Genomic DNA, 72,089 nt, shown 5'->3' with positions numbered 1-72,089 from the left:
AGGGTGTGTAAGAGAAATGTAAGATATCCCCTCTCTGTTTCTTAGATATTGGGCTTAAGAGGTGGAACTGACACCAAATGATAAGATAATGGTACAGGCAAAATAAAATCAATGACCAAATTATGTGGTACAGAGGAAAAGCACTTTGCTTCTACAAATTGCTTTGAAAACATCATAAAGATAGGAGAGGGGAAAAGGAGGCAGGGATGAGGGTGGAGGCATGCAAGGAACTTTGCTTACATGCAGACATGCAGATTGCTTTCTATAAGGATCCATTAAGAACTATCATTTCCTTCACTCTAATACCTTTGTTTCCTTTGGGACAGAGAAGTTTTTGAGCATTTAAGGATAGAGAGGAGAAGAAATGCAGGACATTTAAAAAATGAGTTGAGTACGAATTTATTTTAAAGATGATCCTCAGGAAATTCCTGGCTTGTCCAGGTGCCTTGGGTTCTGTTCCAGAGCCACTTTTTGCTTTTCAAATGCTGTTTAGGAGCAAGTCCCCACATGCCACCAGGCACTCCTCCTGTTGACAATTTTGACCTTTATTAATTCAGGTCTGCTCAATCTCCACTGCTGATCTGTCAATGCTGACACCTTGTCACACTCTGATTTTGCAGAGAGAATGCTGAAAGAGTTCACAGGCCATCACACTGGTTGATTTGATACCAGAGAGAAAATAATAATAATAAAAAATCCAGGACAAACTTCATGCCCTTTCTATATTTAAACACAGACTAAATTGAAGTTGCACTGAGGATTACTCATGTGTCCCCAAGAGTTCTCAGGATGAATACCAGACTTACTATGGGAATAGTTATACTATTCATATGCTTATATAAATTGGTTTTCATGAGTAAATTTCCTGGTTTGCCCTTTTCGACTGAAATATGTCCCTTGTTGCGGGAAAATGCAATAAAGCAATGCAGTGTGTTTTTTAATCTTTGGAAAGTTGAAAAGGTTACATGCTGTGTGTGAGTTTTCTATTCTCAGAATATACATACACATTCCATGGAACAAAACAACAACAAAAAATCAGTATAATTTAACAGATCCCTGTGTCTTTTTTATCCCTACACTGTTGTTCTCTGGCAAAGAATGCGTAAAAGTAACTTTGCAGAGAAGCAGCAGTTTGTTTTCGTAAATTTCAATTGGCAATCATGACCCTAAGTCTTTTCTACGCAGAAAAACGAAAACTAAGAGGTGCGCACCTTTGAGATTAAGTTATTACATTACAGCATTTGGGCTCAGTGCTGTTTAACCAAAAAAGTAAACTGCAACTTGCTGACATTTACTAAAAACTTAGGTATTTTGCTTCACCATTTCTCTACCCCATTAGCCACAATAGGATTATTGTAAAATAAACATCTCTTACTAATTGTACTATCAGTAGATTAAGTAATCTTACTTATTTTTTAGTAATTTAATGTTTAATTTGAATCATCTACTGATTTTAGTCACTTTCCTTAAAACTAGCCAACATAGGGGAACAGGCCATAGAAGATATATATTTTCTCTGCATAGGGCAAACTGGTTCCAGAGGGGTTACATCATTAAATTTGAGGATTAGAAACAGCCTTGAAAAAATTCCCTCATTCAACAGATGTAAATATCAGAGACATTATCTAAGTCATGCAGGCTGCACAGCAGGCGAGAGGCAGGACAAATTTCAGAGGTCTGGAGACTTTGTCTTTACTTTCTAAGCAACTGCTTGGAATATTAATCCTGAATTAATTACAGATGCAAAAAAAAAAAAAAAAGAAAGAAAAGAAAAAAGAAACCAAAACCTCATGCACTTTGGGTTCACTAATAAAATGTTTAAAAATATTTCCAACAGTCATTGAATTAATTTTGCTTTACAATAAAATTTAGAAATAACTTATTTTTATCTTAAGGACTTATTTATAAACTTATTTGTTAGAAATAAGTTTAGTTGGCCAGGCGTGATGACTCACACCTGTAATCTCAGCACTTTGGGAGGCCAAGGCGGGCAGATCATGAGGTTAGGAGTTCAAGACCAGCCTGACCAACATGGTGAAACCCCGTCTCTACTAAAAATACAAAAATTAGCTGGGTGTGGTGGTGTGTGCCTGTAATCCCAGCTACTCAGGAGGCTGAGGCAGGAGAATCACTTAAACCCGGGAGGCAGAGGTTGCAGTGAGCCGTGATTGTGCCATTGCACTCCAGCCTAGGTGACAGAGAGAGACTCTGCCTCAAAAAAACAAAACCCAAACAAACAAAAAACAACAACAAAAAAGAAATGTTTCGTTTTCTGCAACTTATTTAAATTTGAAATAAGTTTACTTATTTAAAAAACTAAATTAAGGGGCCAGGTATGGTGGCTCACGCCTATAATCCCAACACTTTGGGAGGCTGAGGTGCAGAGGTGGGCAGAACAGATAAGCTCAGCAGTTCGAGACCAGCCTGGCCAACATGGTGGAAACCCATCTCTACTAAAACTACAAAAGAATTAGCCAGGTGTGGTGGCGCATGTCCATAATCCCAGCCACTCGTGTGGTTGAGGCAGAATCACTTGAATCCAGGAGGTATAGGTTGCAGTGAGCCAAGATTGAGCCATTGTGTTCCAGCCTGGGTGACAAGAGTGAATTCCATCTCCAAAAAAAAAAAAAAAAAAAAAAGAAGAAAAAGAAGAAGAAGAAAAAATACATATTTTTGAAATGAAAATAAAAGGCTTCACATTGTAAAGCTGAGGGATGGAGATAGGAAATGGTCACTACCACATTTTTAACAACTTTTTCCCCCTTCACCTCCACATACAGGAAAAAGAAAACTGGGCAAAAGCAAAGGTCAGTGGATGATCACAGACATATGCTGATGAAGGGTGTACATGTGCCAGGCCTACGCTAGGAAGAACTTTACATCTTACCTTTCAGTCATTCTTGGTTCCTTCACCCAGGCTGAAATTACGTACATAACATGTATGAGCAAAAGAGTTCTAATGTGTAAATTCTACTTCACAGACAAAAACATTTTTGTAAATGCATTCTGCCCTAAAAAAATAAATAATTGCATATGTATTAGGAGTGCCCTTAAAAAATAGGGATTCTAATTTTTTTTCCTTGTATTTCACACACAGGATTCTGAAAACAAAAGTACTGATGTGCGTTTTGGTGATAATTTATATGAGAAAATAGGTGATCTGGGAACGCACATGCTAGGTTGCATAAAAGCATATCGTGTATTTCCAAATGTCTTTGATGTAAATAAAAATTACATATGTGGCAAATGTATTCTTTCACTTGAAGAATTCCACAACCTTCCTATGGGATTCTTTCAGTGGAACACATTGCCCCAAATTTTTCACCATAAATATATATGTATATTTCAGGGGCAGGGTTATTACAAGAAAACAGGGAAAAATTGCCAAGAAAGGTGTCCATTTTCAACTATTCTCCACCTATTAGTGGTCCAATATTTACAAGCATATATTTGAGTTGTTATCTCAAATCATTATCATTTTTTCGCTAAAGCAATCTTCTAAATATGTAAGTTTGGCAGATGATTTCTTCTGTAAATATTAAAGACAATTAATTATTTTTTTGAGATTTATTTTAACCTAATTATTTACTCACGTCCTGACTGATATACTTTGGATATTTGTCCCCACCCAAATCTCATGTTGAACTGTAATTCCCAGTGTTGGAGGTGGGGCCTGATAGGAGGTGTGTGGATCATGAGGGTGAATCCCGAACAGCTTGGGCCATGCCCTTGGTGATAAGTGAGCTCCCACTCTAAGTTCACACAAGATCTGGCTGTTTAAAAGTGTTTGGCACCTCCCCTGACTCTTTCTTTCTTGCCCCTGCTTTGGTCATGTGATGTTCCTGTTCCCTCTTCACCTTCTGAGAGGATTGCCAGCTTCCTGAGGCCTCCCTAGAAGCCAAACAGATGCCAACACCATGCTTTCTGTACAGCCTGCAGAACCATGAGCCAATTAAACCTCTTTTGTTTATCAATTACACAGCCTTGGGTATTTCTTTATGCAATGCAAGAATGGCCTAATACAGAAAATTGGCACTAAGAAGTGGGGCATTGCTATAAAGGTATCTGAAAATGTGGAAGCAGCTTTGGAATTGGGTAACAGACAGAGGGTGAAAGAATGTAGAGGGCTTAGAAGACAGGAAGATGAGCAAAAGTTCAGAACTTCTTGGAGACTAGTTAAATAGTTGTGACCAAAATGCTTTTACGAACCATGAAGTCCAGGCTGATGAGGTCTCAGATGGAAATGAGGATCTTATTGGAAACTGGAGCTAAGGTCACATGGGTTGTGCCTTAGCAAAGAGTTTGGCTGCATTCTGTTCATACCCTAGGGATCTGTGGAGGCTTAAACTTCAGAGTGATGACTTAGGTTATCTAGAAGAAATTTATAAGCAGCAAAGGGTTCAAGAAGTGACCTGGCTGCTTCCAACAACCTACACTCATATATGGGAGCAAATAAATGACCTAAAATTGGAATACATATTTAAAAGGGAAGTAGAGCACAAAAGTTTGGGAAATTTGCAGCCTGGCCATGTGGCAGAGAAGTAAACTGAGATAATGAGAAAAAGACCTTGAAGGTATTTTGGAGAACTTCATGGCAGCTCCTCCCATCATAGACCTAGAAGTCTAGAGAAACACATGATTTCACAACCAGGACCAGGGCCCTGCTGAGCTGCGCAGCCTCAGGATACTGCTTCCCACATCCTAGCTGTTCAAGCTCCAGCTGGGGCTCAAAGGCGCCCAGGTACAGCTCAAGCTGCCACTTTAAAGTCAAGTCATAAGCCTTGGCAGCTTCCACATAGTGTTAAATCTGTGGGCACACAGAGTGTAAAAGTGGAGGCCTGCTGGCCTCTGCATAGATTTCAGAGGATGTATGAGAGAGCCTGGGTACTCAGGCGGAAGCATGATGTAGGGGCAGACTCCTCATAGCAAACTTCTACTAGGACATTGTCGGAGGGGAAACATGTGGTTGAAGCCCAACAGAGAGTCCCCACTGTGGCATTGCCTTTAGGAGCTATTGGAAGAGGGCCAGCATCCTCCAGACCCCAGAATGGCAGATCCACCAGCAGCTTGTACCCTCAGTATGAAAAAGTGGCAGACACTCAACGTCAACCCATGAGAGCAGCTGCTGAACCCTGTGAAGCCACAGAAGCAGAGCTGCCCAAGGATAGGGCGCCTACCCCTTGCAGCAGTGTGCCCTGAATGCAGGATATAGAGTCAAAGGATATATACATATACATATATATATATATATATATTTTTTTTTTAAAGACAGAGTCTTGCTCTGTCATCCATGCTGGAGTCCAATGGCACAATCTTGGCTCACTGAAACCTCCACCTCCCAATTTCAAGCAATTCTCCTGCCTCAGCCTCCCTAGTGGCTGGGATTACAGGCATGTCCTACCACATACTGCTAATTTTTGTATTTTCAGTAGAGACGGGGTTTCACCATGTTAGCCAGGCTGGTCTCAAACTCCTGACCTTGTGATCCACCTGTCTCAGCCTCCCAAAATGCTGGGATTACAGGTGTGAGCCACTGCACCCAGACCTCAAAGGAGTTTATTTTGTACCTTTAAGATATAATGACTTCCCTACTGGGTTTTGAACTTGTGTGTGGCCAGTAGCCCCCTTCTTTTGGCCAATTTCTCCCTTTTAGAATGACAGTGTTAACCAAATGCCTGTGCCCTCATTATAACATTGTATTTTGGAAGTATTTTGTTTTTAATTATACAGGCTCATAGGTGGAAGGGACATACCTTGTCTCAGATGAGACTTCGGACTTTGGACTTTTGAGTGAATGCTGAAACAAGTCAAGACTTTGAGGGACTGTTGGGAAGGCACGATTGTATTTTGCAATGTAAGAATGGCATGAGGTTTGGGAAGGGCCAGGACGGAGTAATATAATTTGGATATTTATCCCTGCCCAAAATTCATGTTGGATTTTAATTCCCAATGCTGAACGCGGGATCTGATGGGATGTGTTTGGGTCGTGGGGCCACATGCCTCACGGCTTAGTGCTGTGTTTGTGATAGTGAGTGAGTTCTTGTGAAATCTGATTGCTTGAAAGTGTCTGGGTTCAGGTACAGTGGCTAATGCCTGTAATCTCAGCACTTTGGGAGGCCAGGGTAGGTGGATCACTTGAGGTCAGAAGTTCGAGACCAGTCTGGCCAACACGGTGAAGCCCTGTCTCTAGTAAAAATACAAAAATAGCTGGGCATGGTGGTGGATGTCTGTAATCCCAGTTACTTGGGAGGCTGAGGCAGGAGAATCGCTTGAACCCGGGAGGTGGAGGTGCAGTGAGCCGAGATCGTGCCACTGAACTCCAGCCTGGGCAACAGAGTGAGACTTTGTCTCAAATAATTAAAAAAAGAAAAAAAGTGGGGGGGGGGGGGATCTGGCACCTCCCCCACCATCTATTGCTCCTACTTTTACCATTTGAAGTGGCTTCTTCCACTTTGCCTTCCACCATAAGTAAATACTCCTCAAGGCCTGCTCAGAAGCTGAGCTGATGCTGGTACCATGCTTGCACAGCCTGCAGAATCATGAGCCAACTAAACCGCTTTTCTTTATAAATTACCCAATCTCAGGCATTCCTTTATAGCAACACAGGAAAAGACTAATGCACAGATGAACCTACTTCCTGAATTTACTGGATTAGTCAAATCCAGTAAAATCCTTACGCACATGAGTTTGCAAAATAAGACGCAGTAAATTGTATTGACCAATCCCTTCTAGTACCTTAACCATCAGAAAGCTTAGATAAGTGTTGTATTTGAAGGGATGTTTGCTATTTCAAGTTCTATTAAAACTCTGTGTTGTATCTGTTGTTTTTCACCAAAGGTTTTATAGTTTTAGTTGATAATTAATGCAGTTATGATGTACAGTGACATGATACACTGGCATCATCACACCTGGGAACTTCATTTCAGTGCATCTATTCTCTGAAAAGTCTATTCAAGTTAAGGACTGTGGCATATGTCTGCTATATGAATCACTTAATGTAGGTCACCCAACATGTGTTCCAAAGTAGTCCCACTCAATGTTCCATGATAAAGAGCACAATATGATTTACCTAAATTTGTGAAATATTCCTGTGGGAGACTCATAATGCATAGTCACACATTTAAGACTCTTAGATGTTCTAGAATATGAAATGTTTACCTGTGTCTAAATACTGGAACTTAAACTCTTCTCCTTTTTCTTAAACTTAAACTTATTGGAACCTAAAATCTCCTTTTTCTAAGAACTAGAAGATTATGGAACATACTTTGGGAAACTCTACCTTGGCACAATATGGCATTAGCTAGATAATAAACCCTCATAGACTTTGTGACCAAACATCCGTGCCATTTGAGATTATCACACTTAAAAATATTTTCCCCCTCTGTATGCCGGTAAGGTGCTGAATTTTAGAATTAAGAAACACATCAAAAGCAAAAATTAAATAAGATTCCTAAAAAATTTAGTAAGGAGGTTTCCAAACAGGTATTAAGTACATTCATGACTCTTCACACTGTATGATTCTTAAACCTGTGCAGTACTTCAGAAACTGCTGACCACTGTTGACAAATAACAAAAAACAAGGAAGCAAGAAACAAACCCAATCCATATGCCTGTTATAGTTTCTCATGGTTATTTATTATCTTTTAATTATTGTGTGCAATAGGGTAAAAAGGGAGAATTTTCTTTAAGTAATTCATGAAACTGTCCATATATCATCAAAGCCATCATTCCTGCCCTCAGTTCCGCACTGTGCCCTTTAGCATGCAGCTGAACATGACATTAATAATAATGTCTAATTAACGGATACCTATCCATTTCACTAAAGAAAGGTGTGTGGCACATTTCCAGAATCACAGGAGTGCCCTTTTAGAACACTGGAAACTAATCTCAATTTTTCAATGCCAAAGTCAAAGATGTTTGCAGCAGTACCATGCTGTGCTCAGTTGAAATTTCACATGTGAAATTTCTCACCAAATCAGAAACAAGGAAGAATCATTTGGAGAATCTATGCAAACAAAGAAAACCCCCCAAATCTCTGAGTTCTTGAAAGTCATTAAAATTATCTTATTTTACGTTAAATAAATATTACTGTCAAAATTTCACCCAGTTTTCTTCACAGATCTTCAGGGTAGGATAATCAGGTATTAATATGATTCATTGGGGAAGATAAGAAAAATAATGAAGTCACATGAAGGCAACTGACATGGCTAAGGAGATGAAATTCACAAAATGAGGTGTGCAGCCATTTTGTCACAAAACTACGAGACAACCTATGCTTCAGATGAAAATAGAGGCTTTCTCTTCTTTTTCTTTAAAAGAACTAGTTCTGTTCCTCTTACAACAGCAATAAAAGAACAAAAAAAATTTATTTTCATTGATGCTAAATAACACTTGAATTTCAACTCTAAAAAAATTTAACATTCAATTTTCTCTTCTTTTTCTTTTTTTTTTTTTTTTGAGACAGAGTCTTTCTCTGTCACCCAGGCTGGAGTGCAGTGGCGCGATCTCAGCTCACTGAAACCTCTCCACCTCCCAGGTTCAAGTGATTCTCCTGCCTCAGCCTCCTGAGTAGCTGGGGTTACAGGCACACACCACCACACTTGGCTAATTTTTGTATTTTTAATAGAGATGGGGTTTCATCATATTGGCCAGCCTGGTCTTGAACTCCTGACCTCAGGTGATCTGCCCGCCTCGGCCTCCCAAAGTGATGGGATTACAAGTGTGAGCCACTGCCTCTGGCCTAATTGTGTATTTTAAAGTGCTGCTGTTTCATGCTTTAATGGTGATGCATTTTAAGGATAGTTTCTCATGACATAGACAGACTCTGTTTTGTTTCAATAGTTAGGAATAGCAAGAATATTCCCATAGAATATCTAAAAAACATGGTACAATCCCTTTATTTTAATAGTTGGCAAAAGTAGGTCCAGAGATGTAATGTGACTGACACAAACTGATGTAACTTTAAAAAAAATGCAGTATTGAGACAAATAACTTGCTTTGAACTGAAAAAGCGTGGACATGTATTTTTGAGATACCATACATATATAAATGTCATAGATTTTTTCATAGACAAAGCATTAGTAATCATCATTACTTAAATTGCATTTAAGTAACCTGGGTCCCAGTGAAATTTTTGACAGGCTCCAAGTCACCCAGCTAGTTAATTCCAGAGATTAACATGGACCACCAAGTTTTCTAACTTCCCATCTATAATTGTTCTATTATATGTAAATTTTTATTGGTTTTTTATTGATTCTGGACAACAGCCACTATGTAAACTATGAATTATAACTTTTTTTGAAACTTACATTATACATTATACTTCTTATAAGTAAAGAAGAAAGCATAGTGTAATGTAGATAACAGATTTCACAGGGAGAATTAGCAGAGGTGGTAGCAGTAGTAGTAGCAGTAGTAGTAGTAGCAGCAGCAGCTATGTATTGAGCCTCAGTTTGCTCTTCTATGAATTAGGATGATAAAGAACACTGCAGCAGAGAGGTCCCTAAGGATTTAATAAGAAAACAGACATAATATATTTTTGGTACAGTCTAAATACAAAGGCTATAGGGAGGCCAGTCATCTCTATTTGACTATTCAGTGGGAATTGTAAGGCGATATAGTATTTGAGTCAACAATGTTCAGATCCAAGGATGTTTACTAAACACCTTACAAAGCATACTATTCTGCTCTTTTTTAAACAAATAAACCTCTGACGCTGCTCCTTTTTGTCAGTTTCCTATTTGTACAATTTTCAAATATGGAGAAAAAAAGCTCCCAATTAATCTTGAGTTTTGTGATTTACTAGACTTTATGCAACCAAGAGTGAGAAACTACTAAGCTGGTATGACCAGTGCTTCAAGTGCCCTGGTAGCTACTGTTCCTAGGTTTTTTGAAAATGTTTATGGATATAAACTGGAATGGGAATGGCCATGGGGATGGGTGGGGGTTGGGGGCAGGGAGAGGGAAAGTGACAGTTCAAAGCAGCTAAGTGGTTTCTACCTCTCAAGTGTCAGATATTAAATCCTGTATTTCTTTAGACAAAATGCTCCTTTGTTCTTGGAAAGTCATCTAACTGAGGCTTTTAGTTATGCAAATGTAAAGCAAATACTTTCTTTGGAAATGGAGATGTGGTTCTAAAGAGTGAAAAGTATTTCATGAGAGCGAATGGAAAAGTTGTCTACTCGGGTTGCTGTAGGAGAAAATGCCATCTAATCTAATCTAATCTAATCTAATCTAATCCTATCTAATGAGATTGCCTAGCCTCCTTGAGTCCCAGTGACTGTGGTTAAAAGAGTGGACACTAAAAGTGGATGAAAACCCTTTTCACAAGGCAGTATGCAATATTCTGGCCTCATGGGAGCATGGATTTAGGGCCCAGGAAATGAAATGTGGCCAGAGTCACTGTCTCTTTCCAAAACCCAGCCTCATTCTTATACAACTTGTACAACAATAATAATCATTATTATTTTGTTGTATTTTGAATTATTTTTGTAATTTCAAGAATCGTATTTCAAGTTTCTAAGTAATTTATTTATTTTTCCAAACCTTTCTGCTCTTTCTTTTTAGCCTGTTTTGGTTTCTTATTTTTATGATCCCATCTTTTATTTATTTAGATAGTCATAGGTGAGTATTTTATATTTTGTATCTTATCACTGTGAGATCTGAAGTACTTGGGGAACTAACCTTTAGTGTTTCTGCTGACTGTCACTCCTGGCACTCATTTCCTGGTATATTTGGGGATACTGAATGAAAGTTCATATTTGTTCTTATCTGTGCAAAATCTGAATGCTTAAATTGATAGAATTTTTTTTTTTCAGATGTTCTCTTTCATTGAGTTGTTTTGTTCACGAGACAAGGCTCACGACTGACTTGGTCTACTCTAGTCCCATCCTGGTTTCATCCTGAAAATCTGTGACTGGCAGGCCCAAGGCTTAGTATGCATCCAGTGGGGGACAATATGGGTAGTCACTGCTCACAGTCTTTGTTTTAGCTTGCTTTAGGGGGTTTCTGTTTGTTTGTTTTGTTTTGAAAATTTCTGTTCTTCTGTCCTTTGTCCATCAGAGATTTCCATCATGTTCTTGATTCCAGCAACACAATAATGCTATTATTTTATGATGTCCTTCTAGATTATTATTATTATTTTTTTTTTGGAGAACCTCTCAGCATACCTGCTTTGCCATGTTACTAGAAGAGGGAATCTACATTTTTTTCATTGATAAAATGATTATCTAGACTCCCTTCCAGTGAGATGTGAACATATTTACAAAGAGCCAATGATAAATGAGTATAGTTGATATGTGCACCTTCTGGGTCACTTCCTTGAAGACAAGTTGCTTGCCTTGAACTTCTCACCCACCTAGCTCCCAGCCCCCCTCCTGCTGCCTGAAAAACAGTAACAAATGAAGCCCCAGCTGTCCATATGGTGAAGGAAGCTATATATCAAGGAGGACAGAACCTACTGTCCAGCCTGGGTTCCTAAATGACCTCGTGGAACAGAAACCCTTTCTTAGCCTGAATGTCACGTGAAACAAACAAACAAACAAACAAACTCCTCTGTTTGAATCTCCGCATTCTGTGATCTTCTAGACAAAACAACATATATCCTAACTTGTGCATTTCATTTTCAGGGGTAACATGACTAGATACCCTAGAAATTCTAAGGCAAGAAAAATGTCAACTTTTACAAACAAATTATCTAATCTTGTAACTGAAGATTGCAGTTGAAATTAAAATAAAGAAACTAGTACCTAGGGGAAGAAAAAAGAACACAGAGAGAAGGGGGGCATAAAGAGTTTAAATGTGACAGAAAACTGAAAAAAGTCTATCTTATCTTATGCCAGAGGGGGAAAAAGTTGTAATTACCCAGTAAGATAAAAGCTGTTGAATTTGTAGCAATGGAAATATTAAGACAAATTAAATACCAAGCTTATCTCTGCTCAGTGCTATCAATATTTTATACTAAACATCTGTTCCTTGTATCTCATCTCAGAAATGCTCTACACTTTATCAGCGCAAGCACAGCTTTTCAAAGCAAATTAAGCTAAACCGTTTTCACTTAATCACCAATTGATCACAACACGAAGAATGCCACATATTGATCTCTAAGAGCCCCATTTTTCCCAATTCAGAAAAGCATATTGGAGGAAACACTTGATTTGCAATCAGAGTAAACTGGTTAGGTTTACACTTCTGACATATTTTAAGTAGGAAGTATTTCAGCGATTAAAAGGATAAAACAACATGTATTTTCAATGAGAGGCAAAAAATAGGCAATACCCTGTCTTTAGGGTAGAGTCTTAGAGCTACAGGAAATCCTCTAAGCTTTATGAAGTCTCATTGAGGAACGTCAAAGAGAAGATGACATTTTTATTTTGGGGGCCACTAGGATGTTCATATCTGGGTTCATCTGAGAATTAGCAGTACAGAAGCAATCTTCCTTCCAAAAATTTGATCAAGGGCCTTTGCTCCAAGAAAGTGAGCCTCATGTGAATTTATTGCCAATCTCTGATCTAGTACAGGAGCTACCTATTCAAATGCCTACAGGACCTAGGCAGTTAATGTAAGCGAGTAGGAGGCATATTGTGTCCATGTTCTATGGGTCAGTGCATTACAACTCCAGATGATTGTTGTTCTCTGGTACACATATGGACCCTTTGTTCCCACACCTTACTTTTCAAGATGTAGGGGCTGAGGGAAAACTCCCCATTGCCCTCTGAAGCTTTGCTGAGAGTCGCTGACAAAAGGCAGATTAATGGGAGAAAAGACACACACATTTATTTGATCATAGTTTTATCTGACATGGAAGCCTTCGGAATGAAGATCCAAAGACACAGAGGAAGCTACCCATTTTGATGCTTAGATTCAATAAAGGATGGACACACATGTGGATAGCCATGTAGAAATCTACTCGGACAAAAAGGGCATGATCCAATGCTAATGAACGGAGTGGGGAAGTACAGCAAAGCCTGTCTGGTTAGATTCTTCTGTCTGCTTAGATTCTTCTCTCCAGTTAGATTCTTGTCTCTAGTTAGATTCTTCTAGGTCTCTGTGCAGCGTTCCTCCCTTCTGGGTGTGAGGCAAGACCCTTTCTGGAATGTGGGGGGGTCTCATGACTTGCAGTCAAACAATGTAGGTCAGATAATTTCCTTATGGCCAGTTTTACACAGAAAGGCACATGGAAAGGCCCACATCCCAGGAAATCCCTCAGATCTGGGCAGACTGGAATAATGAATCACCCTATTCTAGATCCTCTGATTAGGGTTTTTTGTTGTTGTTTTGCTTTTATTTTTCACCTCATGTTGACCACACCTTTCTTTTTTCCTATCATAAGAACACATAATGGGTTTGGGGCCCTCAAGTTTATGTGGGTATGGGGAGGCCCAGGTCCCTGTGGTAGCTTCTGACCACATCAGCTGTGGCATTGCTCGCCAAGCCAGAGACAGGACTAAATGGGGACCAACAACCAAATGGATTGAATGATTGTCTCTGGCAGGAAAATCTAGCTTGTGTGACCTCTTATCCAATATCATCCTTAAGAGTCACATACGATGTGACTGCATATGGTCATTCTGGTTTTATGTTTCCTGGATTGTTTAACCTATCTAAAAAAGATACCCTGAAACAAAATCAAACTTTATTGTAATTTTTGTTTTGCACACATGTTGTTTGTTCACTTAAATTCCTACATTTAGCAAGTTAGTGTGACAGATCCCATTTCAGAAGTGATACAAATTTTAGCCATTTCCAGAGCATGGAGGAGGACCGAGAGAGAGAGAGAGAGAGAGAGAGAGAGAGACAGAGACAGAGACAGAGACAGAGAGAGCGGGAGCGAGCGAGAGCACAAGAGCACCAGCAAGCCTTTGGAACTGTGAGGTTACAGATCTACTACTCATTTTACTCCAAGACCCAGGGAATCTATCTGTGCTCAGAGTTCCAACCAACTTCAAAGGGAGACTGGTGATCACAGAAGCTCGATGAAATAATGGAACAAGAATAAAATTGGCCCTTTGTGAATTAGATTGCAAAGGCAGGAACCTAGCTTCATTTACCTAAGAAGCTAATGTTTAAATTAAAACCTTTATATGCCCTCTGTAGTTTTCTAGGCATGCAGATTGCGTACCAATGACTAGCCCAGAGAAACTAACAAAGAAATTATGGTGGGATAAAACAAAAGGGAGGAGTTTTTCCTTTACACTTTTCAAATGAAAAATGACTTGCCTTACATATGTACTTATCTTTTTTTCTTCCAGAGCCAGTATAGAAGTGACAATTAGAGGATGATTCTTTTTTTTTTCTTTGGCCCTGAAGGGATCTAGTGAGAGACTTTAGTATTTTTCTCTTTGTAAAATAAAGCCTGGCTTTGAAGCCAGAATCTCTGAAATGAGGCATTGCAAATGTCCTTTGATGAATCAGTCTGTGTGAAGGAGAAAGGAAGAAGGGAGCAGCAGATTGATTGCAGCTAATGTACCTCTCCTGCCATGCCCTTTTAATCTTCCTCGAATGGCCGCAGATAATCAAGAGGTCAATCATGAATCCATCACGGGTCCTTGTCTCAGGACAGTTTCCAAATTGTTGAAGCCCTCCCTGAAATAAGCCATTTAAAGCAGTTAGCCAGAGTGGGGTGAGAGTGGGGCATGGGCGGGGGGCTGGAGAAAACATCAACTTCAGGGGTCCAACTGAAGGGAGAGAACATTTCCCCTGAGAAACACTTCCGCAGGATGTGCAGGAACAACTTTACCGTCAACTTCCTTCATAACGGAATAAATGAAAACCTTACATTTTGCAAAAGGGGGCAGGCATGCAAAATATTCAGGGTAAAGTGAAAAAAAAAAGCACAGAAGAAGACCAGAAGAGAATAAAAAACTCAACTGCAATTAAAAAAACAGGGAGTTACAAGGTGTAACCTCTGTCGGCTCACACTCCAGTGGCAGTTCTGCAAGTTCTGCTAAATATCCCCTTAGGGATTTCATGCCTCTGGGGGCCCTCTGTCTAAAAGAGAGAGAGAAAAAAATGAGTTTAGGGGCTGAGAAAGAATTGCTTACATTAGGAAGCCATAATATCTGTGAAGTTTGCTCAGCGAATGGCTGCCCGCTTGCTGCCCTTAGTAGAAGCACTTGGCAGCTTCGATCTTGCTAGTCCAGAAAGAAATAGCCCTTTCCCTTCCTCCAAGAACATCCTTGACATCAGATGGCAGCCCCTTTTAAATTTTGGATGAGGTGTCAAATGAAATTTGACAGCTAACTGATAGGTTCAAATTCTCACAGGGCAGTCTATCCCTGAGGACACGGAAAAACTAATTCACTGCCAGGCCAGCAAATTTTCAGCGATCCCTATCATTCCACATGCAGTTTGATGTGCAACCAACTGCTTTTTTGGTGGAACACCACTTCTCATTAGACAGGCCCCTCTGGGACAAAGGGCAATGATTTTAGAAGACCCATGTTGCCACCCCTCACCCCATACAAAGTTCTCAGAGCTTCCAAAATTTATTTATTTACTGACAAAATGGAGAATTGCCTCTATTGGTGAAATCATTGACCCCAAAGGTGTTTGTGAAAAACATGTTCATTTTAATGTCACTTGTGTCATCCTAGACTCTGTCAAATAATCTTAAAAATTCAAAATTATACCATTTAGAAGAAATTTGTTAATCATTTTCTTTTTTTAAATTAGCATCCTATCTTATTTCTAACCCTGCTTACTCTAGCTTTCTCTCATAGATGTGTTCATATTCTACAAGCTGTAAGATTGACCTTGTCCCCATTCTGAAATCAACTGAAACTTAAAGCTAGAAATATTTAAGCAGCCTTAATCTCAACCCCTTCTTAAATGTGGTGGAAGGGCACTGTTACGTGGGGGTTTTTGTTCCATTTAGGCTAGCTCACCCTTATTAGATCTGTAAAAATGGACAAATCACTGAATCATTTGATGTCCTTTTTGTCATCTGTGAAATGAGGATCATAGTAGTACCTAATACAAAAGTATTGAAAGGATTGAATAAAATAATATCTCACACATAGAAAGGACTCAATAATTGATAGTTTAAGGGAAATAACTATCAGTCTAACAGTAGCCTAGGAAACTGTGCTGCATGATGGCGTAATGCAACCGGCATTCTCTAACTAAAGCTCTTCAAATACGACCTGGGAAGCAATCAGGTGTTATCAAAGAGGTCACTATGTTTCACCACTGTCCTCCAGTACTAACTCAGTTCCTTGCCCTTTCTCTGAAGTGATATCAGGAAATGTAGTCCTGAGTTCATTGTCTGAGTTGCTTCTACGTTCAAAAGACTGAATTTGTGCTCTGGTCCCTATTTCCAAGTCCCATTTCCTCCAGTCTGTCTGTAAAAGATTGTAGCACTGTTTAAGCAGTGTCAGTCTTATGGAAGAGGGAAGATGGAATGAGCCATGTATTTGTCATCTCAGTTTATAATGAAAGGAGAACAAAACCAGGAGAATTGGAGCTCAGTTTTATTATTAAATAAAATACTGTTCACTTCTCTGTGCCATAAGTGTCTTAGCTATGAATAAAGTAGAGTATATTTTCTCAAAGGCCTCATCTATCTGCATCATCTATAAACTGGGTCAAATTAGCTGTGAACCACAATAAAATTTCAAAACAAAGTAAATTAGATGAAAGGTAAGAGTCTTGCTGGGCATGGAGGTTCATGCCTGTAATCCCATCAGTTTGGGAGGAGAAAGCAGGTGGATCACCTGAGGTCAGGAGTTTGAGACCAGCTTGACCAACATGGTGAAACCTCATCTCTACAAAAAATACAGAATTAGCTGGGTGTGGTGGCTCATGCCTGTAATCCCAGCCACTCGGGAGGCTGAGGCAGGAGAATTGCTTGAACCCAGGAGGCAGAGGTTGCAGTGAATTGTCATAACTACAGAAAACATAAACTAACATATAAAATAAAACATAGTCATACTGAGAAAAATAAATGCTAGCCAACTGAATGAATAAACAATATAAATACCTTTGTGTCTGTAATACAAAAATGAAACAAAAGATACATGTTACAACGCAGAGTCCCAGCACTAAGAGAGGGTTTATTTAAAGATTACACAAATATTTATTGTTCTCTTGCTATTTGTCAGTTGATTTCTTAGACCCTTTAAGATACATCAGTGAACAAACCAGATGAAGAGATCTGACACTGAGGAATTTATATTCTAGGGCATAAAATAGTAGATAAATAATAAACAGGTAAAGTATTTGGTAATTTAAAGGTAATAAACATTATTTTAAAAATAGGTAATAAACTACAGAAATAGATGGGGACAAGTTGGTCAGATGAAGCAACCAGGGTGGTAAAGATAGGTGGTCATGAGGAAGGTCACATTTGCAGAAATACGTGAGGGAATTTACCATGTAGCTATTGGAATGAGGCTCCTCCAAGGAGTGGGGAATATTCATGGGGCAAGCTCTGAGGAAGGAGAATGACCAGTGTTGGTGGGCTGGGGTATATGAAAGGTGAGGTCAGAAAGTGAAGGAGACTGCTGGGCACGGTGGCTCACGCCTGTGATCCTAGCACTTTGGGAGGCCAAGGCAGGCAGATCATGAGGTCAGGAGGTCGAGACCATCACGGCTAACATGGTGAAACCCATCTCTACTAAAAATACAAAAAATTAGCCAGGCATGGTGGTTGGTGCCTGTCGTCCCAGCTACTTGGGAGGCTGAGGCAGGAGAATGGCATGAACCTGGGAGGCGGAGCTTGCAGTGAGCCGAGATCGCGCCACTGCACTCTAGCCTGGGTGACAGAGCGAGACTCTGGGAAAGACAGAGAGAGAGAGAGAGAGACAGAGAGAGAGAAAGGAAAAGAAAAGAAAAGAAAAGAAAAGAAAAGAAAAGAAAAAAAAGAAAAGAAAAGAAAAGAAAAGAAAAGAAAAGGAACCATTAAGGCTATTCTAGGAATGGAGGCATTTAAACAAAGTGGGAAACCATGGCAGGGTGTTAAGCAGTGAAATGACACATGATCAGACAGAAATTTCAATGCATTTTCTCTGAAAATAGTTTGGGCGAGGGCAGCAAAGACAGATGCAAGGGGACCAGCTAGGATGTTTTTGCAATAATTTAGATTAAAGATGGTGGTGGTAGTGGCTAGGATTGGAGTAGTATCCCTGGAGGTGATTAAAAATGATTGAATTCTAGATACATTTTGGAGGCAGAGGCAGGAAGGCTTCCTGAAGAACTGGATGTGAGTGTTTGAGTAAAAGAGGAGTCACAGAGGGAGAGCAGGAGAAGAGGAGTTCAGGGAGATCTGAAGTTCAGTTTAGGGAATGTGACATTGCATTGTACATGACTCACTCAAACACAGATGTCCAGTGGGCAGCTGGTTATATGAGTCTGGGGTTCAAGAGCAATGTTTGTGTTGGAGAACTACATTTGGAAATTGTCATCTACTGATGGTATTTAAAGCCTTTAAACTGGATGGGATCATGAAGGATGAATGCTAAATATAGAAAAGAAGATGGTCATGACTCATTTCAATTTCAAGAGAATGAGGAGAGATTAGCAAAGGAGACAGAGAACGAGTCGTAAGGTAGAAAACCTAAAGGAGTGTGGTTTTAGTCATCACACTGGATGAGATCACAAAGAATGGAGAGAAAGTCAGAAAGGAAGACTTATGTTAACCTTGACAAGTGCGATGTTAGTGGAGTGGTGTGGTGAAATTCTTACTGGAATGTGTTTAAGAGAGAGTGTGAAGAGAGGATTGGAGAATGTGGGTAGAAGCACCATTACAAAGAGTTCTGGTGCAAACGAGAAGCAAAGAACCATAGGTATAACCAAACTGTGATACCAAGAAAATATTACATTGTTTTAATGTATGAGAAATAATACCATTTATGGGTTGATGAGAATGATCTAGTAGTAGGAAGATCAAGGAATTGTGCATGGATGTCCTTGAGAATTCAAAAAGTAGGACATAACATGAAAGACAGAGGTTGGCTTTAGACAATGCTATAGGAATAGACAGCAAGCCAGAATAACAGCGAGCAAATGCTAGTAGGTGAGTAATTGAGGTGCAGGGAGTATGTAGAGATTTCCTTCCAGTGGATTGAGGTAAGAAATAGTATCATCAGCTGGGGACAAGTCTAAAGAAGGAATGTTGGAGGATTCAAGAGAGGAGAAGCTATGAAATCATTAACTAGGAAAATGGAAAAATGTTTAGACTAGAAAATTAAAGTATGACTGCTTGATACCATTAGAGCCTCAGCTGAGGTTTTTGTTCATGAAACCACAATGAGACCAGGTAGAGTAGCTGTGTGTTCTTCTCTATTGCATTTAAGTTTCACAGGTACCAGTGTAGAATAGGCAGACAGCTTTTATAGGGTTGTGGTTTTACCAATTAAGTATAATAAAGTAAAAGAAAAGTGAAAGTCAAAATATTAGTAAGGAGTTATTTATAATAATTGACCACAGAATTAATATATGTAGGGAAAACAGTAAGAATAATAAATGAAGAGCCACAGTAAAAACTTGATAGGATCCATTGACTGGGAATGTGAATGTCGTTAAAGGAGGCTGAGTCCTAGAGGGAGTCAGAAATATCGAAGGCAGAAATGGTGCACATAATTGATATTGAAGGGTTGCAGTTATGGGTATTGATTATGTATGATTAGAACATTCTCTCAAGGTCAGACCTTGGGAGTGAGTTCCTGAGGTGAGGTGGAGATTAAGAAAACCTTCGGAGAAGATGAATTTTAAAGATGAGGATCTAAGGTGTTAGAAGGAACATCTGCCACCAAGAATTAAAACTGGAGTAGTGCTGGAGAGAATGACAGTAAATTCTGTGGTAAAATCATCTCGAAATGAGAAGAAATGACCTGGGGTCCAGTGGTTGACAGCAACGATAAGGGATACTGATGATGTAATCTGATAGCTTGAATTTCAAAGCTGGAATTTTTAGGGAAATGTAAAGAAGAATAGTCTGAAGGCAGCACTGAGAAACAAGAAGGGCACCTGTCTCATGTGTGGTACAGGAAAATGCAGGCAGGGAGAACGCAACACACTAAGGTAAGTAGTGTCCTCAGGGGAGGGCTGGGTAATAAAAAGAGGTAATAGGACCATCAAAAACAAAACAAAAACCCTTGTTGGTAGAATTTGAATATTATAACTCAGATTTAGAATGTATTAGAGCCATTGTGCCTTCTGTGTTATTTTCCTTTACATTAATTCATACTTCATAGATGGATTGATTTCACTCAATTAATTTAAATAATAGAGCAATATTGTCAGATACTAGACTTATTGTAATCCTTAACTCTCAATGACACATCAAAAGGAAAATTAATAAACCTCAGGTAAAATGGTTGTGCCATTTAAAATAGGTCTTCTGTTTTGATTCTCTCTTCTTTGAGCAGATGAGAAAATGCAATGAATGTTGCTCTTGTTGCGTGGAAGAAGTAACTGTATACTGTTATTTTCAACTTTGATCAATCATTTCCAACTCATTTCCTATTTTTCCTTTTAAAAAACCTACTCCACCAATAATTTCAATAGCAGCATGTAAAATAATTTGGGCAGCTGACAGGCAATTCAATTCCCTGGAGGATTTTTAGACAATCAGACACCCAGGAAAAACTTGTAAATTTGTTTTATTCATGGTCAATTGGCTATGGCACATTTTTCTCTACCAGCTCAACTCAACTTCTTACTCAAAAGAGAAGGGGAGCATCATTAGGTAGTAGCACAACTGGGTGAGGTGATTAACCAGGCACATATCATCATTTCTGCAAACAAGCCCGCTCTCTTTGCCTCCTGCATTCTTAAAAGAGTCACATTCGGGTCTCTGTTCATCCATTACCAAGCTCCTGCCAGAACACAAACGTAACTCCTCTCTTGGTGACTCTGAGAGTGAGTGTACTCTGAGGCAACTACCAGAAGAGTAAGAGAACAGTTGATCCATGGGTCAGGAGCTGGAGAGCTAAGGTGGAACCAAGTAGAAGTCCTTTGATCAAGTAACATCGTATCGGCTATGATAAATACAGGGCAAGAAAAGAGTAGATTTACCGTAAGAGATACCTAAACTCTATCAAACAAGAGGAAGCTAAACATGACCTTTTCTATTGTTTAGGAGTGTCTTATAAGACCCCAAAAGCCAGCAACAACAGGTTCCAGAAGAAGGGGCTATCGTTAAAGTAGACTGTCTTTCTACCAATGGTAGACGAAAGGACAGATGTGGACTCTGAGTAAGGGAGCTAATTTTAGTGTCTTAAAAGAGATGCTGCCCAATGAAAACACTGGGGTGGTGGTCGGGGAGGGGGGCAAGTGACCTCAACACAGGTCACTAAAAGTCAGTGGCACAGGGAAAGCTATAAGAGGCCCAATAGAGGATAATGCCTGAGCCAACAGCACACTATTAGAGAGCTCCAGTGGGGTGTCTCCAAGGACACTGGTATCACATCTCCCCAGGGAAAAGAAAGAAAGAGAATTTTCCTTTGAACATCTGCCTCTCTCAGAGGCATCAATGCCAGATTACAACTCTGCCACCTGCCAAATGGATCTGGGTAAGTGAACGTGCTGCCCTGTCTATGTTGGGAGGAATGTTATTTAGCTGGTTTTTACTGTATAGAAATAAAAGCCTATTGTCATATTTTCCAATTAAAAAAAACCTGAAAACAATCTAAGTCTTTTTTTAAAATAAATGTTTATTACTCATTAAAAGCATAATCATTTTTCATTAGCTGCATAGTAAAGTAAACATCCCAACAGGCCAGAGAGAGCCCATGGTACAGTATTTTAAACCCTCCGATGTTGGCTGTGGTACAACCAGTAAGGTCTGTCTATTATATCTATATCTCAGCAATGATCTTCATTAAGAAATTTGCTGTGGTTTAAGCTTTCCTTTTTCCTTCTTTCCCAAACCTTTTCCTCTTTGTAATGGTAGAAATGTTGTGTAGTAATCTCTAAAAATCTCTAGAAATAGGCTGTTTAGTAATCTCTAGATACTGTTTTTTCTTTAAATTACTATTTCGAAATTAAATTTTAAAAAATTAAAATTTTCTTTTTGAGAAATAATAATTGTATATATTTATGGGATACAATGTCATGGTTTGATACATGTTTCCATTGTGGAATGATTGATTAATTTATAAATCTATCACCTCACATACTTATCATTTTTAAATATTTTTTTTTAGGTCTTTATTTAGTCATTTGCTCAGTCAGGTCTTCCCACACTATTTAACATCCAGGTATTCCATGATCTGGATGTCAGCAAGTGACTGATTATCAATTCTATCTATTAATCTATCTGTATGTCTATGTATCTATATATCAAGGACATTATTATTTTTTAAGCACCTTGTTTCTATCTTTGCTTTTTTTTTTTTTTTGAGATGGAGTCTTGCTCTGTTGCCCAGACTGGAGTGCAGTGGCTCAATCTCAGCTCACTGCCACCTCTGCCTCCCAGCTTCAAGCGATTCTCCTGCCTCATCCACCTGAGGAGCTAGGATGACAGGCTTGCACCACCACGTCCGGCTAATTTTTCTATTTTCGTAGAGATAGGGTTTCACCATGTTGGCCAGGCTGGTCTCAAACTCCTGACCTCAAGCGATTCTCCCATCTCGGCCTCCCAAAGTACTGGGATTACAGGAGTGAGGCACCACACCCGGCCTTGCATTCTATCTTGATTTCACTTCTGTTTCTTTTCAAAGATGAAAACAGTTAAGAATATAATTAAAAAATACAGAGGTGAGTAGAAATAAATATTTTAAAAATCTCATTATCACTGTGGTTATGATCTCACTGGTAATGGTTTGATTTCACTGGTAATTTGTTTGAAGAGTTTCTCTGTCTCTCTCTGACTCTGTGGGGATGTCTCTTTCTCTTTCTCTGCCTCTGTGGGGTGTCTCTTTCTCTTTCTCTGCCTCTGTGTCTCTGTCTCTTTCTCTCATCCTTCCTTCTTCCCTCCTGCCCCCTTTCAGAGTATGAATAAATAAATAAATAAGCCCTCCATGGAGGAGGAAAATACAATTTCTATTGTCTTTTTTCAGCCTCTTTCCCCTTTTACACCCTTAGACAAAAACACAAATACTCTGATTTTGATTCCATCATAGGAATTTGACCTAAAGCATGCACAATAAATTTGAAACTTTCCCTTGTCCTTTAAATATTGAAACCAGAATGGAAGACTCTTTTGTGTAGAAAAACATCTTATTTGAATATGCATGGGTAAATCCTAAGATTTCGCTGGAATAGGAGAGGTTGAAACAAAGAAAGGGCAATTTACTTTGCATAATAATGTAATGTGAATTTTCCGCTTTCCCCAGGAGGCTTGAGAAGGAGGATGTTGGGAGATGGGAGTGGCTTGAGATTCAGAGAAGCTAGAGAGTAAAGGCAATCTTTACTGGGTGGGTGCTGAGTCATCCTAAGAGTGTGAGACGTTCCTTATGAAGGGACATGAGTGTGTAATTTCAAAAGCACTGACTTCCAACTTACACATGTAAGTTGTTCTCTACTGTATGCTGTAATTACCTGCCTTTATGTGCAAGTCTCCCATGAGGCTTACATAGCCCAGCATTGTGTATGATTGCTGTTCTGGAGAACAGTAAACAGGAGGCTTCCTTCCTGTTCTGAGAGAAGAAAACCAAAATGAGCGATAGCAGCCTGCAGGGAGAGTAAAACAACTGGGGAAGTTCAGGAGCAGCAGTTGGAAGCTACAGTGATAAGTTATTATCAAGAGAATGTGGCTGGGCATGGTGGCTCACACTTGTAATTCCAGCACACTGGGACGCTAAGGTGGGAGGATTGCTTGAACCCGGGACAGCCTGGGGAACATAGTAAGACCCTTGTCTCTATAAAAGAAAGAAAAAGAAAAGAAAGAAGAGAAGAGGAGAAGAGAGGGGAGGAGAGGGGAAGGGGAAGGGAAAGGGAAAGAGAAAGGAAAGGAAAAGAACATATGACCCAAAAGGTCTTAATGTTTCTTTCAGCTTAACTGAATTTTAGATAGGTTTCTTTCTGATTCCAGGGCTCTGACCTCCCTTTTCTTAGAGCATTTACTTCAGAAAACAACTTTCAGTTGAAAATTCTTTCTCTACCCTTTTGAGATGTAAATCTTTCAGCCTCTTACCAGGTTTACAACCCAGGATTGTCTTTCTGAAGACCTGGGATCTCTCCCTTTGAAATGTAAACATCGAGAAAGGCAGCACCATCTCTTAGTCTCTGTGGGAGGGTAGGAGCCTAACTTCAATACATTTCAATTAGCAAACACAGAAGGCCTAATGACATCGACTAGCCTCCTGCCTAATCTCCTCCAAGACTTTTCCATTAGCTCACCCCAGCATTTAAAAACTCTTCCAATTTTTGTTTCAAATGGCGTTGAGTTCAATCTCCCCTATTGCAATAGTCTTGAATAATCTTACCTGCTGTTTTAAACAAATGCCTGGTGCAATTTCTCTTGGCTATTCCCCATCTCAGCAATCACTGGAAAACTGGGGAGGAGATCTTTGGACTGGGAACAGTCATGCAGTATGGTAGATCTTGGTTGGGAGCACCTGCCCAACATTTTTTTTTTTTTTTAAAGGAACTACCCCTCCCTACTCTCTATAGCTTTGTGGGAACTGCCAATCAATGTGCCTCCCCTCCGTATTCCCCCTGCCAAGTGGTGGACAAACGATCTGGGCTGAACTGGACCTGTGAAACTCTCAAGGGTAAGTGCATCTTTAATCGAATGGCTCAGGACAGAAAACATTGAAGTGAATTCATCCCAATGTCAGCAGCTTAAAGATCCTATTCATTAGCGTCTGTATGCCAGAGTCCAGGAGCTCTTTTCACTCCAAATCTGCTATGAATCGTAGTTCTTGAGTTGTTTCATTGGTTTTGCTGAGCTACTAAGCTACCCTACAGCCCTCCCTTATCTCCTCCCTTTTTTTTTTTTCTTACACAATCCATTACTTGCTTTTTCCTACTTGCAATAGAAGAATGATAACTGGTATGTGTAAAATGGGAACTAAGCTCATTTTCATATGTATATATAATAAAGGACCGAGAAACCCTGGCAGTACATCGGTCCCATCCCACCCATCCTATCCTATCTGATCCTCTTTCTCCTTCCTCCCCTCTTTCCTGTTTTCTCCTTTCTTTCAATCCATTGTCTATGCATGTGTCTATGTTGGTTGATGCATACAGATTTTAATTATATTAAATACGTGTGTGTGTGTGTGTGTGTGTAGTTTTTGTTGTTGTTGTTGTTTTTATTTTTTTTTCTTTTGAGACAGAGTCTTGCTCTGTCACTCAGGCTGGAGTGCAGTGGAGCGATCTCAGCTCACTGCAACCTCCGCCTCCCAGGTTCAAGCTATTCTCCTGCCTCAGCCTCCCAAGTAGCTGGGACTACAAGTATGTGCCACCATGCCCAGCTAATTTTGCATTTTTAGTAGAGGTGGGTTTTGGCCATGTTGGCCAGGCTGGTCTTGAACTCCTGACCTCAGGTAATCCACCTGCCTCAGCTTCCTAAAGTGCTGGAAATTACAGGTGTGAGCCACCATGCATGGCCCAGATTCTAATTATATATTTAATGTAGCTTTCTTAGTTTGACTCTTACTTTGTTACCCTTTCTTTTTCTACTTTTATTGATTTCTCTGTTTCTTGAGACCAATTCTGGCCACATCTTTGGCCCATCAGTGACCTGTAAACATGTCTGCAACCAGTTGTTTGAGTTTTGCTTCTCACAGCTCCAGGGAATGCAGGATGCTACGTGGAGCCCTGAGGTGCTGCCTATGAAACCCACTTGCTCATTCTCTGGTTAAGTCCTTGCTGAGAGCTGTTCAGTGGCCGTGAATGCTACAGAAGACATTGATCTCTTCCAGGTCTATCACTGAGGCTATGATGAGCATTCTCGTTCTTTTTTTCTCCTCTGTGCTGTTTTCCAACCCTTATACAAATCTCTAATTTGCATTCAAGGAAGGTTTCACAATTTCATAGTCTTGGATCAATATAGAAATACAAGAGTCAAAACATTTACATATAGATGGTAACAGAGAGGAAAGTAAGGCCTGGACATGTTTTCAAATCTGTCTACTCTGCATTAGAAAATGCATGAAAATAAACAAAAAAGAAAGCACATGACAGAGGTTAATCAGACCTCTGTTAGGATCTTGGCTCTGATGTTCAAAAGCACTTGAACACTTGTTTCTATTGTTGTTTCTGTTGTTTTAATACCATTGAATTTTCTCAGTTTCCAAATCTATAATACGAAGATTATAATTTCTATTTCGGGGCTTGTGTGAAATTATGTAAATGAACCTCTTTAGTGCCTAATAAATAATGCACACTAAATAAATAGCAGTGATGACAATGCCATTGATTAATTACTATTATTTTTATTATTGTGATGAAAATGATCCCTAACCATAATACATTACATTGGTGGGAGAAAATCCATTATCAGTAAATATCATTGCACTAGATATGAACATTAGTAACACAAGTAAAAGCTTTTGCAAAGGAAAGGGGCAAATTTCTTTTAATAAAGCCAAGTCCACAATTGACAGCCAAAGAGTTATCACAGGAACCCTGTTGGGAAAACACAAAACTTGGAGGGCACAGAAACCTTTTGTTTCTCTGAATGTAGAGAGATTCCTTGCCAGATGAGGTTTAGTAAGTGCTTACAACTCCAATATAAATAGACAAAAAGACTTAAAATCAGTAAACACAATCTAGCTAGAAATACTACAACCTCATCTTTTATGTCACTTAAATAATTAAAATGCTTCTCATTGAATAATGAAGTTATTTAAGGAGAAACATCAGAAAAGCATCCAGCCGGCAGATCTAACTGCTTTTGCCTCGAGTGACATGTTCCCAGCAGTGGGTTATATTATGCCTTCATAAAATGTGTTCTGTCATTTTTTTCAGTGCTGTTATTTTTGGCGGATAGTAAGAAAAAAGTATCTATCTATGGCGTATGAAAGCTCTGGATAAAAATAAGGAAGTGAGTGATTCCTGACGCAGGTGAAGCCCTCCAACACCTTGAAGCAAAACCTGTCCACACTAGAGGAGTGAAAGCAGCACTCATATGTAGAAATCTACAAATGCAGGGATTTTAACCCTGGAACATGGGTTTTGCCTCTTCACATACATTTTCAACAAAAATTGCAACTAGATTAAGGGCATGATCATAGAGTGAGATTTTTGCCCTAGGTTAGCATTTTTACACAATATTTTATATTATTTTACTTTTCTTGTGAGATGGAGTCTGGCTCTGTCACCCAGGCTGGAGTGCAGTGGGGCAATCTCGGCTCACTACAATCTCCGCCTCCCGGGTTCATGCCATTCTCCTGCCTCAGCCTCCCGAGTAGCTGGGACTACAGGCGCCCGCCACCACGCCCAGCTAATGTTTTATATTTTTTAGTAGAGACGGAGTTTCACTGTGTTAGCCAGGATGGTCTTGATCTCCTGACCTTGTGATCTGCCTGCCTTGGCCTCCCAAAGTGCTGGGATTACAGGCGTGAGCCACCACGCCTGGCTTTACACAATATTTTAATAGGTGCCTTCTAAAGGAGCTTCCATGATGAACTAAGTTTGAAAAACTCTAGGTTAACAAATTTAAGTAGATTTCACCTCATTTTCATCCAGCCTCCCCACTGCCCAGTGGTAGAGCTATTGCTGACTACTATCTGTTTTCCCTTTCTGTCTCAATAGTTGGGCATAGACTCAAGTTACACTACATCTCTCAGCCTCCGTTGCAGTTAGGGGTGACTGTAAGACTAATTTCTTCTCAATGGAATGTAAGTCAATGTGAGATATGTTAATTAATATTAACATTAATTAACGCATTCCCTGCTCTGTCGTCCTGCATCATAGCTCTTTAGTTAATCATTGTTTATAGTTGAAGTTTTTGCCTTGTTCTTTCAGAATAAACTCCCAACTACTCTCACCTCCTCTGACCAGCCAAAGAATACCCACATGCTTGCAAAATAGTTGGTTTGTCACAAGTGTTTTCTTGGCCCCTGAAACTTCCCCTGAGGATGCCTTCGTAAGCTCTCAGACTTCCTGCTGACTGCATGAAAATACCTTAGGTTTATCCAGGAAGCCATCTTTTGAAAATGGCAGAACTGCTGTCATTTGGGTCCTAGAATTATTCCACAGAGAAACAGAACTTTATTTATTAACTTAAAACAGCCATCTAGAGTCACTTTGCCAGAGTTCCAATCCTCTCTCCTCCACTCTGCACACGATTTTTCAAAATCTGAAAAATTCAGTGGTGAATAATGAGGTTTTAGATTTCAAAAGTGGACCCCTGAGGTCTCTATTAGGGAAAACACATGTGTGACAAAACAACTATTTTAATTTGCAAGCTTGTGGGTATCATTTGGCAGGTCAAGGGAAGTGAGAGTAGATGGGGGTTCGTTCTGAAAGAACAGGGGAAAAACTTACACTGTAAATAATGATTGACTACAGAATTGTGATACAGAGCCTGGCACGTGGCTCATGCCTGTAATCCTAGCACTTTGGGAGGCCAAGACAGGTAGATTGCTTGAGCTCAGGAGTTTCAGACCAGCCTGGGCAACATGGTGAAACCCTGTCTCTACAAAAAATACAAAAATTAGCCAGGCATGGTGGCTCACACCTGTACTTCCAGCTACTTGTAGGGCTGAGGTAGGAGGATCCCTTGAGCCCAGGAGTTGGAGGTTGTAGTGAGCTGAGATCACGCCACTGCATCCACCCTAGGTGACAGAGTAAGACCCTGTCTAAGAAAAAAAAAAAAAGAGTTGTGATGCAGGAAGACAGAGCAGGGCATGAGGAGAGAGGCCATTACAGTCACCTAGCCTGGGAAAGACCATAGTTAGTTGACTTTGAAAGATGGGTTGGTGTCTATTTGAGTGGACTCCCTCCGCAGTCACCAACAGGGAACTGTAGAGAAACCTATCAATGATCAGAGTGAGTCCTTTGCCATTCAAAACACCACTCCCATTTCGCCTGTGCTCAGGGGCATGACTGTTGCCCTCCCTTTGCCCATCCTCTAGGAGCATTCCCCTCCACAGCCATCTCCACTGTTCCCTAGGATCTTCTTGAGGAGTAACTTTGCCAATTCTTTTTTAGCCCTTTTGTCTGCATTATGATTGTAAAATATTCAGAAATCTTGCAAGTCACTTGTTAAACATCAGTAGCCTGTAATCAGTCATGGTGGAATATTTACCCCATAAACACTGGCAAAGCTACCAATACCCTTGCCTGTGAGCTCCATGATATAGGCAGTAGAGACATGGCCTGGGGAGACCATGGAAAAGAGGGAAAAACCCTCATCACTGCAATTATATAGTATAAAACTGAACATAAATAGTTGATATCTCCCATACTATTAATGTCACCTGCTCACCACCAATGATTATTCATTGAGTACTGTAATATATTAAGTTCTGGGATTATGAATATATTCTAGCAAAAAATAAATGTTACCTATAAGATGCTTTTCACCACTTAAATCCCTTGGGAGGAAATATTTTGAGTCTTGTAATTTCAAATAAAATGAAAACACAATAAACTAAAATAGTCTATTTCTAATAATTATGATACTTGGTTAAAAATATGAAGAATATACTTACATAGTTGGGAGACAAGAAATAATCTGATCTCCATACTGCATAATTGCCCTACCATGAAATCATGATTTTCTTTCCCTCTGTCTTTGAAACTATTCAAGCAAAAGACCATTAATAGCCTGATGATCCTGCAAAACATGTTTACCTCAGGAAAATTATTGGGCAATATGGAAACCACAGGAGTGGATTAGGCTGCCCACTCAAACGCTCTATGTCGTCTTCAATTTAAGGTTTGATGAATCCGAGCTGAAAAATGTGATCCCCCCACCTGTTTCTATGAAAAAGTCAAATAGCAAAAAGTCTCTGAACATTATTTCTCTGGTTTCTTATTAATAACATGACACTACTATAAATTTTAGAAGTTGTGCTCCCCACGACCTCCCAAAGGTCGTTTGTAACTACATCTCCTATGAAGTATGAACCCTTGCCTTTCACAGAATAAAGTTGATCTGCTGACAGTAATGAGACAAATATGTATTAGCTTCATGCCTCGGAAACTGTAGTGCCCCTAGTGAATCCTTGACATTTACTGTGTGCAATTTCCCTTGGTGTAAAACGCAGTCTAAAAAACAACTAGAACGCATGAACATGCTGGCAATAGCTATGTCAGCCAAGAACTGACTCATTTAAACGAAGTTATAACCTATTCCTTGAGTACTGAGTAGGGTGTGTGAATAAAATAGCAGTAGATACTTGGATGAGATGTTTAATGCAAAATCATGCTTTAACAACAGTTTCTTTTTATTTAAATCAGGACCTCATCATTTTAAAAAATTTCTAGCTTGTAGGAATGTGATTTTCTTACACATCAGGATTTAATAAGCTAAATCTGATACCATCACTCTTCAACACTTAGAAGAAAATCTAAAATCCAAACCCTTTCAAGGTGCTCTGTGATTTAACTGTTGTGTACCTCATCCAAGTTATTTTTCCACCACTGTCCGTTGTCATGTCATATTCTGGTCTTCTTGCTCTCTGGCTCTGAGATGCCAAGCCCAGCCAGCCTCCGGAGTTTGGCATTTGACAGTCCTTGTCTTGCAATGTTCCTTCACACCATTAATAGGCTGCATACCTGGACCCTTTTCCTCCTTGCTAGCATAGCTAAAATTTCTCCTTCTCAGAAAGACTTTCCTTGACCACTCAACAAATTTGGTCATGGTCACTCACCCTTTATCACATTACTCTGTTTTTACATTCCTCATATCATGGTATATTTTTTGCCTCCCTTTATTACAATAGAAAATGAGTTCTAGACAGTAGTAGGCCTTGTCTGTCGTTTGGGTGATTAAAAAGTTGTCCCAGGCCGGGCGCGGTGGCTCAAGCCTGTAATCCCAGCACTTTGGGAGGCCGAGGCGGGTGGATCACGAGGTCAGGAGATCGAGACTATCCTGGCTAACATGGTGAAACCCCGTCTCTACTAAAAATACAAAAAACTAGCTGGGCGTGGTGGCGGGCGCCTGTAGTCCCAGCTACTCGGGAGGCTGAGGCGGGAGAATGGCGTGAACCCGGGAGGCGGAGTTTGCAGTGAGCCGAGATCACGCCACTGCACTCCAGCCTGGGAGCACAGCGAGACTCCGTCTCAAAAAAAAAAAAAGTTGTCCCAGTCTTTATATTTTGAGAATGTTCTGTTTTCTACTGAGCATGAGTATTTGGAAATGCTTTGAAAAGTACTTTGAAAATCTTTGCAATGGGTCACAGAATCTAAGAAAAATCGAATCCAGAAAGATGATCTACTCCAACTGCATAGTTTTAAAGTTGAAAATGTGGAATTGAAATAGTAAACTTAGACCTTTATTTCTGGCTCCCATTTCAAACCTGTCTCTGACATATTAGAATCTATTATGAAGACTTAACTGTAAATAGACCTTAACAAAAAATTTCAGAAGTTTTGTCTAAAATTATCAAAATGTTCGAAAATTAGACATAACTTAGTTTTTGAAATTCTGATGAAAATCTGAATCTTTCTTGTAGAGCAAAAACCTTTTGCTTAGGTGTAAAAATTCCCCACAGTTTTAGCGGTCTCACGTACGATTCTCTAAATTGTTTTCATTCTCATTTTCAAAGATCTACATGAAAAACTTATTCATTCATTTATTCAGTCACACCTTAATGCTTGGGAACCACTTTAATAGTCAAAACAGGGAATAAGAACTCAAGAACACAAAAAGTTTCCCAACAAATTGAACGAAAAAGAATGACATGTAAGTGATTATTAAACAACGCACACCACACAGATGTCACAAAAACGATCGTCTTCGTAAAGCATGAAGATACATTTTTTTCTGAATGGCTACTGTGTCAGAAACTTTGACAGGTGGATTTCTAATTCTCACATTTTCCCTGAAAACTAGGAATTGTTATTTTTATTTTATAGACAAACACCCCTGAGATTAGTGAGGTGAAAAACAAACAAAAAAACTTTGTCCAAAGTCACACAGTTCATTATTGAAAAGCTGGGAATCTGACTCCAAAGACCATAATTTTTATTTTTATTCTATGTGCACAGAAGCCTATGGAACATTTAGGAATGGATGAGTTTAGTATATGGAGTCCCACACAATCCACAATTTTCGGCCAGATTCTCTGAATGCCTTTCTCGCTTATGAGCTATAATGTGTGCAGGCTAACTTTGGTGCATGTCATTGCTGTAGGCAGAAATTATGTGAAATAGATGTTCATATAGCTCAAATTGGCATGTGTCTTTCATTATTTAAAACAAAACTGAATTACTAAAAATAAGTTTTACAGAATAAATGCAAGCATCTTGTGTTCAAAATGGTAAAAATCAAAATGCAGACGGATAGGGATGATAAAACGTCATCTTCGGTGATAAAAGGTTTTGGACAGAAATCACTAGGAGTTCCACCATGGTTTAGATGAATGGAGAGAGATGAATTCAGACAAATGCAATCCTGAGGGCTTTACTAGGATCAAGGTTGATCAGCCACTGTATACAATGATGTGTACTGGAAGAGTTCCATTTTGAAGCCTCAGGGAATTCTTCTCAATGGGTGGTGGTCATGCCTACTAGTTGTTAATTATTTTAAAAACTGCCCTGACTTAGCACCTTAAAGGGGGAATTCAAAAGGAACAAGACATGTTCTAAGCACAGATGTTTTAGGTATTATGTTAGCTACTTCCTACATTGAATCTCTTCCTATCTATCTACAAGGTAGCAGTCCTTATTTAGATTTTATAGATTTGGAGAAGAGGCTGAGAATTGAAATTCTTTGCCTAAGATTAAGCAACAAATATTTGTATAGGTCCCTTCTTGTTGTTACGTAGCTACCTAGCATTCATTCTTCTTTCTTCTGGTAGCAGTACACTATCTGTTTCAAAAATGTGAGTCCATACTCTATTCTAGGCTTGAGGGATGTCCAAACAAGTGTATTCTTTCTCTGGACATAGTAAAACCTTTGTAAAGGATCATGACCCCAGTCAAGAAAATTCAGAATCCAAAGGGAATTTTTACCTGAAAGCTTGGGAAAGAGACACACTCTTTTTTGCTGGAAAGAGAGCTTTGAGGATATAAGTCTGATACTAGTGGAAGCCAACATAAGAGGAGTGTCTGTTTCAAAATACACTAGGAAACAGAACACATGGATAGAGAACAAATCTTTTAGATCTTATGTTCATATGTACCTGAAGTCATAAACCTTTCTCTGAATTTTTCAATTCCACTGACCAACACAATCACTTATTTGCTTAAGCCACATGGATTGGGATTTTCTATTACACACAGAAGCATCCTTGGAAAACTTTGGAGGCATTTTTGGTTGTCAGTACAATATGAGGGTTCTACTAGCATGTCACAAGAAAGAATCAGGGATTCTTAATGTTCTGTAAAGTTGTAGAAAAATTCTACAAGGAGGAAAATTGTTAAACCCAAAATGCCAATATTGCCCCTTAGAGAAACACTGGTTGCTGAGAAGTGTGTTACTTGGAGGAAATTTTGCACATAGCCTGCATATAAATGAAAACATATGCATAAAGTTTGGAGATAATAACAATACCAATAAGATCTCATTGGGGCTTATATATGGCAGTAGGAAAGTACAGCTAGAAAAGCTCTGCTGTTGACAGTATGTAAAAGGTATGCATTTGTAGTTTATCTCAAGGTAATAGTGAACCATGTAAGGTTCTAGAGCAGCATGATAATGTGATAAAAAGCGTGTTATAAGATGACTAATTTGGGAAAAGTATATTGGGTAAATTACAAAGTAGAAAGAAAGGAGGCAGAAAAACTGAGTAGGCTTAAGACCTACTCAATAGGTCTTTATAGAAGAAAGAATGTACTGACTTCTCTCAGTTTTTGTTGTTGCTTCCTCAACATATTAAGATTAGCTATAAAATAAGAGTACAATAAGAAATCAGCCTTTTTGGCTATGTATGTATGTATGTGTGTGTGTATGTGTGATGGCTAAAGACCAAATGCAGGCTATGACCAAAAACAGAAAAATACTACCATCATGATATAAAGTGTGTTTCTGGTTCTTCTGTAAACGAGAGCCATTTTCTTTGCCTAGGCAAGATCATTTTTATTTGATTAGAACCACACAGCTGTGAAATGACTGAATATGATTTGAATAACCTCACACATCAGGCATTAATCCAAGTTTGAACTTTAAGAAGAATATACTTTATACAAATTATGTAGAGTGAGACAAACTATGATATATTTAGTAAGCATGCATTTGTAAAAATACATATTTTCATTTCTGCTGGTACAGAAAATAAATAGGTGGTTTAGTTTTTCCCCTAATTGGTAAAGTGATACAACACGTATCTGTGATATTTGTTGACTTTGAGATTCATATTCTTCAGACTTTCCTCCATGGTGTATGCTTTGTTTTTGATAATCAGTATTTTATCTACCAGAAAATGTGTTAATTGTCAGCAACAGGCCTACCATGTAATTGAAACACAAAACTGGAAGATGACATTTCGTTTTGTTTCTGGGAAGTTCAATTATTGAAACTGTAATATTATGCCAGATAGTTAACTAATCATATTGATACTTCTAATTCACTGACTATTTTTGTCTTCACTTTCCTTCCCCCAAAATTGGTACATCGAAACCCGAAACGCAATTGTGGCTGTATTTGGAGATGTTGCCTCTAAGGAAGTAATTAAGATTAAAAAGAGGTCAGAAGAGTGGGGCCCTGATCCAATAGGAATCGTGTCTGTATAAAAAGAGACATGACAGAACTTACACGTGTTCTCTCTCTCCCTCTTTGTGTGCACATAATCGGGATGGCCAAGTCAGGATACAATGAGAAGGCAGTCAGGGAGAGGGCCCTCGCCAGGAACTAAATGGGTTGACAACTTGAGCTGGAACTTCTTGCCTTCATACCATGAGAAAATAGATATCTGTTGTGTAAGCCATCCAGCCTATCCTGTTTCGGCATTTGATTATGGCATCCTGAGCAGACTAATACAATCATCTTACAAAAAATGCGGCATATTAAAGAAAAAAGATCAGGAAAGAGCAAAGAAACAAAGTAACTTCTGTGGTCAGTTCTTACAATAAATTGCATAAGGAGATAAATTATTCATTCTGTGATCAAGAAAATATGGAACAAATAAAGAATTATTACCAATATTGAACACTAGGTAAGAAAACTGTTGTTACTAGAGAAGGATTAATTTCCTATGAACTTTCTGTCTCTAATAAGAATGTATAATAGTTGTTATATATAAAATACCTTGTTACAAGATATATTTTATATCATTTTATTATTATTTATTTTATTATATCTTTATGTTATTATTTTTCCTCCTACTGGTTTCCAAACTCTTTGAGGCCAGTAACTCTGTGTGTGTCTGTATTTATATCCACAGCCTTATCTATGTCTAATAAAGGCTTGATGACAGTCCTTGGTTTACATTTCATGAATATATATTGATTGATTCATAGGTTTAAAAGATAGCCCATCGCATCACATTTTTATTATCCATTTTCTTGCCCATATCCCTACCAGACTACAATTCCTTGAGAGCAGAAACTGTGTTTTTTTTTGTCATGTAGTAGGTATTCAATAAATGGCTACTGAGTGTAAATAAATGACATAATAAATCAAACTGAAAACAGGAAGCTGTGAGTTGAGCGTAAGAGACTTCTTTCTTGAATGGAAATTAATTGTGAAAATGTCTCTGCAGTGGGAAGCCACTGTCACTGGGGACTTTCACAGGAAGCTTGGAGAATGCTGAAAACTAACAAATGTGCTAGAGGAGACTAAAAACTAAGATTCCATGTTGAGGAGGCTTTGAAACAGATAACTTCCTTTGTACAGTATAGAATCATATACATTTAGAAAAAAATAACACTGAAACGCAAAGAAAGTATACATACACACATGCATTCATAAATACATACATACACACACACACATACACACACAAAAGCAGCTTATTGCTTCTTTGTCTGTGTGTACACAGACAAGAAGTAATACAAAGAAGGAAGCTCATGGCCCTTATTTTGAAGCATTTACAAAACATAATGATTTCTGTTTAATCTATTGAAAATACCTCAGAATGCTAAAGGAAAGGTTGTTTTACAGCTCAGGAGTCTATAAAGGTTCTGACAAATACTCTTTCCTTTTCAATTGTCCAAGATACCCAATGCCTGACCTTTGTCCACCTGGAAGCATCTGTTCCTTGACTGTTTAGATCAGAGTGTACCAACAAAGATAAACACAGCTAATTGCCTTCTCTACTGCAGTAGAAGCTAGTTAAAGACAACAGTAACAGCGAAACCATGAGACACCTCAGACCCCACATCACCCAGTGCTTTAGAAAATTTTCAAGGGCAAATGTACTTGGCATTGAATTTAGGTTTGAATGGAAGCAACTTCTCTCTCCTGAGTGGTAGCTTTAAAGAATAATTAGAAAGCACTGTAATAAAAATTTCATTTTATAAAATCCTAGATTTGGTCATGCAACATGAAGTCAGTATGAGTAGAAAACAGTTTATTTTAAAGTAAAAAAAAAAAAAGAGAGTATAAAGAACTGAAATGAGAGATTCGAGTGAATGAAGGAGGGGAAAAGGAGGAAAGAAAGAAAACAGCAAAAATCAAGGTTCTGTTAGAGTATGCCAAAGGTCAAATTATGTTTAATAACCTTTCTAATTTTATGAGGTATAAATATGATGATAGTTATGTCATGACATCATTTAGCCCTAGAATTGAAGGAGTGCTTGGTCATTTAGATAATGGAGCTGAGGATGGTAATAGGATGAAACGGATAGTGCAGGGTGACAGGTTAGTTCTTTTAGGATCATAGGCTTCTTCCTAGTGCTGCATAAAAGGGATTATTATATTGGCTTTCAGAAGTATCTTGACATTTCCATTAAAATCATGATTTTGACAGGTTTATGTATTCAGCCCTTTTCATTTGCATGGGATTGAAACTTGACATTAAAAATCCTCAGACCAAATGCATTTTAAGCATCACGCATACTTGCATATTTATGTATGCACACAGTAAATGCAACATGTAAGCCTACACAATATATATCAAGTTTTAATAGGTCTTATACTTTATAGTTTTTACTGAATTCCTCATTGCCTTGGGAAGTGTTAAATAATCTCCCTAAAAGATGAAAAATACTTGAAGAGTTTGAATGAATGTGGTCTGCATGAAAAGCTGTATTTTTGGTAGCAACCAGGATACTTGCTGCTTAATAAGTTAAGTATTCTAGGCTTTTAGTACAACTCGTTTTATTTGGTGAAGGCTTTTATATCATTTTAATGTGTTATCACTATTTTTTCATACCTTTTGGCTTTTATTTTTCAAGGGCTGTGCAATTTCATTTAAAAGCATCACATTTTATTCATTGAAAGTCCCCAGCATAGACTTATTATTATCTCTTATTAAGTAAAATTGGGCTTTCTTTACTGTGTTCTATGCCCTTACTATTCAAACAGTTTTCAAAGGACCAGCAACACTGGCACCACCTGGGAGCTTGTTGGAAATGCAGAGTCTCAGGCTCCACACCTGACCTACCCAAATCAGAGTTTTCCTTTTAGCAGGACGCCGAAGTAATTCCCAGACACATTAAAGTTTGAGACGCTGTGGTCTAAACAATACTCGAAAGAAAAATAAGCAAAAACTGTGTAAAATATTCTTAGATTTTTCTCTTTTTAAATTATCAGTCTATTTAGAAATAATCAATTACCAAAACTTTCAGCCTTTTACGGGAAGCTTGATGTCATGTGCAGATGTCTCAAAACCTTGATAGTTTAGCATGCCATTTCTACTGCTGTTGATGTTCTCTGTAGCAGGAGTGACAAACTGGTCCCTGAGCCAAATCAGGATCATAGCTTGTTTTCATATAGCCTGTGAGCTAAGAAAAACTTAAACACTCTTAAATGATTGAGAAAAGTCAAAGAAAGAGTATTTCATAACACAAATACTATATAACATTCAAATTTCAAAGTCTATAAATGAAGTTTTAGACAATTTATTATCTACGGCCATAATGTCACAGTTGACTAGTTATAACAGAGAACATATGTCCTGCAAAGACAAAAATATTTATCATTTGGCCCTTTAAGGAAAATAAAAGTGGAACCCCACTCCAAAATATAGATCTGTGTGTGTGTGACATGTGACAATACTATTAAGTATGAACCCACTTTGTTAAATAAAATTATTCAATGTTCTTTAGAAATTTGGACACTTAAGCTAGGTGAATAGAGAAATAAAAACATAAATCTGAAATTATTATTATTATTATTGTTATTATTGTTATTGTTATTATTTTTTGAGACGAAGTCTTGCTCTATCGCCCAGGCTGGAGTGTAGTGGCGCGATCTCGGCTCACTGCAAGCTCCGCCTCCCGGGTTCATGCCATTCTCCTGCCTCAGTCTCCCGAGTAGCTGGGACTACAGGCACCCGCCACCACGCCTGGCTAATTTTTTTTTTTTTTTGTATTTTTAGTAGAGACGGGGTTTCACTATGTTAGCCAGGATAGTCTCGATTTCCTGACCTTGTGATCCGCCCGCCTTGGCCTCCCAAAGTGCTGAGATTACAGGCGTGAGCCACTGCGCCCGGCCTGAAATTATTTTTATTCTGCTTTGAGATTAGTAAATGAAAAGTTTCATATCATAAACATCCATAGCATATTATATTGCTAAGCTTTTAGATTAGTGCATGTCTTAGTCTGGTTTGGGCTATTATAACAATATGTCTGAGAACAGACAACTTATAATAAACAGAACTGTACCGGCTGGAAAGTTCAACTTCAAGATGCCAGTATCCACTAGGGGCCTTCTGGCTGTATCATCACATGGAGGAAGGCAAGAGGGTGAGAGAGTAAGAAGGGGTTGAACTCACCCTTTTACAACAGCACCGATCCCACCCATGATGGTGGAGCCCTCACGGCCTAAGCAGTAATTAATGGTCTCACCTATTAATATAATACTGCTACAATAGCAATTAAATTTTAACATCCATTTTGGAGGAGACCAACATTCAAACCGCAGCATTATATAATTACTTTAGAATGATGTTTAACTGCTATGGCCACAATTTAGGAGGGTAATATGCTAGGAAGCCTTGTGGATGCAAAATTTACTTTATATCAACTTGAGTTTTTAAAATGAGGACAAAGCTCCTGTGAATCATTCTTTAGAACCTCTGATGTTTCTTGTTTAGTGTGGCTTTTTGATTTTTTTTTTTTCCCCCCAGAGTGGACATCTCCAAATTGACCACATCTACAAAGATTTGACAAATCCCTTCCAGGGCGTGGTCACAAAAATAAAATAGATAGAAACTGTTGCTGAGTAGCACATATCTGTCACAGAGGCCCTGAGTCTTACTCTAAAGGAAGAAGGAACAGCAGTAGTTCAGGCAGTTGTAGGTAAAATACTGTAGCAGATTACAAGACAGCAGTGATGGGACTTGAGAAAGACAGAACTAGTACTGCAATCTATGACTTAGGGAAAGGACAGAGGATCTCAAAAGCCTGTGAAGGCATTACCATAATATGGTAGAATAAAATGATGGCCTTCAAAATGATGGCTCTGAGTTATGGAGGAAAGAGATACTTAGAATACTTAGTACTCTCTGTTTAACATAATAATCATCATCATAAAACAATGTCATGGTTGACACTGTCACTGTGAATCTTTATAAGAATTGAAATCCACACTAGAAAAAGCAAATATGCAAAGCACTGAGACTTATTAAAAAAGGTTAATCAGGCCAAGTACATGGCTCATGTCTGTAATCCCAGCACTTTGAGAAGCCAAGGTGGGAGGATGCTTGAGCTCAGGAGTTCAAGACCAACCTGGGCAACACAGGGAGAGCCTGTCTCTAAAAAAACTTGTTTTTAAATTAGCTGGGCATGATGGCATGGACCTGTGGTCCTGGCTACTTGGGGGACTGAGGTGGGAGGGTCACTTAGTGTCACTTGAGCCTGCGAGATTGAGGCTGCGGTGAGCTATGATCATACCACTGCATTCTTGCACAGGGTGAGAGTAAGACCCTGTCTCAAAAAAAAAAAAAAAAAAAAAAGAGGGTTAATCATGTTTTAATCATGTTTTAAAAACAAGAAACATATGCAGAAACAGATTCCCAGTCACCTATGGGGTCTTTACATAGTTCTTCAATAACGCATAGTATATGTCTCACATTTAGTTAAATAAATCATCTTGAAAACGTGTAAATGTGTATATTCCATTGCTTGCCTCCGAGAATAAAATATGTTGCATTGCATTCTAGCAACGAGCACCGTTTTAGCATTCAGCTAGTGCTTCCTTCATGGGCTGTAACTTGGCTCATTCATCAGCCTGAAATGGGCTAATTTAAAATGGTCTGAGAAAGAAAAGGGGAAAAAAGCTAATTGTCTGCAAAGAGGTGTTAAGAATGAAATAAAAATACAGAAAATTAGGAGTTGAAGAGGTATCTTTTTCAGCTGTCGCAGCCTACTGTCTGAAGACGCGTACCAGTAATTTGTGAAGATGTGCGGGTATTGAATTGCTCTGCGCACAAAGCCAGTCTAGTGAGTGATAACTCCAATACCAGCTTTGACTTGAGTGGATTAGGTGCTAAGTGGGTTTAACAAAATTACCCAGAGCATTACATCATATTCCTCCCACTTCTTGTGACAGAAGCTATTATTCCTGTGGGGCTCTGCTGAAAATGAAGTGGTCAAGAGTATGAAAGGGGTGAAAGGCTATCGGGATGAGAAGGATGGAGAAAAAAGGGATCCTTATGCTGGGCTGTTGCATTTTGGAAAATGGGGTAGAATTTTGCTGAAATCTGAAGTGTGTGGTTTAAAATGATATCTTCTTTATATTTTTACTCTGGTGAAGATTTAGCAAGATTATCTCCAAAACTTCCTGCTGGCATACTTAATTTTCTGATAAATTGATTACTACAAATATTTGGGATAAATAACAACGAATCACAGTGATCCCTTTTTTACCCCTTCTTCTTTCCTTAGTTCCTTGTTCCCTCCTTCCCTCTCTTCCTTCTTCCTTTCCTGCCTTCATTCTTTTCTTCCCTCTCTTTCTCCCTTCCTTCTTCACTCCCTTTTCCTCCCTCATAGTATTTGCTCTCAAGCACCATAGCTGAGTAATTATAATAGGGAAACAGAAGAAAAGGCAGCAATGATCATTCTCTAAGACATGATGAAGAAGAAACTGCCTTATACAAATATTTATATCATTCACTGATCCAATATGTAAATATGATACTGCAAGAGACTAAAGTACTACGTAATGGTTGAATAAATATAAAACCAGCCGTGTGGGAATGTTTCTCTTTGAACCAGACAATAAGGATAATTTCTATAGGGAAGTAAAGATTATTAAAAATAAATAGTATTTTAAAAGCTTAAAATATCTGTTATCTACAATGTGATTTAATATTATTAAAAAGTCACATCATCATCTCCTGCCTTAACCTTCCAAACAAGTAGCACACTTAAATTTGAAGTTCTGTAGTGCTTTGCTGAGAAATTATTTTATATTGTGCTACTTGATCTAAGTAATAGAAGAGAACTCAGGGACCAAACTTTTATCACATGAGGTAATTTGATTCTAGATTTGGTTTCCACCACCTTAAACAAGCATCCTAGAACATAGTTACTGTGCTGCATTTTCTTCATTTAAGAACAGGGAGAGGACTAATGAATTCTAAAGTAGGAAAGGGAGTGCTTCGAAAAGAAATTCTTCTTGTAGGGTATTATATGACAATTTCACTAGCAGTCAGAAAATAATATTTTTCACCAATTAAAATAGTCTACCCTTATGGCAGGTGATATGTTTTGTTAATGGCCACGTAATAAATATTTAGCTGTGCGGCTGATGTATCCTTCTTGGGTTTTCATTTATCACCTGTCTCTGTTACCTACTATTGTGACTTTCGTGATTTTTATAACTGATAAGCTCATCACAACTAGTTAAAAGTCTTGTTGAGGCCACATAAACAATGACTTTTCCCAAGCTAACCTGGCATGTAAGTCCATTTATAATATGATCACATTTTCTTTTTTTTTTTTGGAGACAGAGTCTCGCTCTGTTGCCCAGGTTGGAGTGTGGAACGTAGTGGCACGATGTCGGCTCACTGCAACCTCTGCCTCCCAGGTTCAAGCAATTCTTCTGCCTCAGCTTCCCAAGTAGCTGGGACTCCAGGCGCACGCTGCCACGCCCAGCTAATTTTTTGTGTGTTTTTAGTAGAGACAGCGTTTCACGGTGTTGCCCAGACTGATTTCGAACTCCTGAGCTCAGGTGATCTGCCCACCTCGGCCTCCCAAAGTGTTAGGATTACAGGCGTGAGCCACTGTGCTCAGCCCACATTTTCTTAAGTCTGCGATACATTTGAAATTCTTTTTCAGTTTGATTCATTCAGCTGGTGCTAGTCTCTCCAAAACATAGTGGTTTCTTTTTCACAGTGCAACTAAAAGAATGGTATTTTAAACATTGGGTATGGATTTGAAAGAGGAGTAATAAAATCTTATTCTATAATCTATCAATTTTTTTCTCTTTGTAGTTCTTAAAAAGTCTGAGTACAGAAAGAATATCTCTTAATCTAATGCTCAATAACAACTCAGACAGAGGCACAAGATCAGTCTGATGGATGTTTGAAGACATAAACATTATACTTTTTTCATATTTAATTCAGATATCATGCCTTATATATTCTGAGGCTGAAGAAATGCACACAAGTACATACTTTTACCATGATCAGGAGAAAATCATAAAGCTTTGATTTCCTTTGTAGTCACTGACTTAACAATTGTGATTTCATTCCAACACATTGAACCTAACCCATAGTTTAAAAATTATTTGAATGGCTAAAATTCTTCTTTTTGAAATGAAAAGAAGAAAGAAAACTAGTAAACAACCTTACTTGTAATAAAAAGTTTGGAAATACCTATGAAATAGCAGAGAAAGGTTAAAATGTCTTCTAGCATATTGACTCAGAACCTGGGAGGTGAGGTAAGGGCAGATGCCAGAACTCAAGCTTTCAGAGAAGAATTAAATATTTAGAGGGAATTTAGTTTATTTACTTTGTTTTATCATTTTAAGGTAGATTTTCAGGTTCAATTAAGGGAAAACTTACACTTTTTTTTTCAATCTAAAAAATAACTCCCTGTCTTCTGTAATGACTGTCTTTCCGTTGTATACTGTGTGTATGTATGCATGTGTGTGTGTTAGAGTGCAGGTAACACTGAGAGAAAATATCATAATTAATGGAAGAATAAATGATTATTAGTGAGAATTTTGCAGCGTTGTGTCAGGAACATGCCCCAAAATAGCTTGAGGTTGATGGGGAATACTTAAGCTGCCAGTGGTTTAACTGTTACTGACAAAAATCCCCTAGGGCGAGGCAAGTGATAAGCAGCGTAAGAAGTCAGCAGAACATGGTTCTGGACGAATGCACAAACCCTCATCAAAAGTGGAAACTGCCCAGATGTATCCATGTAGGTCTCCAAGCCAGCACCCAGAGCCCCACCAAATCCCATCATCTTGTAGCACAGACAGCAACGTCTCTGACAAAAGAAGCAGCCTTGATGAATCCTGACATTGGGATCATCACCAAACAGAACTCTTTGAGATTAGCGGCCTTGTTTTCTAACATGCCTGCCTAAGTCATGACTCCTAGGTTGAGTCTACTGTTTGTAAAATGAAACGAGTGTAACACTTTCCTCGATGTTGTGAAAAGCACTGCATCTCTCTCTCTCTCTCTCTCTCTGTCTCTCTCTCAATCATCTATCTAATCTATCTATCCATCCATCCACTTTTTTGAGACAGGGTCTCACTCTATCTCTCTGTTGCCCAGGCTGGAGTGTAGTGGCATGCTCATAGCTCACTGCAACCTCAAACTTCTGGGCTCAAGCAACTCTCCTGCCTCAGCCTTCAGAGCAGCTAGCACTACAGGTGAAAGCCACCATATTCAGCCAGCACTAAATTTTCACAACTATTATTATTGTGGGTATTTTTTTTTTTTTTTGACAGTTTCTGGCAAAGCATAGACTGTAGAGTCCACAATTTAATTGCATTTAACAATTCCTCTGTTTCCTTGGGCTGATAGTAATGCATTTTGAACCCCTTAATTCTCCACTTCTTCGTGATAACTTCCCAGTCATGAAGAGAATGTATAGAATGTATTGTTGATAAATATTCCTAAACCTTTTAAGACTTATTTTATAGAAAAGCTTTCAGGGACATCAAAAACACTGAAAATAAAGAGTCTTATAGTTGATTTGCTGAGCCTATAACTACTATGATTTCCCTGCAATTAAGCATGGAGTAAAAGAATGAGCATCAAGTTAGGAAAATTCCAAACACTGAAAGCAAGTGTTGGAAATCTGTCATTAAGACAGTTTTAATATGATAGTTCAATAATACAGTAGTTAAGACTGGGCGTGGTAGCTCATGCCTGTAATCCCAGTACTTTGGGAGGCTGAGGTGGGTGGATCACCTGAGGTCAGGAATTCAAGACCAACCTGGGCAACATGTCTCTTTAATAGAGGCGAGCCTGTCTCTACTAAAAATACAAAATTAGCAGGGCATGGTGGCACACACCCATAATCGCAGTTACTAGGGAGGCTGAGGCACGAGAATCACTTGAACCTGGGAGGTGGAGGTTGCAGTGAGCCAAGATCGTGCCATTGCATTTCAGCCTGGGCAACAGAGTGAGACTCCAAGTCAAAATAAAATAAAATAAAAGGCCGAGCACAGTGGCTCACGCCTGTAATCCCAGCATTTTGGGAGGCCAAAGCGGGCCGATCACAAGGTCAGGAGATCAAGAACATCCTGGCTAACACGGTGAAACCCCATCTCTATTAAAAATACAAATAATTAGCCGGGCGTGGTGGCGGGTGCCTATAGTCACAGCTACTCTACTGGGGAGGCTGAGGCAGGAGAATGGAGTGAACCCGGGAGGCGGAGCTTGCAGTAAGCTGAGATTGTGCCACTGCACTTCAGCCTGGGCAACAGAGCAAGACTCCACCACAAAAAAAAAAAAAAAAAAGAATAAAAATAAGATAGTAGTTAAGAAGGAAATTCTTTTACCTAATTGAAAAAATGTTCTAGAAAAAATGGCAAAGCAATGAGCAAAGCATGTTTAGAATTCTTTTGTTTTTCAAAGGCATACATAGGAAACAGAAAGGTTTAAAATTCTTTTTTTTCTGAAAAAGAAATGTATTTCTACTTATTCCTTTTTTTTTTTTTCCCCAAGGAGCACACATTGGGGCAAAAGGAGGGGGTGATAGCATAAAAAAATACCTATTAAGAGAACTGAAGTCAAATTTCCCGTGTTCATATTTTAGCAGAACCGCTTGTTATTTCTGCGACCTTGGCAAACCACATCATCTCCTGAAGTCTCAGTTTTCTCATGTATCGCATGTGGGAACACAATAGTGTATACCTTATTGATGGCTGGGGTTACTGTGAGGGGTAAATAACATGTCACCTGCCAATCAAGTTGAATTCATGTCTGGCACATTACATTCATCAGTTATTCTGTTATTGTGTTGGCATAGAACAGTGTCTTCACTCTAGCTCCCAAATTTATTAAAGTCCTCACTGAGAGCTGTGGTGAAATAAGCTCAGGAAACACTAAATTAGAAAATATAGGACCAATATATCGACTGTTAAGTCTTCTGAGATTTTTTGTTTTAATTTTGAAGAATGCATCATAAACTTTGGGGAGAGAAAAATATGTAAATTTTTCCAATGTTATGGGAAATCTCTAAATGTATGGCTTGTATGCCAACAGAACTAACACTATAAATGTCATGCTTTTTATCTGGACCCATCCTGTTGGAGGCCCCAAGTTGAGTCACCCCTTTAGTAGCTATTTCAAGATGCTATCATCAGGGTTACCTCCAAAATTATAGTACTTGATCTTATTTCCCATTAATTCAAACATCTTTGGCTGTCCTCCATGACTGCAGAATAAATTTGGAACTCTTTAGCATGGCACTCGATGACTTTGATAGTCTGATTTTAACCTTTCCTTCTCGCTTCTTTTCTGATCATACTAACATCTCCAAAACACAAGGTATCCATGGTTTCTCATACTACTTTCTAAGTCTATAATGGATCCAAACAATTTCTCCACCTGACAATGCCTACTCTCAAGAAACATCTCATGTATCCACACCTTGGGAAACTCTTCTTGGGACAAATGCCATAGAGTTGTCCATCTCTCTTTATGCCTTATTGGATTTTTCTTCGCATAACTTATGACTGTCTGATCTAATTTAATTTAATTCAATTAGTAGATACACATTTCCTAGGGCCATTTTCTTCTAAGATAGAACCTCTGAACTTCTACAACTTTGTTTTACTTAGATTCACAGTTTCACTATAGCCATTTATTAAAGAGAATTAGTATCATAACTTGTATCTGAATCCATTTTTTCCTACTTCTTATGAGTTCAGAGAAGGAATGGAATATGTCACATTCCTCTATTTATTTTCACTGACTAAAAGGATGTCTGTCTCCTAATAGGTACTCAGAAAATTGATTTTGAAACACTAGGAATACTGGGAAAAAAATCAAAGCCTAGCCCTGCTACTGTGCTTTAGAAGCCATATTTCCATACATGAGAGGGAGCAAGCCACTATTACTGCTCTGTTAAAACACTGATCTGTCTCAAGGCAGGTGTTTACAGGTGTGTTTGCCTGCAGGTAGTGACTGCAAATTGTATCAGTTCCTCCTAAATTCAAAATGTATTTCTTAGTTTCTTGTCAGCAGTAGAATTGGGACATTTATTGGCTACTTGAATAATGGGGACACTCTTAGTTTATCAGGAAAATGTGAACACAACCTATATGTGGGCATTCATAAACAATTTTTTTATTTAACAAATGTTACTGATTAAAGTATTCTCAAATTGCAGGAAAAGTGTGCTATTCAACTTGAAGCAATAAGTTATTTTTCTTATTATAGTAAACCTAAGTTTTACCTAATAAACCTTGCAGCACAGAAGAAAATTGATTTTTTTTTTTTTCTGAAAAAGCAACAAGATTTAAACTGTTTTCAAATTGACAGCACCTTCCAGAGCTTCTACCATAATCAGGAAGAATATGAAGATTATTTGACTTAAGCAGAAAGGAAAAAATGAATTATATCTAAAAGTCAAATGTAAAAATACTGAATAGAAAGTTGACATGAATGCTAGAATTTGACTTCTTCTTAGTTCAAAGTCTTCCTCTAAACAGAAATAGAAACAGATTGCTAGCGATCACGTATGTCCGGAAATTTTGGTAAGTGAAAATAATACAGTGAAGGGAGAAAAAGGAAGAAATTGATGTTAGATGCCTTGTATGTTTATAAAGAATTGTAAGTTCATTTATTACTTCAAGAATTCTTCATTCTAAAAGACAAGCCAGTCTGATCTGTTGATACGATGAAGGCTTTATACAAATGAAATTAAGTGTTTGAGAGCTATCTTAGAGCAGTGCTTCCCAACCTTTTTGATGTCAGAAAAAATAGAGAAAATGATAATTTTGTAGGGCACCTGGAGATGAACTGATGGGTGTGCTCTTGGCTGGAGGGAATGACCCTTCCAGTGATTTTCCATTATTGTCCCTGCTATTTGGCCCCAGTGACTCTCTTTCCCATTCCAGCTTCTGTGCCTTTGTACTTGTGGTCCTTTCTGCTTACAAGGATGTTTCTCCAAACTTCACCCAGGCTTGTCCCCAACCTCACTCATACCTCTGGTAAAACTCCATCTCTTCAGAAACATTTTCTCTGAATCCCCACCTCTTTCTTTTTTTTCTTTTCTTTTCTTTTTTTTTTTGAGATGGAGTCTTGCTCTGTCGCCCAGGCTGGAATGCAGTGGTTCGATCTCGGCTCACTGCAACCTCTGCCAACTGGGTTCAAGCGATTCTCCTGTCTCAGCTTCCTGAATAGCTGGGATTACAGGCGCGTGCCATAACACCCGGTTAATTTTGTATTTTTAGTAGAGTCGGGGTTTCACCATGTTGGTCAGGCTGGTCTTGAACTCCTGACCTCATGATCCGCCTACCTCGGCCTCCCAAAGTGCTGTGATTACAGGCATGAGCCACGGCGCCTGGCCTGAATCCCCTTTCTAGAAAATAGATTTGTCCGTCTCTCTTTATGCCTTATTTGATTTTTCTTCACATAACTTGTGACTGTCTGATCTAATTTAATTTTGCTTATCTCCTCCAAGTGTGTCCTAGGAATAAAGATATCTGCCTCGCTTGTTCATCACTTTTCCCCAGCACTTAGCAGAGTGAGTACAAATATTTACTTGTTGGAAGTATGAAGGAATAACTGTTTCTTAGATCAGAGAGTCTGCTAGTTCCCTTCCTCGGAACAAATGTGCACATTTTTGTTATCTTATGCACACAGTGTTAGCTGTGTGACCAATTGTAGTAATACATAAAAGTATTTGAAGTTAGACACAACCTAGGGAGATGGAGGATTCCCTTTGAATTTTTGCAACAACACTTATTTAACATATTTCACTCTCAACCATCTGAGTGTGAATTTGCCACTAGAGTACAGGCAGTTTCAGTTCTATTAATGAGAGTATAGATATTTTTTGGACACGTCTTACAGATAAGAACTTTAAACTCACTGAGTCTTAAAAAGCAGGCTGAAACTAGGGATTGACCCTTGAATGAAGTAAATCATTGAGATTCACCTGTGTGGATTTATATATCCCAAGGGCAGTCCTCACTGCATGAGGTACAAGCCTGCTAAAACTCAAATAGAAAACTCTACTGCTTAGTGGCTTGGGTGTCAGAAGAAGGAGCTCAGGGCTCCCAGAAAGGCTAGAAATGCAAGGAGATGGAATCCAGGGACAACCTCTCAGCAGAAGCTCTCACTCTGAGTTTTAACTCCTATCAAATACTTGACTGACCTCTAAGCTGAATATGAGTGGGAAATATTCCAGAAAGTCCCTAAAAGACAGAAAGCTAGAAGGCTAAGAAATCTAGGCAGGTACTTCAACTGCTAGGGGCAGAGACTGGAATCCATTTGGTTAGAAGGGCAGAAGATACATGATGAACTTTCCATTAAAACAACAGAAGAGTCAGGCACTTTGAAATGAAGGTGCAGATTGCATGCTAAAGAAAGCAAGCAGTTGGCCTGGCGCGGTAGCCTGTAATCCCAGCACTTTGGGAGGCCAAGGTGGGTGGATCACGAGGTCAGGAGATCGAGACCATCCTGGCTAACACCGTGAAACCCCATCTCCACTAAAAATACAAAAAATAGCCAGGCGTGGTGGCGGGCGCCTATAGTTCCAGCTACTTGGGAGGCTGAGACAGGAGAATGACCTGAACCTGGGAGGCGGAGCTTGCAGTGAGCTGAGATAGCGCCACTGCACTCCAGCCTGGGTGACAGAGCAAGACTCTGTCTCAAAAAAAAAAAAAAAAAGAAAGAAAGAAAGCAAGCAGGCATATTCTGCACAATGAACATGAGAAGGCTGGTGTAGCTACATTGGATAAGATATTCAAAGTCAAGATTATTATAAAAACCAATGAGAGTCCTCCCATAATAATAAAAAACGTAAATTCATCGGGGAAACAGCAATCATAAATTTTTACACAGTAATAGCAGATTTTCAAAATACATGAAGCAAAACTAGATAGAATTAAAGGTAGAAAGAGACAAATCTATGACCTAGTTGAAGATTCTAACACTCTTCTCTCCATCTAAATATATGATTAAACAAATAGATAGAAATCAATAAAGATATAGAAACATATACAGCTTTATAAAATAGTTTAAACTAATTATCATTTACAGAATTTTACACTCAACAACTTCAGAAAGCAGAATTTTTTCAGGTACACGTGGAAAGGTCGTCAAGATGTGTCACACCATGAGTCAAGCGTCAATAAATTTCAAAAGTTGAAATCTACTACCTCAACAGGGTTAATTTAGAAATAAATAATGGTAAAGTATCTAGAAAGTTAACCCAAATTTTGAAAACTTGTCGGCATACTTTTATATAATTATAGATCAAAAAAATCATAAAATAATACAAAAAATACTTTAAAGAGAATACAAATTTAACATATATCAAAATGTGTGGGATGCAGCTAACATGTTGCTTATAAGGGAATTTATAGATTTAAATTGTTATAATTTAAAAAATGTTTAATATCTATTAATAAGATTTTCCTTTTAATAATAAAAGAAGAAAAGTTAAATCCAAATAAGTGGAAAGAGGAAAAAGCACGTCCATTTCTTTTACATGTTCTTTGCCAGCCTTTACTCCAGTTGATATTAACATTTTAAATGGAAGAAATGCATAAAACTGTATTTTATCTCCAAAAATAGGATATAGAATTAGCTTTATTAAAAACATGGGAAAATGTCAGAGCCATATTGTTCATTTACAAACCAAAGGCATTATACTTACATTTTTTAAGTAAAGTTAATAAAATTTGTGTCTTGTTTAAAATATATAACAAAGTATGATTAGGAATCAGGCTCATTCTTTTCTCAGGAGTGTTGGCTATAACACCGGTATCAAATGTTTCATTACGCAAAGACTTTTTTCATAAGTGCATTTAATAATAATGAAACAAAATCACATATTCGCTTTTAGTTTGAAAGAAAACAATTTAAGCTTGACAATATTGATGCTCTTCTCCTTTGAGAAACTGCAAGACAGGGTTCTGTATTTTTCTGCCTGGTGGGCATTTCCAAATTCTGCCTTGTAACCATGGACCCTACCACAAGTAGCAGACACTGCTTTGATACTAGAGATATGTGTCATGGCTTCAGAGTAGGTCGGAAAAGAAAGAGAAGAATCCTAAGATTATTAAACATTCTCATTCTCCATTTTGAATTCAAGAAAACATGAGTTAATAAGAGGGAGAAAATATTCTCCACGATTCTATTTCATATTTTCCTGGATGTCTAGGCCATTCTTACTCTACTTTGTCATATTTTATAGTAATACCATGACAAGTTGCAAAGGTGACAATAGGTATCAGAAATTCAAAAGCTTATGGGGTCATGTAGGTAACATAAATGAGCGAAGGCATCCAGGTGTAAATAACAGAGAATGGTGATGATGGTGACCTGGAGAGCACTCATTTTCTACAGGGACAGCAGCCATCCAACTCAGCACTATGTTCCCAGAACTTCTGCTTTTTTATAAGAAGCAGAATATACACATTTTTAGGCAAAATTTTTAAACCAAAGATTCAAAAACATTTTAGATGGTGTTTAAGCTAAAAAGAACCCATCTTGTGAGCTGAAGTTATCAGTGGGACATCCGTTTACAACCTGTGAAATAAAAGTCCATTTCTCAATTATCTTATTTCCAGCACATTCAATGGGGGATTTCCTATCAGTTTCTTTTTAAACCACACTAATAACAACAACAAAAGACAAAGACACTCAAATAATTAATCATACAACTAATGACTAGGTCTTTTACTCAAATCTTCTGGTTCCCAAGAGAGTTGCCTTTTCTCTAGGCAGCTCATCTTCCAAAAAAATGGTAGCCAACAAAAAGCAAGTTCGGGTTACAGAGTAAAGACAGAAAGCAAGTTTTTCCCATGTCCTGTACTTTGCCTTTGGGCTCCATCTACCTCTAGTCTTTCAGTGTCACTCCTTCTACTTATTCATTCTGCCCCGAACTTCACAGTTCAGAAATAAAAATGGTATACGAAGTTGCCCTAAGAGATAAGGCCCTTGTGGTTATTGGACATCATTTGCATTTCAAAATGGAATACCAGGGACAGGTAAATACTTAACTAAACTGGGCTGTATACCGTTCAAATTTAAGGCATCCATCTGTAGGCCAGCTGGAAAGTTGGAGTTGACTGAGAGGTTTAACCACTAAGAATTATGAGTGCTGTGTGTTTTTGATGGCTGCCATTGATTACATTCCATAGTAGGATTGAGTGATACTGAGAAATTTGAGATAGAAAAATTTTAGGAAGTCTCCTAAAGGCACCAAAGGCTCTTTCCTTTGGTGCAACATTTAAAACTAGAAGAAAATAGAGTCAATTGCAGACAATATTACATAATCACTCATTCACGTGGCAATTCCAAAACATCATGGTACAGTAACCTTAACAAATAATGTAGTAGTCGCTCACATCTTTTTAGTTGTTCTAATTAGGTGGGTTTTCAGAAAATTTGGAGATATGTAATATGCCAGGAAAACTTGGTGCTTAGCACAATTCACTAATAACAAGGGCTACTATAAAGATATATAATTCTGCATTTACTACCTAACAGAAAATTTTAGTTTATAATATCAGGGAAATTTCAGTGAAATTTAAAATAACTATTATAAAACGTGTCTATTTTATTTTCTCTTCTTATGTGTAGCTATGTATGGATCACTAGATTGTGAGGGTCCTTCTTCCAGTACATATGCTGATGTGACTAACCATATGGTGTATTATAGCTGTCCAGCAAAGCACATCTGTCTCTGGGCTATGATAAACAGCCTTAAATCCCTCAAATAATCTCTCTTTTCAAAGGCTTTTAACAAAAGGTATCATAAGGTTGAAATGTGTCTTGAAATAATTGGCAAAATCTCACATTGTCAAGTGCAGGTATATTCTCACCAGGATTTCTCCATTTATACAGATGTAATCCAAAATGAATGTGACTGGGATTTTCCACCATTGCTTAGAAATAATAACGGAGAGACATCAACGGCATAACTAAGAGCATACACACTTACCTAGATCGTATATATTTATATAATTGTCCTATTTTTGCTTAAGCAAATAAATGGAACCAAGTACAGGACTAGGAAGGGTATGGAGAGTGCTAGTTCACTCCTAACAAAAAAAATGATGCAGTGTGTTAATATCTGTTTTCAGCAATTTAATCACCTACAGAAGCCATAATTGCTGCATTAATTATTTTCTGAAGCTGACATTCTTGGCTTGATGAAAATATACAGCCACCAAGGACAACTATTTTTTTCTTCTACCAAGGGGATTGGGAAAAAAAAGAAAAAGAAGAAAACACACACACAAACAAAGCCTTTCTACTAGGAGAAATGTGACTCAGGCCAACAACCTCAGAAGTAGTTATTTGTCTGTAATAATAAAGAAAATTGTCAACACAGAGGGGACATAATACTCTTCTGTAGCTCTCTGAAATTCTTAACCTTACAGGGACTAGACCTTGAGACAAAATAAGAAAGTAATATCCTCTAAAACCCAAAGAGATAACCACAAAATGTTTTATGTATGAGGGAAAGATGGGTCATCTTCTTTCTCTTTGATTTGTCTGCTTTTAATTCAAATGTTGAAAGGCAACTCTTTTCAATAATTGTTTCTCTAAGTTTAATGCAAGTCAACCCAACTTACAAATCAACTAGAAAACAAATTTCAGGTGCCCGTACTCTGCCTGATATTTTGCTAAGTCCTGAGAAATGCAGAAATAAAAAATATGTCTCTTAAGTAGTTTGCAATCTAATTGGAAAGACAGAAAGCAACAGACAGCACAGGAAAAAAATGTAACATAAGAAGAACAGCTGAATTGAACAGTGCCAGAAATTTATTGCATGGGATGTGCCAATTATCAAAACAAAGTGTTGGACTACATTGCTATTCACTGTTCTAACATTTATTTGTTTTTGTACTCTGTGTTTTGGCACTGGATATGGCTTTACTGTGGGGGTAAAGATCTATCTGAAAGCATTTGTATGAATAGTAGATTAACTGGATTGCCTGGGGAATGAAGGCAAGTAGATTTTCTTCTTAATTTTTTTCATGGATTGTTATTTAAATAGGGAGGAAAAGCTTTTTTCCTTCCACATGATGCTGTTGAAAATATTTCATGAATGATTTCACTGTTTTTCTTCATAAAAACAATTTTCAGAAATCACACAATGTAAGAATTCCAGAAAAGTCTTGTAGTCCTAAAAATCACACATTAAAATTACCAACCATATGGAGAAAATGGGGTTGGCCAGATCATTTAAAATATAACCAGGCCAGTAACAAAAATAATAATAAAATGTATTTAAAATATCTCACTTAAAAAAAAGAAAATATTAAACTTCTAGAATATTTAAAGAATTGCTGTTATGAAGAAAGCGATTTACATTCAAAATAAAGCGATGTAGGTAATTTGATACAAAGGGATGTAGAAAAATGTTGAAGATGCTAGGAATACACAAATATTGAGGAAAAGTTCGTCTAAGCCAGCGTACATTGCCAAACTGTGCCAAGAGAAACTATAGGCCTGTGGACAGTATTCAATTCCTCTGTTCCTTATTTCATTCAGCTTTGCCAATATACTTTGCATTCAGCTGCTGTTACTTTGTGGTAAAAATCAATAACTTGCTGGAAAAATTGCAACTTCTACATTTAGATGACAGCATTCCCTATTTACCAATCATTTATGAGCTAATTTACATTACAGAAACACATTGTAGCAGAACAACTTCAACTGCTTAAAAAAACACCTTTTATATCATTGGTCACCTTTGGATTATTAAAGAGATATTTCTGCTTTACATAATGACATTAGGATATTAGTTTTCGCAAAAAAAAATTGTCCTAATAGGCTTTCACAAACTACTGGAGAAAAAATATACTAAAATAGATACTTACGGCACAAGGTAAATGTTAACATTGAGACATAAACAAAATAAAACTTCTAGGCTCTTGAACATAATATTCTCTTTCTGGCTTCAGTGCCTTTGTCTAGGATGCCTTTACTCCCTGTGCCAGACTAGAAATTTATTAAATTGTTAATGGCAATGTTTGGAATGTATCCCCCAAAAGTTCATGTATTGCAAACTTAATTGCCATTTTAACAGTATTAAGGGGTGGGGCTTTTAAGAGATCATTAGACCATGAGAGTTCTACCCTCATGAGTGGATTAATGTTGTTATTGAGGCAGTAGGTTAATTATCATGGGGGTGAGCTTCTCATAAGTTCAGCCTCTTTCTTCTCTGTCTCACACATGCACTTCCTCACCATGTGATGCCTTCTGCTGTGGGATGGCCCATGTCAGATGATGGTGCCATGTTCTTGGACTTCCCAGCCTCCACAACTATGAGCCAAATAAACTTCTGTTCTTTATAAGTTATCCAGTCTGGATATTCTGCTATAGTAGCAGAAAATACATTAAGATATACATATTTAAGGTATATAGCTTGATGACTTGATATATGTATATATCATATAAGAACAATGAAGTATTTCCTCCTCTATGAAGCTTACCTCAATTACTCATAGGAAGACTACTTATGTCTTTGGCCAACCACTGTGCCTTGTACATATCACTTTTGATGTATGTTAAAATGAGAATGATTACAATAAGTCAAACACATATTTTGCTCACAAAATTTAGGTGCATAGTTGTAAGCATTCAATAAGAATTTATTAAATAAACAAAGTTTCATGTATCTCTGCCTAGGATATTTTGGGGTGGGAAAAAAAGTAAATAACTGTGTTGCTCTGTAGCATGAATTCAGGGGTTCAAGTATGTGCAAGTGATTATTACAGGTAGTTGGGACCACTAAAGTAAAAGCCACAGTGACATTAATTTTGGTAATATAAGTTATAGTAAAGTTAAGCTTTGGGGACCAAAATGCCTGCAATACAAGTTATCAGTGTAATGGCTAAATTTCTACGGCAAAGGTGAAGGATTTTCTCATCAGACCAATTTTATGGCAGGATTCATGGCACTGCTTTTAAAAGTTTAGTTTCAAATGAAGTTCTTTTTTTCTAGAAATTCTTTGAAACAGACTTATTTTAATAAACTGAGTAATCAACCAGAGTGAACGTCTGCTACTTGCAACTAAGAGGCTTAAATAAGGGATCAGCATAGAGATTTTTATTAATAGTGTAGTTGTTTGAACAGTGGAAATTTATTTTATAGGCATCAATTTATAGCATTTAAATAACTTAACCAAGACATATCATCCGTTTCTTTATTTGGTTTTTCATAATATATAAAATTTAAGAGAACCCAAATTAACTGAATGGCTTACATGTGATGGTTGTTCCAGCATAATCTCTGTAATTAATTTTAATGGAAACTATGAAAAACAAAGATCAATTCACTACTTCGAACTGTCTTTCTATAACTATAATGAAAAAAATTGGGGTGGCAATAATTACAAAACATAAAATAACACAAATAAAACAATGTTCTTTCTACCTGAAATGCCCTTTCTGTTCTAATTTACCAGGCCCATCTCAGTTACCTTTCCAGATATCACTCAGATAATGACCAACTTTGGGGTGCCCTCTTAAGATCCATTGAAAGATAATTTTAAAAATACTCTTTTTTGGTCTTCATTATTCTATAATACTTGTACTAAAAACAACTTGCCCTGGCAATTGCTAATTTATACACCCAAGTAAACTATTAGTTTCAAAAGAACATGATTTATTCATCTTTTTATCTTGAGTGCTTCTTAGAGTTCCTGGAACACTGTCGGAGCTCAATATGTTTTGAAGAAATTGAGTGAATAAATGAATGAATGAATGAAGCCAATATTTTGAAAGCAATAAACACCAGAAAATCAAACTGACATTGGAATATAACTACAAATTAAATTTAAGTCAATGTGGAAATAAAAATAAATATCATATGACTGTGTGTACATACTGAAATGCTCTGACGATAAAACTAGGGTAGCTCAGAAGATAAAAAGTTATGCAACAGATAAAAACAGAGTCAACAGTTTCAAATAGAAAGCATGGGGGAAACTGCCAAAGATTTTAAGATATAGGAGAAGATAAAACTTTTCGTAAGACTTCAAACCAGCCTGTCCTATTTGTCAAGTAATGGACTTGGTGAGAAACTTGTACATTTAAGAGAGTTGGAAGCAGAACAATGTTTCTCTTTCCAACTACTTCATTTGCAAGATGAGGAGTTGGAGTTCAGGGAATTTAACTAACATTTATTATTGAGGAGTAGGGAAACCAAGCAGAGGATCCCAGTTAGAATTGGGGTAACCAGAGCTGGGTTCTCCATCACAAAACACTAACCAGTCTTTTGAGGCTATTCTCTGCAACTTTGCTTTGGTTGTTGTTGGGTTTTGTTTTTGGTCCCCGCTACTCTGCAACCTTAAGGGGCAATGATTGCTGTGGAGAGCTGGCACAGTTAGCAACAGAACTCAGATTTATCACGTTCCCAGTCCAGTATTCCAATGTAGTATAGTGGTTAGAGTACTAGCTTTAAAGTGGCATCAGCTTGTGTTACATTTCTCCTGTCACAACCTACGGTTGTGTGGTCATGGACAAATTCCTCAGTAAATGTGAATCTTCTAATTTGTAAAAAGGGGATAATAAAAGTGCTCTATTCCTACTGTTGTCATAAGGAGTAAATGGGAGTTTTCTGCCATGTTAACGATTGTTTCTCTCTCTCTCTCTCTCTCTCTCTCTGTGTGTGTGTGTGTGTGTGTCTTTTTCCAGCTACTTTCTTGCCATTGCTGTTAGATGGATAGTTTTAAGGAACACTATTACATGAGTATTCTTCATAAGTCTTTCTTAGAATCTTCTTCACACATTCCTTCCCCTATCAGATTTGTGATCACTCCTACCTCAAACTTAATCTCCTTCAAAACCTCAGCCAATTTTCAAGAAACGTATTAGAGAAAGGTATCCCTTGAGGTCCCATTGTTCCCTTCCCAGGCAGGGCTTGTCAGAAGAAAACTTCTTTGTGCAAATATATCAACAGTTTTCTCCATGCCAACAGAGCCCCAGATATAGAAGTAGACTGGGCTGGACTGCAGTTCCCACTGGCTACAATCAAACATGGCAGGCCAGATCTGTTCAGTATTAGTCCTGGATCCAAAGTCTATACATCTAGATGTGTTTCAGAATTCAGAATTATTTAGATTTTAGAAAGGTAATTTGGCATGTATATGTGTATATTTAATAATACACTGGTGGAGTCAGGGATAGTATGCCATAATCAAACATTATTATCTTCATAGCAAATGTATGAATAGTAACATAAAAGAAGAATAAAAACTATAAATAGCCTCATGTCAGATCCAGGTTTGCCTCTAATTGTGAGTTCAGGTTAGATTAAGCTCTCCCTGAACATAAAGATATATATATCTACTCTATCTACTCCAATTAATCTATAAGTTCTGTGAAAATAAGACTTGCGATTTATTCACCTTTGTATTCCCTCTAGCACCTATCACTGAACCTTCAAATAGTAGGTGCATAATACATCTGCTGAACTGAATGCACAAACATACACACATAAACACATGTATCAAGATGAATAATATATTACAAATGAGAAGACAGACATCTAAATATTAATTATCACAAACTAGGAAATAAGTCAAAACATTTGTATTTATTTTTTCCCTTTGCTTGCCATATCCCTAGGAAGCATGCAAGTAGTAAATGAAATCTGCATTTGTTACTTTTCCTTAGCAGAAATGCACATGCTAGGAGCAGAAGCCAGTGCATATTACTTCATTGATTCATTATACTAATGAAAAAGATAAGACTTTCAGGCATTTATCACTGAATCACAGACACTGAAGTGTTACACTCAATTTTTTTTTCTCTTTTAATGTTTGTATCTGTGCATATAACGAAGAACAAAGAATGATTATTCCAGGCAAACTGAACTAAACCTAGTTAGCCCAAACTTAATTTACCTATGTTGATATTTAACCTTTATCACACACAATGTGCTTTATATAAGAAATAGAAAATGTTAAACTAGAAGTCATATTTTATGTGTGGGAGAGAGTACCCTGTTTTTCAATATCTATAAATTATATGAATCTATATGCCTTTCTTTCTGCAGGGATGGCAACATACCCTTTCTTGTTAGTCCTTGAAGATGAACCATTACTATATAAAAAATAAAAGGGCAGCTATTTTCAGAAGTAGATAGAAACTTTCCATGGTGGTAAAATCGAAAGCCCCCTGTATCTAGTTAACAGTAAAACTGTATATGCCTATTGTTATTCACTTGCATGATACACAAATAGAGATGTATAGCCTTACAACTCCACTTCTATCCTGAATTCATAATAGAGAGTTGTCTTACTCCAAATAAGTTTTGAATTTAGGGGAAATTAGTGGTAAAATATAGTGATACATATGAATAATAATATGTGCATATACCCCATGGTAAAATTATACTGAAGAGCACATTGGAGTGATATCAACTACTAATTAAACATTATTTAAGACAAGTTTTTAAAACTCCTTTACATATCAATTATTCTAGCTTTTGTACTGCATAGTATCTAAGATAACGGAGCACTAAATAACATTTTATATACCTGGTGATATAATCTGAATATTTGTCCACTCCAAATCTCATGTAGAAATGTGATCACCAGTGTTGGAGGTGGGGACAGGTAGGTGTTTGAGTAATGGAGGTGGATTCTTCATGGACTGGTTGGTGCCTTCATTACAGTCATGAGTGGTTTTCCCTCTGTTAGTTCCTACAAGGTCTGATTATTAAAAACAGCCTGCCACTTACCTACTCTCTCTCTTCTTACCTCTCTTGCCATGTGATACTTTCTCCTCTTTACCTTCTGCCATGAGTGGAAGCTTCCTGAGGCCCTCACTAGAAGTAGATGCTGATGCCATGCTTTTAGTACAGCCTGAAGAACTGTCAGCCAAATAAACTTCTTTTCTTTATAATGACCCAGCCTTAGGTACTTCTTTATAGCAACACCAACAGACTAAGACAAAAACATTGATCCTGAGGAATGGGTTGTTCCTATAAAGATATTTGAAAATGTGGAAGTGGCTTTGGTGGTGGGTAATAGGCAGAGATTGGAAGAGTTTGGAGGGCTCAGGAGAAGACAAGAAGAGAAGGGAAAGTTTAAACTTCCTTGAGACTAAGTGGTTGTGACCAAAATGCTAATTGAAATGTGGACAGTAAAGACCCTGCTGAGGAGGTCTCAGAATGGAAGTGAGGAACTGGTTTGGAACTGGAGCAAAAGTCACCCATTTTTAGCCCTTGCAAAGAACTTGGCTGCACTGTGTCCATGCCTTAGGGCTTTGTGGAAGGTAGAACTTAGGAGTGGTGGCCTAGGGTATTTGGCAGAGGAGATTTCCAAGCAGCAAAGCATTCAAGAAGTGGCATGGTGGCTTCTGTCAGCCTACAGTCACATATGGGAGCAAAGAAATGGCCTAAAGTTGGAACTTCAAATGAAAAGGGAAGCAGAGCATAAAACTTTGGAAAATTCACAGCCTGGTCATGTGGTAGAGGAGAAAATGTATGTTTTCGGGTGAAGCATCCAGGCAGACTTCTAGTAACTGTTTGCTAGAAGGGTTAATGAGGATAGAAGAGAGGCAGGTGCTAATGGTCAAAACAATAGGGGCAAGGCACCAAAGGCATTTCAGAGACCATCAAGACAGCCCCTACCATCACAGGCTCACAGGCTTGAGAAGACAGAATGGTTTCTGGGGCCAGAACTAGGAGACCTACAGCTGCCTTGCACCACCTCTGGAACTGCTCCTTGAATCTTGGCTTCTCAGGCTCCATCCTTGCTTCAAAGGCCCCTGGGTCTGGCTCAGGTCACTTCTCTGGAGAGCACAAGCCATAAGCCTTCACGACTTCCATGTGGCATTAAGTCTGCAGGCATGCAGAATGCAAGAGTGAAGGAGGCTTGGCAGTTTCGCCTACATTTCAGAGGATGTATTGGAAAGCCTGGATGCCTAGGCAAAAGCCTGCCATGGGGTGAAGCTGCTGCAGAGAACCTTGACTAAGGCTGGACTGAGAGGGTATGTAGAGATGGAGTCCCCCGAGAGAGTACCCATTGGGGCACTGCCTATTGGAGCTGTAGAAGGAGGGCCACCACCATCCAGATCCCAGAATGGCAGAGTCACTGGCAGTGTGTACCCTTAGCTTGGAAAAATCACAGACATTTGATTCCAAGCAGTGAGATAAGCCATATGGGGCTTCAGCCAGCAAAGCCATCAGGATAGGGCTGCCAGAGGTTTTGGTGGTCTACCTCTTTTACCAGTGCACCCAGGATGTGGGATATAGAGTCAAAGTAAATTATTTGGGAGCTTTAAGATTGAATGCCTGCCCTGATGCATTTCAGACTTGCCGGGGCTGGTTACTCCCCTCTTTTTGCCAGTTTTTCCCTTTTGAAATGGGAATGTTTACACAAAGCCTGTACAACACCGTATTCTGGAGGTAAATACCTTATTTACAGACTCAAGCTGTAGACCTTTCCTTGACTGTTAAGTGAGACTTTGGAGTTTTAGGTTGGTGCTGGAAGTTAAGACTTTTGGGGATTATTAAGAGGCAATGATTGTATATTATAATGTGAGAAAGACATGAGATTTGGGGATCCAATGGTCAAATAATATAGTTTGGAATATTTGTTACCTCCAATTTCCTACTGAAATTTGATCCCCAATGTTAGAGATGGAGCCTGGTGGGAGGTGTTTGGTTCATGGGGGCAGATCCCTCATAAAAGGCTTGGTGTCTTCCTTGCAGTAATGGGAGTTCTTGCTCTCTTATTTCCTGCTGTATCTGACTATTAAAAAGAACCTGGCACCTCCGTTTCCTCTCTCTTCTTTACTTCCTTGCCATGTGATACCTGCTCCCTTTCACCTTCTGCCATAACTGGAAGCTTCCTGAGATCCTCACCAGAAGCAGGCATTAATACCATGCTTCTTGTACAGCCTGCAGAACCATGAGCCAAATAAATCTTTTTAAGATAATTTACTTCAGTGTTCCTTTATAGCAACACAAATGAACTGAGACACCTGAGCATAGAATTAATCATGAATTGTTTAGTAGAAAAGATCACTGAAAGCAGATTTGCCTTAGTCTGTGTGCCTCTGAAAGTGGTCTGAGACAACACTTTGGGTTCTCCTAGTTTATCTGAGAGGTGGTCCCAGCAATCAGAGGGAGGGAGGGGCAGGGGGAAAACCCTACAGTCGGTGTTACTGAGCTAGACACCCTGGTGGAAGAATGGAGCTCGATCCCACTGAAAACTCTCAGAAAACATGTAGATTACATGAACTTTCCACCAAAGGATGGAAAGCTGGATCATTTCTTCACTATTTTATTTATTCCGTTCATTGAAGAGTGCTTATAGGGCATTCACTCCCTTGCGTTTGTGCCACATCTGCATTTGAGTTGATCAAGAGACAAGAAAAGACTGCTATGTAGGTCAAGACTATCAGTTGTTTGAAAGAATGAATGGGCTTCATAATTTATTGATGGTGTTTCTGGATCATGGAATCTAAGGTTTGGGCCTCTTCACTCGCAAATATATGGTTGATTTCCTTCTATTGTTATAACTTATATAAATTATTTTTCAGGAATGGAATGGCTACTATGCTTTGGATACACACATAGGTGTATACAGCAGTCCTTTTTATCCTTGGTTTCTCTTTCACGAGTTTCAGTTACCTGTGGTCAACAGTGGTCTGAAAATAGGTAAGTATAATACAATAAGATATTTTGAGAGAAACAGACCATATTGACCTAACTTTCATTGCAGTACGGTTGGCCCTCCAGATCCACGGATTCTGCACTCATGGATTCAATCAGCCTCAGATCAAAAATATTCAGAAAAAATTTGGTGCGTCTGCACCGAACATATACAGACATTTTGTGTTATTATTCCCTAAACAATACAGTATAACTGTTTCCATAGGCTTAACATTGTGTTAGGTATTATAAGTAATCTAGAGGTAATTTAAAGTACATGGTAAGATGTACATGGGTTATATGTAAATACCACATCATTTTACAAAAGTGACTTGAGTATACAGAGATTTTGATATCTGTGGAGGGTCCTGGAACCAAGTTCCAACAGGTACTAAGAGACAATTGTATATTGTTAGAGTTGTGCTATTTTATTATTAGTTGTTATTGTTAGGCTCTCACTATGCCTAATTCATATGTTAAACTTTATCACAGGTGTGGACAGGAGAAAACATAGTTTATAGAGAGATCAGTTTTATCTGTAGTTTCAGGCATTCCCTGGGGATCATGGAACATATTCCCAATGGATAAGCGGTGGGTGATTAATGTATAAACAGTCATGCATTGTTTAATGGAGATACATTGTGGCAAATACGTCATTGGATGATTTTGTTTTTCTATGAATACCATAGAGTGTACTCACCCAAACCTAGATGGTATAGCCTCTTGCTCCCAGGCTACAAGCCTGTATAGCCTGTTACTGTACTACTATAGACAAACATAACACAATGGTAAGTATTTGTGTATCTAAATACACCTAAACATAGAAGGGGTACAGTAAAAATACAGTATGATAATCTTATGGCATTACCATCATACATGAAGTACATGCGGTCTATTGTTGACTGAAACGCTGTTATGTGGCACATGACTGTATACACAGACACGATCTATGCACATACATACACATGCATATTCTTACAGATTTATGCATAGGCTTTTTGACATTACTGTTGAAGTACAGAGGGAGCTCCCCTCTCAACACTTCAAATGAAAGTAAAAAGTAAACTGATGACATAACTGAGAGCTCATGCACCCACTCACAGCAGCAATGATGTATTTGTACTCAAATAGCCTGACAACTAAAGAACCTCTGTTGACACACCCCACCCTGACCCAAAATGAACTGCTGGAAAAAAAAAATATATGTGTGTATATATATATGTATATATATATATATATATATATCTCACTAGCAAAAGGCTAAGAGTCCAGTAAGAGCGATAGAGAAGAAATATTAAATATTAAGCAGAAAATGAAAGATGGATTTGCTTGATAATCAGCTTGATTGATGTCTACAAAGGAAAAGACAGAGAGCCCAAATCTTTAGAAAATAATTATGAGGGGAAGCCACTAAACAGTTTAAAGGATACAAGCATCATGATTAGATTTGAACTTCAGAAAGATCATTTAAGTTAGTTTAAGTAGAATGCACTAGAAACATGTGAGGCTTAGGCAGGAAGATGAAAGGAGAGGCTGGTGCAGAAATGTAGGCCAGAAGGCTAAAGACCAGGTGCAGGCAGTGGGAGTACTATGAAGGCAGGGGGGAGGCTTTAGGACTATTAAAGGAATATAATAGGAAAACTTGGTGACTGACTGAATGTTATGAATAAGGGAAACGCAGGCCTCTCAGGAGCTTCCTGGTTTTGGCTACTTTCAAATCTGAGATTTCCAACCTGGTATACCTTTTTCTTTTTTTCTTTTTTGAGATGGAGTTTCATTCTGTTGCCCAGGCTGGAGTGCAGTGGCGCGATCTTGGCTCACTGCAACCTCCGCTTCCCAGGTTCAAGCGCTTCCCCTCCTCAGCCTCCTGACTAGCCGAGATTGCACATACTTGCCACCACACCCAGCTAATTTTTATATTTTTAGTAGAGATGGGGTTTCATCATGTTGACCAGGCTGGTCTCGAACTTCTAACCTCAAGTGATCCACCCTCCTCAGCCTCCCAGAGTTCTGGGATTATAGGCTTGAGCCACAGTGTCCAGCTGGAACCTGATATACTTTCTATTAAAGCAAGCCTTACTGTTCAATTTTCAAAACAAAAGAAATGAATGCAATTTCTTCCTTCAAAATTGCTTATTTGCTTTATGTTTTCTGCTTATTTAAAAAAAAATCTAAAGGAGACTCACAGGTAGCCTTGTCCTAATTACCCTAATTCACTTGATATTTGGATGGAGTAATACGCTTGAATTTATTTCCCTGTAATGGATTGACTTGTCTAGCCAGCCAATAAATGCAGCACTGGGACTCTGTATATTTCTCCCAGTATTATATTATAGCAACTGACAATAATAACAGTAATAATTATCCAATTTCGAGATGGAGAAGTACCTTTGACCTCCATTTGATCCCCCTGGTCTATCTAAGTCTGATTCAGCATTGATTTCTTTCCCAAGGAAGTTGCTATAATCATGTTATGGCTGATTTATCACAATATGCTTGCTGGCTAGTGATTTCTCATCTTGAACTTGCTTCTTTCACTTTTCCCTCTACTAAAAGACATATTGAAATGTTTTCTTCAAAGCAAGGAGAATTCCCCATGTGTTCTTCCATATTTTTCTTGGTGGGTGGTGTAAACTGACCTATCATCTCCAAGAACCATCCTAATTGCATTTTCTGTGTTGGGAGGGCAAAAACTAAAAGTAAATAAAATAAATAAAGCATGCTACGGGAAATTCAATTTAGATTGCAAATATGGTAATAGGAAAATAACATATGCTCAGAAATCACTAGGCTTAGGTTCTAGATTTTTCTACTAATTATTTTTGTGATAGGAGCAATTCAATCTTTTTGAGATTTGGTATTTTTCCTTATAAATTATGTCTAGTTGAACTCTATCTTGCACTCAAAAATGTTATAGTTAGTAATTTTAAGCACATCTAAAAGTTGTGGGTAGGGCATGGTAGCCCACGCATGTAATCACAGCAGTTTGGGAGGTCGAAGCAGGTGGATCACCTGAGGTCGGGAGTTCAAGACCAGCCTAGCCAACATGGAGAAACCCTGTCTCTACTAAAAATACAAAAATTAGCCAGACCTGGTAGCAAATGCCTGCAGTCCAAGCTACTAGAGAGGCTGAGGCGGGAGAATCACTTGAACCTGGGAGGCGGAGGTTTCAGTGAGCCACCATCACACCACTGCACTCCAGCCTGGGCAACGAGAGTGAGACTTGGTCTCAAAAAAAAAAAAAAAGAGTTGTGATAATAAATATAATAGGAAAATCACTGTAACAGTATAGGGTTCAGTGATAGTATATCAGTAAGGACTCATTTGTCATTCAGAAGGAGTGTACGTGTCACTGCTGGTGGACTTTAAACTGATATTCTGGGAGGAATTTATAAATTAAAAAACCTCCAAAATTATCTAGTACCACACTTTTGACTTTACAAATGACAAAACTGAGACTCAGAGAGAAGTAATGTGACCCAAGCTGCATAGTTCCTTAGTCCCCCTTTCAGGAGACTTCAAGTCAAGTCTTGTAATTCCTAATCCAAACCCTTATAATCTTTCACCTAAATAATTAGCGGTTGTTGAAACACAGTCACTAGCAAGGAGATTAATCATGGGAGGTCAATTATGCTATGCAAACAACCGTCAAATCTTGCTGGTTGAAAACAACATTTTCTTTCTTTCATTCACACTTTGCATCTTGTGGGTTGCTGGGAGCTCTATTCTGGACTGTTGTTACTTTAGGCCCCAGGCTGACAAAACAGCGCAGATCTAGATTTTTGCCAACTACCATGGGAAAGAGGTAGGTTTTTTTTTTTTTTTTTTTAAGTGGAGTATAGTGTGGGTTCTTAAAATTTCCACCTCCAAGGGACAAGTCACCTTGAGTCTTGTTTCAATGGCCAAATAAGTCACATGGCCACACCTGACTCCAAAGGGGATGGGCAAGTTAAATCCTACCACATGTCCAGAGAGTGTGACATAGACAAGCGAATATAAGTAATGAATACCACAGCACATTTAGCAAGTAGAACAGAGAAGGAACATGGAAAATTTAAGTCTCTTCCCTAAAATATGTAGAGAATTTAGGGAATGTTCTTCTGAGTAAAATTTATAGTGCCCAATTCCCTTACAATTTGTCTCAGAATCTCTACATGAATCAAACCTCCAGGGACAACAAGGTGTATAGCTTCAAAAATTTAGCAGACTCAATGTCTAAAACAGACTTCACATACCAGGGACCTGCTGGCCAGATTCAGTCAGTGGATGGGTTATGTAGCCCACAGTATTTGTAAAAGGATTAAATTCATTGCTGATATTTTTTAAGTGGAGTTTTCACATAAAGTAATTGGTTTTTGGTTTTCTTGAACTCATCATATCTGGTTGGACCTGACGATCATTCCTCCATGGCAAAAGTTGCTTGAAGTGACTAACATTATCCTTTGTAGTTGCATCAAGAGCTTTCTCATTTGTCACGGTCCTTACATCTCACTCTTTTCTTAGATCTGGAGTGTGTTACTTATTTAATAAAGTGACCTATTAGAAGCTGCTACTTGTGTGCCAAAAGGTACCGTCCCTTCTTTGGACTGAAAGCTAGCTGTATTTCTCAGCTTTCTTTGCCCTGGGGCCATATGACTCAATCCTCTCCAGTAGAATGTGAGGGGAAGTGATGTGACTGCTTTTAGACCTGGGTTATGCACATCGTCCAATTCTCTGCCTGAGATGTCACTGAACACCTACTCTGGACTGTCACATGCACAAAAATGGAAAAGCATCCATCATGTTATGCTGTTGAGGTCTATTTTTCACAATGGTATTTAGTTAGCCTACTTAGGCTAATAGCTGAGTCAGGCAGGCATTTGGGCCTGTGCTCATAATAAACCATTCAGGTGATTTTTGGATACATATGTTTTTGAACACTTTCAGGGACCGAATCATTACAACCTCCTTTAGCTGGGGAAGAGGGGCAGGAGTGAGAAGTTCCAGGATAGAGAAAAGTAAAAGAAGCAAAATAGAGATATGGGGCCACAAACCTGGAGGGTTTGAGAAAGACTAATTGATTCAGTTTGGCTGCATTTTCAGAAGAGGAGAAGAAGTAAATACACAATTTTAAAGGGATGAGAATGCCAAGCTAAGAGAATTTAGAGTAGACTATGGAGAACGAATCAGTGAATCTGCGGGGAATGAGGGGGGTAAGAGCGATATCATACTTCATTTGTTTTAGGGGCCACTAATTTAACATCACTGTAGACTGTAAGTAGGTGAGTCTGGAGAAAGCAGGACACTCAAGAAGTACTACAGGCCTGCAATTGAGAGAAAGTAACAGCTATCATTTATTGAGTGCTTTATAAGACTTGGGCCCTAGGCAGATTACCCTCTATGCATTATTTCAATTAATGAAATTAGTACTATAAAATATCTATTTTATGTACAAGAAAGTTTTAAAATGCTAATTAACTTAGCCCAAATCATGTGGGTGTACAAATATATCCTAGATCCACCATTCCATCCATCTATCCATCTGTCTGTCTATCTATCTATCTATCTATCTATCTATCTATTGATTACAGTATCTCAATGAAGTTTAAATTAATGGTAAATCCAAATCATGTGTGTGTATATATATTCTAGATCCACCATTCCATCTAGACAGACAGACAGACAGACTGATAGATAAATGGATGGAATGGTGGATCTAGGGTTTGAACTCAGAAAAATCTTTCCTCAAATTTCTTCCTAATTACTACATTATGTTTTATAACACAGTCTAAACTTAGGTAGTAGTGACAAAGGAGCAGACATAAGGGAGAGAAAGAGATGCAGTTGGATTTACCATGAATTTAAACTTCATTGAAGTACGGCTAAGCATAGAAAACTGCTCAAAATGTAAAACACGGTTCTTGATTGCCAAAAAATGTAGAGTCCAGTGGCAGGAGCTTTGAGCCAGAGTCAACCCAGACAGTGATCAGGCCATCACAACATTACTGTGCTCCCTTCCATAAAAGGGCATCATGGTAACTGGTCTTCAAAGGTGACCCCTAAAGAACTATGCCTCCTGGTATTTATGTTTTCATGAAATTCCCACACACATTGAATTTGAGCTGGCCTGGGTCTATGTTTATCCAACATCATATGGCAGAATGGAATCCTTGCTGATTTGTACCTGCCTAGTGTTTAGGAAGACTGGCAATGTCCGTTTCCTCCCTCCTGGAAAGCTGACTTTCGAGAGTGCTGCCATATAAGAACTCTGGCTACACTGCCAGAGATTCTACACGGAGGGACCACACAGAAAGACTGCATGGAAAGGAGGTACGTTCTGATGGCAAGATGATGAAGACAGGTTCAGCCTTCCCAGAGGCTAAGTCAGGTCTCCTTATGAATTTGGCAACTTTGTGAAAATTCTCAAGTAAGATCAGCAGAACTAACTGATCCCTGACAACTCAGAATGAGGAGAGGTAACAAATGTGGTTGGTGGTGGTTGTTTGAAGCCTTTAAGATTTGGGGAATTTTGTTACACAGCAATTGATAACTGAAAGAGGGATGTTACAAATTTGTGAGATACTGGAAAAGGGTAAAATGAATTTACTTGAACTACAGGAATTATATGGCTAAAATAACACTGATTATAATATTATCAGGCATGTTTTATTTAAATCCTTGATTGCAACTGAACATTCTTATTGCATCATGTGTTACTCTGAATTCAGATATACAAAAAGCATGCCATGTAGCACTAGAAACAAGAATATCACATCATTCCTATTATAGCAACATGCATTGGCTCCTAATCCAATGCACTGAGCACATACGGAGGGTTAAAAACTGTTCCCCCAAACCAATGCTATAAAAAAACTTCCCTGATTTATGCATTTCATCTACTCTAATTATCATCATAGTTAGAAATGCCATTCCTTCACGTATAATGAAATAGTCTGTTCAGACAGCTGTCCAGTTACTTCAAATTCCAGTCATCCATCATCTAAATCTGTACAGAGTGGCATGTGTTATTAACCCATTGCTTAAAGGCTACCTGGTTTTGTGACTTCAAACTATAATTGCTGGTCAGAGAACATTACTACACTGAGCTCTCGTTTCTCTGCCTAAAATAAATGAACTGTATATGGAGAAAAGGTGTCAATTCAATCCCCTTCCCACCACTTATAAGATGCAAATGAGTTGTGTTGCAGGTAAGGTAATTTCTTCCATAGAGTTGACATGTAATAAACATCTGTGGAGTGAACACATAATCTGTATGATCCATTGCACATTGATTTTGAGATAAAATGAAGGGTTAATTATGAGTCCTAGCTAAATGAAGAGAAACTGACTTTGGCAAGGCAAGAATGCATTGTTCTGAGGGAAAAAGGAATTTGATTGCCTAATTTGATGGCATTAGAAAGAACAGTGCATGCCTCTTTTTCAGCTGGAACCATGGAGGTTATAGAAGAGAAGAAGAAGGTTCCTTCTGTGCCAGAAACCCTTAAGAAAAAGCGAAGGAATTTTGCAGAGCTGAAGATCAAGCACCTGAGAAAGAAGTTTGCCCAAAAGATGCTTCGAAAGGCAAGGAGGAAGCTTATCTAGGAAAAAGTGAAGCACTATCACAAGGAATATAGGCAGATGTACAGAACTGAAATTCGAATGGTGAGGATGGCAAGAAAATCTGGCAACTTCTATGTATCTGCAGAACCCAAATTGACGTTTGTCATCAGGATCAGAGGTATCAATGTTATCAGGCATGTTTTATTCAAATCTTTGATTGCAATTGAACATTCTTATTGCATCTTGTGTTACTCTGAATTCAGATACAGAAAAAACATGCCATGTAGCACTAGAAACAAGAATATCACATCCTTCCTATGAGGTCTGAAAGGTGTTGCTGCTTCTTCACCTTCATCAAATCTTCAAGGGAACTTTTGTGAAGCTCAATAAGGCTTCAATTAACATGCTGAGGATTGTAGAGCCATATATTGCATGGGGGTACGCAAATCTGAAGTCAGTAAATGAACTAAGCGACAAGCATGGTTATGGGAAAATCACTCAGAAGTGAATTGCTTTGACAGGTAACGCTTAGGATCGCTCCATCTCTTGGTAAATATGGTATGATCTGCATGGAGGATCTGATTCATGAGATCTATACTGTTAGAAAGCACTTCAGAGAAGCAAATAACTTTCTGTGGCCCTTCAAATTATGTTTTCCACTAGGCAGAGTGAAGAAAACGGCCACTCATTTTGTAGAAGGTGGAGATGCTGGTAACAGATCGGATCAGATCAACAGGCTTATTAGAAGAATGAACTAAGGTATCTACCATGATTACTTTTCTAAACTGATTGGTTAATAAACAGTGCCTGCTCTCAAATTGAAATTAAAAAAAAAAAGAACAGTGCATGATAGTCATAAACTTTCTTTTTTTAAAGACGGCATTAAGATATATTTTCATAAAATAATTATAAACTTTCTACAAATAAATTGTCAGCTTGGGAAATGCAACAAAATATTTGAGAATTATGGGAGGTTCTTCCTTATACATGCAAAACTCCTGTTAATATGATAGGATTCTGGGCCTAGAAAGGACCATGTTATACATATGCATAATTTATGGGTGAAAATTGGCATTATTACTGGTGTGAAGCTTGGAAGGTCACTGTTTAATAAAAAGGCTGTGAAAGTTCACTTTTTCTCATTGCTTTGTGTAAAAGTAAAGGCTTACATAGTCCCACAAACACACAGATAAACAAAATCTATAAAAGAAAAGTGAAATGCTTATTTTATTTTCTCCCACTCACATTTCTACTCCCCAGAGATAACTAGTGTTAACTAGTATAACGTTTCAAACACATTGATGAATCCATGCAAACAGACAGCAACATAGACATGTACGTAAAAGTGTGGGGTTGTGAGCGACATGTTTTTCTGCAACCTGCTTTTTATAGTGACCAGTAACATATAATGGATTTTCATTACTGTCAGTGCATACAAAGCTACTTCACTTCTTAGATGGATTTGTTGTTATTCCAAAGACTGGGTGAAACAATTGATTTAATGCTTTGTGTAGTGATGGACATTTATGTGATGTCAAATCGTGTGAATATTTCTGTGGCAAGATAATAACAATAATAATATTTATCATTGCAATAGCTGACATTGTCACATACTATGCACTAAGCACTATGCTAAATGCTTTATGTGCTTAGTCTTCTTAGCAACATGTTGAGGCAAGCATTATTAATTGTTCTTTTTAGATGGAGATTTGGAGGCTGGGGAAAGGTGACACATTGTCCATGTGACACATTTAGTCCTCAGCAGAACCAAGATTTGAACCCAGGTTTGTCTGTGCCTAGATTTTTAGCCGCCACACAAAACTGTCCTAAAAAAAAACTTCAGTAGAATTACTGAGTAAAAGGACATATCCATTTAAACTTCTGCAGCATACTATTCCATTTGAGCCTACTCAAATATTTAGTGTATTAATTTAAGTACATTCATGTAGTTAAAAGATCATATACTCATTTAGAAATAATGATGTATCTACTCTAGCATTTCATGAAACAGTTTTGAGAGAGCTCATTTCACGTGTCACTGTCATTAGTGCGTGCATAATCACCAGAGTTACTTTTGAGTCTTCCTGCCTAGCTTTTCAGCACACATCATTTTCACTTTCATTTAAGTCGAGGGGGACATAAGACTTTTTAAAACTAGTGTGAATCTGTCCA

General features: G+C 38.3%; 1 pseudogene; it reads left to right on the top strand.

Annotated features, from left to right (window-relative positions):
- Positions 1 to 24,591: 24,591 nt before the first annotated feature.
- On the top strand, positions 24,592 to 70,874 carry LOC116274987 (annotated as a pseudogene).
- Positions 70,875 to 72,089: the final 1,215 nt, after the last annotated feature.

Source organism: Papio anubis, chromosome 5 (assembly GCF_008728515.1).
Source record: "Papio anubis isolate 15944 chromosome 5, Panubis1.0, whole genome shotgun sequence".
Classification (NCBI taxonomy): Eukaryota; Metazoa; Chordata; class Mammalia; order Primates; family Cercopithecidae; genus Papio; species Papio anubis.
Note: the sequence above shows the minus strand (reverse complement) of the source record. Positions and strands in the feature narration are given on the sequence as shown.